The sequence below is a fragment of the Coffea arabica genome, chromosome 2e (assembly GCF_036785885.1).
Source record: "Coffea arabica cultivar ET-39 chromosome 2e, Coffea Arabica ET-39 HiFi, whole genome shotgun sequence".
NCBI classification, from domain to species: domain Eukaryota; kingdom Viridiplantae; phylum Streptophyta; class Magnoliopsida; order Gentianales; family Rubiaceae; genus Coffea; species Coffea arabica.
Window position 1 is genome coordinate 55,064,755 of NC_092313.1, and position 72,089 is coordinate 55,136,843.

Below are 72,089 nucleotides of genomic sequence, written 5' to 3' on the forward strand. Positions count from 1 at the left end.
TTTACCGGCTTATCTGCCTAATTATTTATTTATTCATTTGCTCCAATTAATTTATTTCATTCACTTTAATTGCCTCATTTTATATTTTTAACACATTTGCCCTTAAACTTAATTTTTCTGTCGCCCGATTAGTGAAAATTAGAGAAACACGTTTTTCGAAATAATATTTGGTCTGAAAGTGCAGTGGTCTTGGAGAGTTAAGGATGATTAATGGTAGACTAAGAAAAGTTAATTGAGAGATTAGAGGTGAGTAAGTTGAATTAAACTCAATTAGGAGCATTAATAGACCACTATTCAATTGTTGACTTTTGCACCTCAAAAGTAATTTTATGTCACTTCCTTCTTCCATCAAATCACTTCACAAAAATCACACAAAACCTCTCTCTTCTTCCCTCTCTTGGCCGAAGCTCTCTTCCTCCATTTAGCCAAGAAAATTTCATCTTTTCCTCTCAATTGTGCATCTCAATCTTGCTCCCAAATTTGCTCACCTCTTGGATCATCTTCAAGCTTGGTAGAAGACTTGGTGAATGGAAGATTCTTGGAGGTTTAGTGCTTGGTTTCTTGAGGTTTTGCTTGCTATCCTTGGAAGAAGGTAAACCCTTCAAAGCTCCAACCTTTCTTTCATTTTTTAGTTAGTTTTTAGCTAGATAAATTTTGGGTTGTTGATGGGTTCCATGAACCTTGACATTAGGTAGCATGCCTTGAGGATATTTTGCTCTTTTGACCTGCTCTTAGGAAGATGCCTTGAGCAAGATTATTAGGTAGTGGCCTTGAGGAATTCTTGGTTGTTGGTTGTTGTTTTGTTGAATTCTAATTTGGTTTTGGTTTGAGAGTTTGGGAGGAAAAATTTGGAGAGAAAGAAGAAGCAATGCTATTTTCTCTTACTATTTTAATCGAGAGACACGATCAGCTGCAGTTTGTACCTCGATTTCACTTCCCTTACGAAATGAATTTGAAGATAGTTCCTTCTAATGATTTTTAGTACTTTGAATCTAGTTTTTAACGCCATAAACCATGCTAATTTTGGGTTTGTGTAGCCTTAGTTATGACCTCATTTAGAAACTGCATCGATTGTTTCAAAGCTGGAATTTCGTGTTTCAGGTTTCAAAAAATCAGCTTTCGAAAAACTATTGCATCTTGGTGTAAAAAAACCCAAATTGAGTTCCGTTTATTGCGTTTGAAACTAGACTTGAAGTTATTTCAGTGGTATAAATTTCAGGGGCTAGTTCAATTCCTATGAATTTTGACAAATTTTCAAAGTTCACTGAAATTCAAGACTGATTTGGTTTGTTTTTGCTGAAACAGCAATTTGGAACTAAAATGTGACTGATTTCTGATTTGAATCTGATAGAAGTGTCTTCTAGAGAGTTTTAGCTCATTGAATCTATTTTTCAACAGTATAATATTTCCAATTTTGGGACTTTTGGAACTCAAGTTATGATTTTTCAAAAAATGTTGCCAAAACTGAATTTTCCTTATAAAACGGCAAAAGCTTAAAAAGTGGCTTGGGAACATTTTCTAGGTTTCAAGCCTAATTTTATTGATTATTTGCACTTCATTTCATATTTGGGAAACGGATTTCACCTCCTAGTCTTATGCCCTCGATTTCCATGAAAATGAACCATAAATGGAGCGTTTTAACTAGAGTAATTCTTGAGGAACTTCACTAGCTTTATATTCGAAACTTGGAACTTTTAACTTCAATATTTACCATGAAATAAGTGACGCTTTTGATGGATTTTGACTTCATAAGTTTAGAAAAGCGAACGCTCATTTATATTCTAAAACTTGGGCATAGGATTAGAAGTTTTAAAATATGAAAATTATTTTTTCTTTCCTTGATTTTCGTGCCAAAAAATTAAGTATGGTACTCCTCTTTTGTAATCGAAATTTCTTGCCACGACTTGACTCGAAAATGACTTTTGAGTCCTCCTTGAGTATTATTTCAGTAATTAAGCAAGAAAGTCTCTTTTAATTTGACTTGAACTTGTGGATTTGAGTGTGGGGAGCAAGATGATATTTTTCTTATTAGCCTTGGTCGAATACCTAAGTAACCGTAATTCTGCATGTCTCAGGTGATCACGTGGACACCGAAGAGCTCGTTTGACCTCTTGTTTTTGCTCTCACTTTGCTCTTGACTTTTGGTGAGTGTCAAGTGCATGCTTCATGTTACTATGATTGAAATGATACTTGTACAAGTGTTATGTGATTCTTGTAATTTGGGAACTTGTCGAGGCAAGGGTGTACTTTATCGCCCTTGTCCTCTCCCTCTTGAGTAATTGCTACTTGTTATATAAATGTGCGTGACTTGCATTTGTATTCAAACATGCTTTTAACTCGTGAGCACTGAGCGGCAGCATGTACCACACCCTATTCAGGTGGAAAGTGCCTCTCATCCCGACTCAGTGCTATGATCGATTCTAAGTCGATTGAAGTGTTGTCTCATTGACCTATTATACTTGTGGGGGCGCTCCAACCCATTGGCTAACCTCGTAACTCGAGCCGGCAAAGGTTTGGTTGGGAAGTTTGGTGAACTTTGGGAAAATTTATAGTTTGATCTTTTGAGATCCTGCTTGGTATACTCGAATAGTTTTGCCACCTCGTGCTTGTTTGGTTCTGGATCCGAGTGGGTGATATGGTGGATGGAAGGAATAAGTGGAGTTCTACGAATGCGTTGCTACTTGAGTTGACGAAGGGTCAACCAAAGATGGCTTGAACCGGTCGAGACGTGGGAATAACTCCTGAAAGCTCCTATTTCCTTTCTACTTGTGTTTTATTTTCTATTTACTCACGTATACGAAATTCATGTTAAGTGTGCTATTTGATTTAATTCGTGCTACTTGCTCACTTGCTTGATTTTTTTGGCCTCACTGAGCGTTAGCTCACCTTAAGTTGTTTTCCATAACAGGTTTTGGAAATAGAAGTTGGGGACTCTAGACTAGCGATTTTTGGTTGAAGTTAGTAAATCTTTTGCATGATATTGGAGACTTTTGAAGTGCAAATTTTGTTATAGTTGGGGTTATGGATTGTAATTATAAATGGTAGCCTTAGAAGAATTTGGCTTGTATATTCGAAATATCCCTTTAATCCTAAGTCTTTGGTTGACTTGTGGATCTCTATTAACCTTGAATGAGTGTGTAAGTCCTAACGAGCGTTGGGCAGGCACCCTGCTGATACCCTAGGGCTCATCCTAGGGAGAGGTGGGGGCGTCACAGTTGGTATCAGAGATCTAAGTTTGAAATACCTGGAGCAGTGTTAGGAGTTCTTAGTTGTAAACTTTTGGTCATAGAAATTGATGATAAACCTTAAGTTAAATCTTTGAATGGTACCAGTGATTTTAAGGACTTAACCTTTAGTTTTGTGGGTTGTTTGTAGGAAATGGACAGTGGCAGCGATAGTGATAGGATCGAGGGATCTCTCCCAGTGATTCGATTTCGGATGGTTGGAGGCGGACCTCTCCTTCGGTGGTCACCCGCCTGGCGAGTTAGGACGTGTCCGTACTATGAGAGGTTCTCCTACCCTAACCACGTGGTATTAGGGGTAGTTGAGGAGAGGAGACAGTTGACTCATGACCTCATGGTAGCTCGAACAGAGAGAGAGGTGATGAGGGCCACTATGAAGGCCCAAGCCGTCAGGATTCAGGAGTTGGAGACTAGGGTTCTCAAGGAGCGTCAGAGGGCTAACGTCTCTCACGCTCAGCTTCAGATGACCGATGGGCGCCTTTTTTGGATTGTAGAGGAGGTGAGAGACCATGTAGATGGCATTATAGCAGAATGTGGGACCATGGCCGATCACATAGAGGAGGCTATGGGTGGAGGAGGACCTGAAGATGTTGCCCCTAGTGAGGAGGTGAAGATGGAGCCCATGGAGGCGAAACTCGAGAAGGATCCTTCTGAGGATGTGGGGTCCACTAGTTTGGTTCACTTAGATTAGTGATTTTCTGATCTTTTGAGTTTAGCTAAGAACTTAAAAAGTGTGATCCTCGCCTTGAAGTCTTTTGTATTTGTTGCATGTACCCCTATATTTTGAGGCACTTGGATGTCTATGTCCTGTACTTGACATTATTGGCTCGTTTTATGAACTCTTGACTTGTAACATGACTTTTAGTTTATGTAAAGAATTATACTTTCATTTCAAATGTTCTTGCAACTTGCACATATTTTTAAATGTCTATGCTTATTTACCCTTTTTTAATTATGCGTTTAGACTCTTGCTAAATATGGATCGGCGAGGACGTGGACGGGGTCGTAGGCGTGGGTTCGGCAACCCCACACTCTCGAGAGAAATAAGGGATCAGCGACTAGTCCGAACCAAAACCCTAGGAATGAAGGGGGTGACCAAGTGGATTCGGCCCTTAACCGCATAACTGATGTTCTTGAGCGTCTAGTTGAGCGCCAAGGCCCTAAGCTGGTCAACCCACCTAGAAACCAAGAGAGGGGTGAGGATAGAGTCCTAGAGCATTTCCTGAAGTTCGCTCCACCTAGATTTCATGGAGGATTTGATCCTGAAGCGGCAGAAAATTGGTTTAAAAGGATGGTAGAGATCTTTGACGCCCTAGATTATGCCGGGGAGAGGCAAGTGAACTTTGCCGTCTTCCAGTTCGAGGGAGCGGCGCGCTTATGGTGGAATGTTGTTAGGGCCAAATGGGAGAGAGAACAAACCCCCTGGACTTGAGCAAACTTTGAGAAGGAGTTTAATACCAAGTTACTTCCACCTATGATACAAGAAAAGAAGGAGGACGACTTTATTAAGTTGAAACAAGGGTTGCTAAGTGTAACCAAGTACGAGGAACGGTTTACCAAACTTTTCAAATTTGTCCCTGAGCTAGTGGTCACGGAGCACAAAAGGATAAGGAAATTTATTCAAGAGTTAAATGTGGAAATCCAAGAGTCCCTAGCAGCTTCCCAGATTACCACTTTCACAGATGTCTTGGATAAGGCACAGAGGGTAGAGAATGCTAAGTCCCAATCCAAAACCTTTCATGCTAGAAAGAGGGGTAACCTAAGCAATGCCCCTGGACTGTCCGAAAAGTTTACCCAACCCTTTAAGATGAGAAGAGAGGCTAGAGGAGTGAGGATGTCTGGAAAATCAGGAGGAACTCCATCAAGAGGAGCCCGCTAAAAGGGAATCAGAGTGGGCGAAATCAGCAAAAATGAAATTCTCAAGCTGATCAGACCGTGACTCCTCGTGTGACTTGTGGATAGTGTGGCAAGTCTGACCACACTGAAATCGAGTGCTAGAGAAAGCAAGGAAAGTGTCTGCTCTGCGGTAGTGCTGAGCATCATATCTCAAGTTATCCTAATGCCTTTAAGGAAGGAGGGAATACCCAGCAACCTGCTAGATCCGCTTTAAAGCAGTCGAGTACCGGAGGGAGTCGACTAAAAGTGGCAGATAGGGTTTATGCCTTAGACAATCAGCAAATCCCTAACCCAACCGAAGTGGTGGAAGGTACGATCCCTATTTTTTATCGTCTAGCTAGGGTTTTAATTGATCCCGGTGCAACCTATTCATTTATAGATCCTAATTTTATGAAGGGTATAGATGTAAAGTGTGATTTCTTACCTTTTGATTTGGAAGCTAAGACTCCTACAAGGGACTAGTGCCTAATTGCTAATAAAATTTATAGAAATTTGTGAGATTTGAGTTGGTGAGAGGAAATTGTTAGCAGACTTAGTAAACCTAGCAATTAAGGAATATGATGTTATACTTGGAATGGATTGGTTGGATCGATACCATACTCAATTGGATTGTAAGATGAAATTAGTAGAATTGCGCATCCCGGGGGAAGCAACTTTGAAATTAGATGTGATGGGTAGACTAGCATCGTCTGCTTTAATTTCGAGGAATTGAACTAGGAAATTGTTGAGTAGTAGGGCTAAAGAATATCTAGCCTTTCTTATAAATACACTTAGGGATAAGGTGAAGTTGGAAAACATGCCAATAGTGAAGGAATTTTTTGATGTCTTTCCCGAGGAATTAGAGATGTTGCCTCCAGAGAGAGAAATAGTGTTTAAGATTGATGTAGCTCCGGAGATGACACCTATATCTAAGATGCCTTACAGGATGACTCCAGTCGAATTAAAAGAATTGAAGTTGCAATTGCAAGATTTATTAGAAAGAGGTTTTATTAGAGAAAGTGATTCACCGTGGGGAGCTCTAGTGCTCTTTGTTAAGAAGAAAGATGGAAACTTAAGGCTGTGCATAGACTATCAAGGTTTGAATGATGTGACCATTAAGAACAAATACCCTTTGCCTCACATAGATGAGTTATTTGATCAACTACAAGGGACCGTGATATTTTTCAAGTTGGATTTGAGGCAGGGTTATTACCAGTTGAGGATCCTAAAAGCGGATGTAACTAAGACCGCTTTCAATTCGAGATATGTGCACTTTGAATTTGCAGTTATGCCTTTTGGGTTAACTAATGTGCTAGAAGCATTAATGGACTTGATGAATCGGGTCTTTAAGCCATATTTGGATCAATTTGTGGTGATATTCATTGATGACATATTGTTGTACTCTAAATTTCGAGAAGATCATGAACGACACCTGAAGATAGTCTTGCAAACCTTGATAGAGCACCAACTTTTTGCTAAATTCAATAAGTGTGAGTTTTAATTGGAAGAAATAACCTTTCTAGGGCATATAATCTCTAAGGAAGGGATTACTGTAGATCCAGTTAAGGTAGAAGCCGTTTCTAAGTAGAAACGATCAGAAAATTCTACTGAAATTCGGAGTTTTTTAGGATTAGCGGGGTATTACCGCCGGTTTATCAAGGATTTTCTTAAGATCGCGAAACTCCAACCAGAGTTGACTAAGAAGTATGGCAAGTTCATATGGGATTCTAAATGCGAGAAAGGGTTCCAGAAGTTGAAGAAGTGTTTGACTGAGGCACCTGTATTAGCATTGCTGACTGGAGGAAATGGTTTTGTGGTTTATACAGATGCTTCAAAGGATGGTTTAGAATGTGTGTTAATGCAAAACGGAAAAGTAATTGCGTATGCCTCTCGTAAGTTGAAACCTCATGAGCAGAATTACCCGACCCATGACTTGGATTTAGCGGCAGTGGTGTTTGCCTTGAAAAAGTGGATACATTATCTGTATGGAGTGACTTTCGAGGTTTTCACTGATCATAAGAGTTTTAAGTATTTATTTTTCCAGAAGGAGTTGAATTTGAGGCAACGTAGATGGGTGAAATTTTTGGAAGATTATGGCTGTACGCTTAACTACCACCCTCGTAAAGATAATGTAGTAGCAGATGCTCTAAGTCGAAAAGTACAAGTGGCCACCTTAATGGTGAGAGAATGGCACATACTAGAGAAAGTTAGTGTTTGGAACCCGCGTCTTGAGCCATAGAGGGTAGTTTTTGGGAATATCACTGTGAAGTCTACCTTGTTGGATCGAATTAAAGAAACTCAAAAAGGAGACTCTGAAGTGCAAAAATGGATTGAGAAAGTTCAAAAAGGGGAAAAGTTCGATTTCAATTTGGGGACCGATGGAGTGTTAAAATTTAGAAATTGTCTAGTGGTGCCAAAAGATGAAGAACTAAAGAAGGAAATTTTGGACGAAACTCACCGTTCCAAGTATACGGTACACCCTGAGGGTAATAAGATGTATCAGGACTTGAAGAGTCTCTATTGGTGGGAGAATATGAAAAGAGAAATTGCCCAATTTGTTCGGACCTGTCTCACTTGCCAACAAATTAAGACCAAACACCAGAAGTCGTCTGGATTATTACAGCTGTTGGAGATACCTGAGTGAAAGTGGGAGAATATCACTATGGATTTCGTATCAGGGCTACCAAGGATTCAGGGAGGGCATGACGCTATTTGGGTAATAGTGGATCGGTTGACCAAGTCTGCTCACTTTTTTTCGATTAGTATGAAGTACTTCTTGGAAAAATTGGCTAAGTTGTACTTAGACGAAATTATAAGGTTGCATGGGATACCGGTGAGTATAATATCAGATCGGGACCCTAGGTTTGTGTCTCAATTTTGGCCAAAAATGCAAGAAAGCCTAGGAACTAAACTGAATTTTAGTACCACCTACCACCCGCAGACCAATGTACAATCAGAAAGGACAATCGAAACCCTAGAGGACATGTTAAAGTCTTGTACTTTGGATTTTGGAGAAAATTGAAGTCAGTACCTTATGTTGGTGGAATTTGCTTATAACAACAGTTTTCACTCCTCAATACAAATGGCTCCTTACGAAGCCCTTTATGGTCGAAAGTGTCGGTCTCCAATTCATTGGGATGAAATTGGAAAAAAGAAAATTTTGGACCCGACTACCGTGCCTTGTATTGAAGAAACCTTTGAGAATGTGAAGTTGATACGTCAAAGGATCTGAAAGACTCAAAGCCGCTAAAAGAACTATGCAGATAATAGGAGAAGAGATTTGGAATTTGAGGTTGGAGATAAAGTGTTCCTTAAGATTACACATTTGAAAGGAAGTCTAATGGTGGGAAAAGGAAAGAAGTTGCAACCGAGATTTATAGGGCCCTATAAGGTTATCCAGTGCGTAGGGAACGTGGCTTACAAGTTGGAATTACCCTTGAACTTATCCAGAATTCATGATATCTTCCATATCTCCATACTTAAGAAATATCATCCCTACTCGTCCCATATGTTACGACCAAAAGAAGTGAAAATTGATGAGAATTTGTCTTATAAGGAGAAGCCGGTAAAACTCTTAGATCGAAAAGTGAAGGAGTTAAGACACAAGCAAATCCCTCTAGTGAAAGTCTTATGGAGAAATCATGAAATCGATGAAGCAATTAGGGAAGTGGAAGATGTGAGCACCCGAAATTTTCTTTTACTGGCTTATCTATCTAATTATTTATTTATTCATTTGCTCCAATTAATTTATTTCATTCACTTTAATTGCCTCATTTTATATTTTTAACATATTTGCCCTTAAACTTAATTTTTCTGTCGCCCGATTAGTGAAAATTAGAGAAACACGTTTTTCGAAATAATATTTGGTCTGAAAGTGCAGTGGTCTTAGAGAGTTAAGGATGATTAATGGTAGACTAAGAAAAGTTAATTGAGGGATTAGAGGTGAGTAAGTTGAATTAAACTCAATTAGGAGCACTAATAGACCACTATTTAATTGTTGACTTTTGCACCTCAAAAGTAACTTTATGTCACTTCCTTCTTCCATCAAATCACTTCACAAAAATCACACAAAACCTCTCTCTTCTTCCCTCTCTTGGCCGAAGCTCTCTTCCTCCATTTAGCCAAGAAAATTTCTTCTTTTCCTCTCAATTTTGCTCCTCAATTGTGCACCCAACTTTGCTCACCTCTTGGATCATTTTCAAACTTGGTAGAAGACTTGGTGGAGTGAAGATTCTTGGAGGTTTAGTACTTGGTTTCTTGAGATTTTGCTTGCTATCTTTGGAAGAAGGTAAACCCTTCAAAGCTCCAACCTTTCTTTCATCTTTTAATTAGTTTTTAGTTAGATAAACTTTGGGTTGTTGATGGGTTCCATAAACGTTGACATTAGGTAGCATGCCTTGAGGATATTTTGCTCTCTTGACTTGCTCTTAGGAAGATGCCTTGAGGAAGATCATTAGGTAGTGGCCCTGAGGAATTCTTGGTGGTTGGTTGTTGTTTTGTTGAATTCTAACTTGATTTTGTTTTGAGAGTTTGGGAGGAAAAATTTAGAGAGAAAAAAGAAGCAATGCTGTCCGATTTTTGCTAGAGTGGTTTCTTGTCTTAATTTCGAAATTTTTGGTTAAAATTGATGCAAAAATGCTTGCTACATGTTGGGTTATGTGTGTGTAAATTATCTTCCAAAAATCACTTCATTTGAATAAGTTAAAGTTAAGTTTAAAGGAGGGAAACAAACCTGGAAATTTCTAATCAGGGCAGCCGACCAGTGTGCACTAAACAGCACGTAAATTTTCGTACAGGAGTCGAAATCAAGTGCCGTTTGTGGCTTGTGAAACTAGACTGCGAACCGGCAACATTGGCTGTTTTCTCTTACTGTTTTAATTGTGAGACACGAACAGCTGCTGTTTGTACCTCGATTTCACTCCCCTTACGAAATGAATTTGAAGACAGTTCCTTCTAATGATTTTTAGTACTTTGAATCTTGTTTTTAACACCATAAACCATGCTAATTTTGGGCTTGTGTAGCCTTAGTTATGACCTGATTTAGAAACTGCATCGGGTGTTCCAAAGCTGGAATTTTGTGTTTCAGGTTTCAAAAACAAGCTTTTGAAAAACTATTGTATCTTGGTGTAGAAAAATTTAAATTGAGTTCTGCTTGTTGTGTTTGAAACTAGACTTAAAGTTATTTTAGTGGTATAAATTTCAGGGGCTAGTTCGATTCCTATGAATTTTGACAAATTTTCAAATTTCACTGAAATTCAAGACTGTTTTGCCTTTTTTTGCTGAAACAGTGATTTGGAACTAGAATTTGACTGATTTTTTTTTGAATCTGATATAAGTGTCTTCTATATATTTTTAGTTCATTGAGTTTATTTTCCAACGGTATAAGATTTGCAATTTTTGGACTTATGAAAATCAAGTTATGATTTTTCAAAGAATGTTGCCAAAATTGAATTTTCCTTATAAAGCGGCAAAAGTTTAAAAAGTGGCTTGAGAACATTTTCTAGGTTTCAAGCCTAACTTTCTTGATTATTTGCACCTCATTTCATACTTGGGAGATGGATTTCACCTCCTAGTCTTATGCCCTCAGTTTCCATGAAAATGAACCATAAATGAAGCATTTTAACTAGAGTAATTCTTGAAGAACTTCACTAGCTTTATATTCGAACTTGAAACTTTTAACTTCAATATTTATCATGAAATAAGTGACGCTTTTGATGGATTTTGACTTCATAAGTTTAGAAAAGTGAACGCTCATTTATATTCTAAAACTTGGGTATAGGATTAGAAGTTTTAAAATATGAAAATCATTTTTCTTCTTCTCGATTTTCGTGCCAAAAATTAAGTATGGTACTTCTCTTTTGAAATAGAAATTTCTTGCCACGACTTGACTCGAAAATGACTTTTGAGTCCTCTTTGAGTATTATTTCAGTGATTAAGCGAGAAAGTCTCTTTTAATTCGACTTGAACTTGTGGCTTTGAGTGTGGGTAGCAAGAGGATATTGTTCTTATTAGCCTTGGTCGAATACCTAGGTGACCGTGATTGTGCATATCTCAGGTGATCACGTGGACACCGAGGAGCTCGTTTGACCTCTTGTTTTTGCTCTCACTTTGCTCTTGACTTTTGGTGAGTGTCAAGTGCATGCTTCATGTTACTATGATTTAAATGATACTTGTACAAGTGCTATGTGATTCTTGTGATTTGTGAACTTGTCGAGGCAAGGGTGTACTTTATCGCCCTTGTCCTCTCCCTTTTGAGTAATTGCTATTTGTTATATGAATGTGTGTGACTTGCACTTGTACTCGAACATGCTTTTAACTCGTGAACACTGAGCGGCAGCATGTACCACACTCTATTCGGGTGGAAGGTGCCTCTCATCCCGACTCAGTGCTATGATCAATTCTAAGTCGATTGGAGCATTGTCTCATCAACCAATTGTACTTGTGGGGATGCCCCAATCCATTAGCTAACCTCGTAACTCGAGCCTGCAAGGGCTTGGTCGAGAAGTTTGGTGAACCTTGAAAAATTTTATAGTTTGATATTTTGAGATCCTGCTTGGCATACTCGAATAGTTTTGCCACCTCGTGCTTGTTTGGTTCCGGATTTGAGTAGGTGATATGGTGGATGGAAGAAGTAAGTGGAGCTCTACGGACGTGTTGCTACTTGAGTTGACGGAGGGTCAACCAAAGATGGCTTGAACCGGTCGAAACGTGGGAATAGCTTCTTAGAACTCCTGTATCCTTTCTACTTGTGTTTTACTTCCTATTTGCTCACGTATATGAAATTCATGTTAAGTGTGCTATTTGATTTAATTCGTGCTATTTGCTCGCTTGCTTGATTTTCTTGGCCTCACTGAGCGTTAGCTCACCCTAAATTGTTTTCCTTAACAGGTTTTGGAAGTAGAAGTTGGGGACTCTAGACTAGCGATTTTTGGTTGAAACTAGTAAATCTTTTGTATGATATTGGAGACTTTTGAAGTATAAATTTTGTTATAGTTGGGGTTATGGATTGTAATTGTAAATGGTAGCTTTAGAAGACTTGTATATTCGAAATATCCCTTTAATTCTAAGTTATTGGTTGACTTGTGGATCTCTATTAAGTTTGAATGAGTGCGTGAGTCTTGATGAGAGTTGGGCAGGCGCCCCCCTAATACTCTAGGGCGAGCCCTAGGGAGAGGTGGGGGCGTCACAGAAAATAATTTCCTTCCTGAGTTCTTAACAAGAGAACTTTTACAGGGCAATGGAACAAAAGGATAGATTCACACATGATCAGTTTGTAAAAATGATCCGAAAACATCATTATTCCAAACAACAGATTCAAAAAGAAGTCCCGTTAACAACTCGTTGATTCATTTAATATACACTTGGGTTCTGGATTTGGTAAAAAAACAAAGAAAAATAAAAAATGAAAGCTAGATTGCACCCAATTGAGACAAAAATAGGTCAAATTGCTAGTCAAAATCCTGAACATCCTGCACTACAGACTAGAAGCAAACTATAGCCCTACATTATAATCTCGAATACCAGCTTCACAATTAAGTAATCTTATCGGCATGACAATCGAATTAGTAAAGCTTAGATTAGAATCTATTAACATCTACTTCATAAAATAACATTTACAAGGACATAACACCACTAATATGTAAATATTAGCTTAATAACTAAATAAGGGGCTTAAAAACCAAATCATGGAATTGTAGATTATAATCTATAATTATTAGCATCCATACTAAATAGCTTTAGAGGACATAACCAAATTATGGAAATGTCAATATTAATCGGTTCCAAATTTCCTTTAAAAAAAGATCATGAATTTAAATAAAGAGCTATCCAAAAGCACACTCCAAAACACATTGCTTACTAAAGGAACATAACTTGTTCCTAAAACCTCATTTTAGCAACTAATGACCTCGATTTCAAAGTATAGCTTAAAGCTAGCATTCACTAAAGACCATTAGCAAAAACTCAACTATAACTAAAATGCTTAGTAAGTAGAAAACCTAATTCCACAACAATTATTTTTAAACAAACATAATTCCTTCAATCACAAAAATCTTTCTATAGGGAAATTAAAGAGCCTTTCAAAGTTGAAAATCCCCAATATAAGCATTTGCCTTTACCGAGGTAAACATTTTCTACACCAGCAATTCAACAGGCTCCCAAAGCATCGGAGTTCTTCAAAAGGCTTGATGCATTATTCAAAAAAATCTCAATAAAAAAATCCACATATACAAGAAAAGGTAAAGAAATAAAAACATGATTGTCGTTTGCACAAAAAAAGGGAGGGATCATTGCCATAGACTAATTATAGATAGCTAATTACTATCTTTCAAAAGAAAAAGATAGCAGATTATTAATTTATTTTTTAAAAAAATAAAAAGGCCACAATCTTCGATATCATTTGCAATGAACCAGATTTCAGACACTCGTTGGCACTTGGCTGGCTGTTCCAAGAACAATCCATGAACAGTCAGAAACTACAAAATCTGTGGCTTAGGGCAATGGTGTTGATCAACTCAGTGAGTAAAAAAAAAGCCTAAATCGTCCGTCCAAGTCGACCCATTTCCAAAGAAAAAACCATTCATGCTACACTTAAAATAATAACAATTCTCCACAAAAAATCCCAAGAAAAAAATTGGTAAAAGCAGTAAACAAAATCCATTACACAAAATCAAAGTAAGAAAATTACACCAAAAACAAGAAGAAACTAATCTCTGCACCAATTTTTAGCCAAACTAGTCTTGGCAAGAAACCTTGAAAGAACACAATTGGGTGGAAAATTCTATAAGGAAGTAGAAGGTGAAGGGCGATTGAAGCTTCCTTGAGCAGTTGAAAATTTATCGCAGACGGCTGATGGTGGGATTTAAGTTGTTTAGACCATTGTGAAGGTTGGGTAGTCAAAAAGGCTTTCTTGAATGGGTTTTGATATTCAAATCTATTTATAGAAATTTCTTTAAGGAAATTCTTCTATTTGGTCTTTAAACTTTTGCACTAAAACTAATTTCGTCCTTTTTGGTTATTCTTTTTAACCAATTTAGTCCTCGAACTATTTTTCTTATCGAGTTCTATGACGGTATCACCACATTTTACATATTTCGCGTGACCAATCAGGGGTAAATTTGTCACATCGGGAGAAATGGCGAGCTGAATTTTCGATTTTATACTTGATTTACCAATTCTGCTATTTGCCTATCAACCAAACTATGAAATAAAAAAATGCTGATCCATTCAAATGATTACTGAATGAGTTGATAGTTTGTTTCCCACATTCTTGACAAAGTTTTTGAAGCCAAATACCTCTACAAATGTTCCATAGTCTCTAAAAGTTTCTCTTCTCTAGTCTTCAAATCCAATTATTTTTCTTTAAAAATCCCAATTGAGAACTCAGTAGTCTATCTTGATCCTACTCCTCGATTTGATGCTTTTCTTGGATTTGATCAATCAGACCAACTAATTTGACTGGTTGAACCACAAACCGACCCTAGCATTGGTTCAATTCACTAGTCAACCGAAAAAATTATTTGAACTTGTCAAGAATCGATCAAAATTAGTAAAAATTAGTAAAAAATTCATCCTAAATTTTATTTTTTCTAAACTTTAAAGTCATTTAATTTACATAATAAATAAAAAATTAAAAAAGGAAAAATAATTGAATCCAGGTCAATTTATTTAGCTTTAAGAGATAAAAGACTCAAAAGATACAAAACTTCATTATTAGCCATGATTCAAACAAATGTATGTAACAGACCAATATATGTGTGCCCCTGGATTTTTCTATAGATACGACTGAGCCTCATGTTTTGAATTCTATGGTATTAGACATTCATTTACAAGGAGATGAATTTGATAAACAAAGTAAAAATTTTGCTATAATTTGCAGGATGTACTGTAGACCTTTATCGTCACAATTAAATCCAAAATTTATAATGACTCCACCCTAAAAGACGACACAGTAATACTCAAAGTAGAAACAGATAGACCAACGGTATATACACCTAAAAGCTTAAAATGGAATGAAATCACAGTACCTACTGAATTTCCAATACAAAACCCTCGTGTTCCAAGAAACTTAGAAAGAATAGAAACAGAACGAATAATAAAGAATCAGATGGAAAGTATTTATCAAATTTCCCTGTTATAGAGAAAGACCATCAACCTCTTCAAATTTTTCATGGATGCCAGCTAGACAATCCTATTTTGATTCTATTGAATTTGTATGCTCGGTTGAAAATAATTCAGCATTCAAGTTTAAAACGCCAGTACTTGAAGTAATACATCAAAATCAATCTGATTATTCACCAACACATTCACAAATGAAAGGAGAAATAAATGTTATAAATAAAACTAATTTTAAAATTAATTATAAATATTTATAAGAAGATTTTGACGATGAAGAAAATCCAAATAAAAGGATTTGGTTTGTTCAGTTATCACCATTATGTAGAAAAAACTTGAAAGAGGAACGGAAAAATGAACTAAAAGAAAGAAAGTTTAATTTGCCTTCCTCCACATGGTTGACGTTTTATACTTCAAAAATATGACTATATAATATATATGACAAACCACAAATAAATGTGCAAACTAATTATATAGAAAGTGGAATTTGAAAGATAATCAAGTAGTTACAGCTATTCATCCCCCATTACAAGAAATTAGAATAAACACTACTAAAGGAGATATAACGGCATCACCATTTAAAAAGGGGAGAGAAGCAGAATCAAGCACAAATACAAATTTAAATCTAGAAGATATTAAAAAACTATATCATCAAAATAATTTTACAAATCAAATATTTCATACTATATCTCAGCATGTAGAAGTATTAAATACTAAAGTAGATAGCATTCCAAAACCACCTATGAGATTCCCCAATGATATATCAGCTCCCCACTTTCAACCTAGAAGTCTTCCAAGAGATAGTGAGCAAGAGTTAGTACAAAATGTAAACCCAACTAGTACCATACTTAATAGAATATCTCAAACATTTCAATATCTAACAAATACTTCGAGAATTAATACAATGGATGGAGGAATTGTATGTGAAGAAATAACATCAGAAGAATAGAAATCCACAGAAGAATCTTCAAAAGAAATAGATATGATAACTCCAATAGAACAACAATTTAAAGAAAATGATGGTAATCAAATAAATAGAATAAAAAGAAGAAAGAATTTTGAAAGCAAAAGAGATTGAAAAATAATAGATACAAGAAATTACTACCCTAGACCAAGTCCACTTGATATTCAATATGAAGAAAGATCAAAATTTCATACTGCAAATTATGATGGAGACTCGATATATGAATAGAATATGGATGGAAAAGCAGAATATGAAGTATTAAAGACACTTCAAGAAATGGGTATGGCTAGGTTAGCCTACGAACTGAAAAATATTCAAGAAAGAAATGTTGCAAATTTATTAGTATCCGGATTTATAGGGCAATTAAAAAATTGGAGGGATAATGCTCTAACTCTCCAAGATAAACTTGCAATTTTTGATCATACTATAGAAGTTGAAGATACTGAAGGAAATATTCAAGTGCAATGAGATGCAGCAGAATTTATAGTGAAACCATGTTTACACTGGACGGATGCAATCACATACAACCAAGAATCCGTGTACGAAAAGGTGGAAACCCCAACCGATCCATCCTAATATCCCCCCTGACCAATCGTGGTAGATGCAAAAACCTGTTGAACACTTGTCCTGCACTAGAGTCGGCACCAAAATTTGCAAGACGATCAGCCGGTGCATTTGCCTCCCTATAACAGTGTGATATCATGTGAAAATACTGTTTGAACATAAGCAACTCATCCAGATCCCTTTGCAATCGCCATGGGCACGCACTAATCCCTTGAACGACCTGAATCAGGGTGAGAGAGTCAGCCTCTAAGTGTAACTCCAAGCACCCTCGAGCCACACAGTGTTTAATGCTAAGCAGCAGCGCTCGAAGTGCCGCCTGCAGGCTGGTCATTGTCCCGAAGTGCTCCGAATAACCAAACACAAAATTTCCTTGTGTAAGGATCGCAGACAACCTAAGAGGGGGTGAATTAGGTTGATTATAAAACTAATCAAGTTATGGGCACTTTTTGCTCAATATGAAATTTATCCTCTTTTCTTAAGTGATCACACAATGAATCAATCAATGAAGGAACAATATCACTTGAGAGAAGTAGAAGATATAAGCAATTTAAAGATCACATGATAACAATAAGTAACTAAGAAGGGAAGAATTACAAACCAATTGACTACCAAGCTCCTCTTGAGCTTGTAGGTCAATTCAAGCAAGTTTCTTCAAATTGATGAAATACAACCAATCTTGTGTACAAAGGAAGGCTCACTTCCTCCTTGCCCCAAGTCTCACTCAGTCAAACTAGAAAGTTTTACTATCCCTCAAGACAACCCTCTCAGAGCTACACTATTGAAGTATTCACTCACAAATGAAAAGCTTCTAATGAACTTCACACCACCAAGACTACAAATCTTCATTGGTGAGTGTTTTCTCACTAAAACTACTCTAGATCTTTTGTATCTTCAGTATGCAAAAGTTATTTGGAGTTTCTGACCATACTCTATTTATAGGAGACCAAGAAAGTGATTCATTAATGCTTCCAACGGATAGAAAGTAGCTGAAGAGTCAACTAGCCGTTGGGAGTGTCGGACGTTCGGTACTCCTATTTTTTGCTTCCGACAGTAGGCAGTGAATTTGAGAAATTTTCTTCAATTCTATCGGACAGCCGGTATTGTCTTTGTGAGCGTCCGACAGCTTTCGTCGAGTTTGAAGGATCCTATCGAACGTCCGGTACTTCCGTCCGATAGCAGACAAAGAGTTTGAAGGATTCTATCGGACGTCTGATGCTTGCGTCCAATCGAGGTCAGTGAGTTAGGGGGAATGTCTTATTTCCTTCGGACGTCCGGTGATGGAATTCCTCATGCGTCCGAAGTTGTGCAACGATTATCGGACGTCCGATCCTGTTTTCACAAGCGTCCGACAGTTTTCAGTAACTTTTGTTTCTTTCAATTGCACTTGATCTTTGAATCTGATTTGCTTCATAACTGAAAGTATATCTTGAAAAGATATTAGTATCATCTAATTGTTTTGTAAACATCAAAAGTTAGGGACTAAGATCAACACCTTGACAATCACGCACTAGACCACCCCTACCACTCCATCCTGGGTTCCCCTGAGAGCATTCATCTGAATTTAACTTATAGCCCCCTGCGGGGCTACCCAGTTGACTGGCTGAATAACCATCATCTTTTGTCGATTACCCAACTCGCGAAGCATCCCTTCCCATGAGGGATCTGAACACTGCAACCTTGGGAACTGTGCATGAAAGATGTCATGCAGCAGCTGGACTATCCGACACACCGTCTCCCTGACCCTCATCCTTCGTCCTTCAAAAACCCCCTCATTCCTTGCCATCCATAATTCCTAGCAAATCATCGACGGAAGAATATTATTCAAAAACTTCAGATAGACATTATTCCCCCTCCTTAATCAGCAGGACCACACCATATGTCGTACCGTATTCACCCCACACAATTCTCCCGCAGTAATCTCGAAATGCTGCCAAACCAATCTTGCCCCTTCCCCTGAACAAAACACGTGCTTTAGGTCCTCCTCCCGTGGATCCTGGCAAAACCAGCATTTAGAGGGACCACGCACCCCAAATCTCTTTAATTGGTCCATAAGAGGGAGCCTCTCCTACAGCAGTCGCAACATAAATAAAGAGATCTTTAATGGAAGACCCTTCTGCCATATAAAGGCAGAAAACCATGAGCTGTTATGGACCTGTCGGACAAGCGAGTATGCCGATAATGTGGAGAAGGTACCCGAATTTGTCAATGTACACACCATTCTATCCTTGCGCCGACTGGGTGGGGAGTCAACCATCAAAACTTGCTTGACCAGATCCTCATCCAAATACTGATGAAGCATAGCAACCTTCCAGGCCCCCCGATCGACAAAATCAGCCACCAAATGATCGTGGAAGGTCTCCACCTTGTTGCATAACACTCCTGATCCCATCCAGTTGTCGTGCCAAAAATCCATCAAACTTGTTGTACGATCTAGCTAATGTTATCCTCCCCTACTCGCTGCACCACCACCATTCTCCGCCATGTATGGGATCTCTGATGCCCTTCATCAGCTAGACAAGGGTGCTGCCCTGCACAATATTTCCTTGACATAAACTCTGCCCATAGTGACTGTTGTTGCCTAAATTTTCACCAGAGTTTAATGGAAAATGAGTCGTAGACCTCTTTCAATCCCACAAACCAACACCCCCTCTTCCCGCGGCCGAGACAAATCCTCCCATCGCATCCAATGGAATTTATCTTCAGAATCCGACGACCCCCACAAGAAATTAGTGAATAACTTCTCCAGTGCCATTAATATCCCCTTTGGAGGAGAAGCAGCTGCGAGCAAATGAATCGGCATTGAGGATAACACACTCTTAATCAATACCACTCTACCCCCAACTGACAAAATCTGATTCTTCCATGACAGGATCCGGGCCGCCACCGCATTGCATGTATCGGCATAATAGACCTTTTTCCGCCTTCCAACGTACAACGGGCATCCTAGATATCGTATAGGAAAAGCTCATTTATGAAACCCAAGTACCTATCCAACCACCGCTGCCCTCTGTGATGGAGTCCGCGGATGAGTCAGGAAACAATTTTTTTGGGGATTGAGCCGCTGACCCGATGCAACACTATAGTCATCCAGAACCCTTTTAACTAATTTTAAAGAAGATCTCCCACCACTGGTAAAGATGATCACATTATCGGCGAACGCCAAGTGCCATACTACAGGACACTGAGGAAGTACTCTAAAAGGGGTATAGCCCCTCTGTGTGACTAATGCATTTAGGGCTCGAGACAGCACCTCTGCTCTAATAATGAATAAGATCGGCGAAATGGGATCACCTTGTCATAAACCTCGTGAGGACTTGACAAAATCTTGTGGAGCTCCATTAACCAATACCGAAAACCAGACATTAGAGATTAGGCGCCATATCATGTCTATCCAGATCTCATTGAACCCGAAATGTCGAAGCACCTGTCGGAGAAAAGACCATGAGACTCTATCATAAGCTTTCATCATGTCTAGTTTGATGACCACGTTACTACCCCAATTTGATTTCTTGATATCCGTTAATAACTCCTGACCAGCAAGAAATTATCTGCAATCTGTCTCCCTTGTACAAAATCGCTCTGCTGTGGAGATATGAGCTGGGGTAATAGCGTAGCCAATCTTGCCGATAAAAGCTTGGAGATGATTTTGTTTGCAAAATTGCACAGACTAATCGGCCGAAACTGAGTGAAGACTTGAGGGTTTTCCACCTTGGGCAACAGAACAATCGAGGTAGCCGTGATACTCCTAGGGAGCTCCGTACCGTAGAAAAAACTCACTACTTATACACATCCAAGGCCACCACCTCCCATGCGAAGGTAAAGAATTTCCCTGTGAACCCGTCCGGGCCCGCTGCACTCTCCTCATCCATGGCAAAGACTGTGGTCTTGACTTTTGTAAGAGAGGGAATCTCCGTTAACAGTGAATTGTCCTGGTTAGTGACCAGTTTCGGAATAATCTCCGGAATGGCATTGGATGTTGAGTTCCCGTTTGCCATGAAAAGCTCCTGGAAGAACCTCACGGCAATATCACCAATCTGTGGCTCCCCCTCGATCCACTCTCCATCAGTCTTCCTAACCCTATGAATCACCGCCCTACGTCTCTTTTCTGCTACCAATGAGTGAAAGTACTTAGAGTTCCTATCTCCATCCAAAAGCCACTTCACCTGCGCTTTTTGCCTCCAAAAGCCCTCCTCAATTGCCAGCGCACGCCGTAACTGCGCTCGAGCATGATATAGTTCACAACGCAGATGATCAGTCGGGTCCAGGTCATACTTCATCTCGGCATCAACTACCTCGTGCTCTATGCGACGGGCTCCTTAAAAAATATCACCAAACGACATCCTAGACCATTGTTTAAGAGCTTGTTTAACATTCCTCATCTTCGTGGTAGTATATGCAAGGGAGAACCACTAATTGACTGAAACCAGCAATCTTTAATAGCCCCTAACAAGTTGTGATGAGTGGTCCAGACATTCAAAAAGTGAAATGGCATGGGTTTATTGTCCAGCCTCGTAACCACTGATAGTAACAACGGAGAATGGTTGGACGGATCACGGACCAAATGTTGAACCATGACTTGGTGCTGCAGCTCCAAAGCACGCCCACTTAGTAGTAATCTGTCAAGACGCTTCCAAATCCGAGCAGCCCCCGAGCGATTATTGCACCAGGTATACCTTGATCCAGAGAATCCCGCATCGCTTACTCCAGCCACTGACATGAAATTCAAAAAATCCAACACTTCCGACGGTCTGAATGGCAAACCGCCCCTTTTCTCCCCCTCATTTATGACCATATTGAAATCTCTCACCAAAAGTCACGGATTCAAGGTAGGCTTATCTCGCAATAAGGCACTCCACAACTCCTCCCTTTCTTGGTCCGTACACTTAGCATGTATACATGACAAAATAATGGAATCTTTAAAAAGGTGAGATTGTACTTGAATAGTTAAATGTTGGGACGACTCCCCAACAGTCTGACAATTAAACAAAGACCGGTAAAACACCCAAATAGAACCCCATTGATTGGTTATGCAACAATCCATCCCCAACTTTAATCTAATATCAGTAATAGTCTCCAACCTCATCTTAGGTTCAACAATAACCACCAATTGTAGTGTATACAGTTTAATAAGTTTTCTCAGCCGTTTTAAGTTAGGAGCTCGAGCCACTCCCCTTATATTCCAAAACAGTAACTTAATCATCAGAGAGCACAGAGAAAGTATTTGTTGAGAAACTAACCATAGATTTTAGAGTTCTATCAGAAGGGAAACCCGCACGAAGACCTCGCGACTTTGCAGCAAGTCCCTCCTTACGACCCACATCCTCTTGCGCATGACTGCTAAAGATCACCATCGTGTCTATATGCAACATCTCCAGCAGTGACACCTCCCCTCTAACATGATCCCTGAGACACCTGCCCCTAGGAGACAATTACTCACCCGTCACTGAGTTTCCTGTATGTTGTCAGCCATCGCTTTGTCCGCTGAAGACCTTGCTGGCGCTCAGTAGCTTGCGCCACAACGACCCACTTGGTCATCCTCTTTCCCCCAGACTTGATACTTTTCCCGCCTGCCCCAGGCATTGGCACCTCCACCCTAGCGCTTACCTCTTCGACCACAGCTATTTCCTTACTGTCAGCCGCTATACTCTTCTCCTTCTCCAAGATTGGAAGCATATCTGTGGTGGGTTGTCGACCCTGTTCAACTTGAACTCCCTCATCCCTCAGTTCATTGTCCTGCGCCCCCTAGTATCCTGCATACCGCATTTAGCAAGCCGGTTGGGTATCATCCTTACCTCAGGATCAGCCGCCATCTCCTGAAACATCAAGGAAGACCTTTCCCCAATGCCTTCCACTGGCACCTTACCTTGGTCACCTGTGGCAGCAGACGCCTTCAGCTGAAACTCCATTGTCCTAGTTGTCTTGGCATGCTGGCCTGTGGAACTCCGCAACTCAGGTTTCAGAACATGGCAGCTCTCCTCGTCGTGACCTTGGCGGAAGCAGTGCGAGCAATACCTAGGAGGATTTTCAACCACCAGCTCCTGCCAGAAACCCGCATGGTTACCATTCCCAATCCATACCCGCGAAGGTGTTGGTTTCAACATATCCACTTCCACATACACCCGCTGCACACTTGGCCTCGAGACAGCTAGGGTAGCCGCATCAACCAACAAGGGATTTCCCACAATGGAAGCAATCTGGAAAAGCACCTCTTTGTTGAAAAAATACAGCGGAAGTTTTGGTAGTTGGAGCCACAGCGGAACAACCGATGACTCCCTATCAACATGGAAAGCTGTTGTCCATTTGAATACTCTCATAGGGATAGAAGACACATACCATATCCTCTAAACCATACACGATGAAAATCAGGTTTGTTGTGCAACTGAATCAGAACATGTTGTGCGTCAAGCAAGCCCACGGTGGGTCTCTCTCGCAGATCCAATGACGAAAAGAACTTTCGCACCTCCTCCATCTTCAGTCTGCCTCTGGAAAATTTACCAACCAATGCAAATCGATACGGACTAGCTAAAGTTTCCACTACTGCCTGCGAAAATATAACCGCTGGCTCCTCTTTGTGCGTAGCCTCCTCTGCCGCAATGGAAAGTGAAGGTTGAGATGAATTCTGCAAGAAGAGCTCAGAAAATGACTTGCGTTGGAATGTAGGGGAGACGGGATATCCCCCAGCAGGTGGCCGGAGGGCTGCCATGGCCGGCCGCACCACCCCCTAGCACTAGCCGTACCCCTATACGAAACCCTAGTGCCGTAGCCCTCATCTTGTGTGTAGTCCAGTGGTAACAGTAACACTTGTAATGTACTTTGTAGGAAACCCAAAAAAAGAATTAAATGCAAATAAAACATTTTAAACAAATTTAAGATGTCCAATTTTATTAGATTTTAGATGGTATAAAGATATGTTTTTAACTAATGTATTAAGAAGACCAGATTGTTATGCCTCGTTTTGGAAAGAAAGATTCATGACTGAACAACCAAATTTATTTTCCCAACGAATTATGAACAATTTACAAAAAGAAATGGGAACTGAAGTTATTTTCTTTCGTTAAAAAAGAAGGATTAACTTTATGTTCTGAATTAAAACTTCAAATTAAATACGGGTTAGAAAGAAAAGACATAGGATCATTTTGTGAAACTTTTGGTATTAAAAGAATAAAATCTCCATGGTCAACAAATGAAAAGAAGTATAAAAGTAAAAAATTATAGAAAATATGAGAAAAATATTAGTAATGAACCTTATTATAAAAAGCAAAACGAAGGGAAATTCAAGAGAAATAAGATTGTATATTGGAAATGTGGAAAAATAGGTCATAAAGTAGACAAATGCAAACTAAAAAAAAAGGATAAATGAAATATGTGCAGAAGAAAATGAAATTAAAAATAAGTTAATAGCTTTATTAATAAATGACAAAGAGTAAGATGCAGAAGATGACTATTATAATGATTTAATTAGTTCAGAAGAACAAGAAAATTGTAATTGTTCAGGTTCATCTAAATATATAAATGTCATTACAAAAAAGGTAGATAAAGAATTCTTACTAGATATTATACAAAAAATAAATGACCCTAAAACTAAAGAAGAATACTTAGAAAGATTACAAGATTTAATTCTACAGAAGCGTAAAACGCCAAAAATAATAGAATTCTTTAGTATTTCAAAGCTAATAGATAAATACCCAACAATGAATAGTATTAAAAAAGAAACTACTAAAGATCTTCAGGCAGAAATTAATAATTTAAAAATACAAATGAAACAATTACAAAATGAAATATTAGAATTAAAAACAAAAGATTTTGAAATTGAAGCAAGAATGTCATTATTAAAACCTCAACTTTTAGAACAACCCTCTACATAAAAAACAAATGAAATAATTATCCCTGATAACCTAATAGATGAAAAGCAATATTTAAATATAATAGAGAAAATAACATTTCAAAAATGGTATGCTTTAGTAACAGTAATGGTAGAAGATTTCAAAAAAACATTTGTAGCCCTATTAGACAGTGGAGCAAAATGAATGGCCAACTGAAAATCAGTATCCATGGCCGGATACCTCACTGAACGAAGTAATCCGGTAGTTATCTGGATTACGAGTTAGTTATACAGATTACTGAATAGTAACCCGGATTTTTCTTCTTGAATGTAATTTATTTGTTGCTTTACATGTTGAATAGTGTTTATTGTCTTATAGAGGATTGTAATGTTGTTTTATTGGTGTTAAAAATCTAAAAGTTATAGTCTTTTCCATAATATTTATGTGAATTCCTTCACTTTCTACAGCAATAGGATATATTTGAATAAGGAAAGGTGTTCCTAAAATCATATGCATGTGAATTTTTTACTATAATAAAATTATGTCTTATACAATAATTATTATTACATATTAATCCTTTAGTAAATTTATATTTTACTTGCAATTTTTCTCCATTTGCAGCTAATAATTCTTCATTTGTTCTTTCACAATACTTTGTTCGGATTAATCCTTCTTTTATGCAACTTTGATTTGCTCCACTATCTAGTAGGGTTGTAGACACCAAAATTTCAAGTTTATTTAATTCAATTTTAGCTTTATTTTTTATTATTTATTCTTGCTTTTATTTGATTTGATTTGATTTGATTTTAGTTGATTAAGTTTGCAAAATGATAGTTAGTGTTTATTTATTGTAGCAAATTAAGTTCATCATTTTTTCTTTTTTAAACATTTTTGCATTAAATTTCTAAAAAAAAAAAGGAAAATTCTCAACAAAAATCTATTTTAAATTTTTTTCAAACTCAATTTCTTCCAAATAAAATGACATTTTTGTAAGGCAATCTCAATTAAGAATTAACATTTTATTTATCATAAATTGGTTTTGAAAAACAAAAAAATAACAAAATAAAAAGAAAATAGGTGGAGGCCATGCAAACTAACTAAGTGGGATGGGTAGGCATTAGACAAGTGTCCTTATTTCTTTGACACCACAACATGCAAGGGTATAGGTGGCTAGGACAGGTGGAGCTTTGGAAAAATCTGGAAAAAATCAAGAGGGGGAAGCTACGGGTAGAAAGAAAAAGGAACAAAGGGGGTTTCTCGGCTGAGAAAGACAGAGGAGAGGCTGCGGGAAAGGAACAAAAGCAAGAAAGGAAAGGCTGAGAGAGGGAAAAAACCAGGAGGAGAGTTTCGGGTAGTGAGGGAAAGCAAGAGGAAAAGGAAAGAAACTAGAAAAAAGGAAAAGAAAGAACGAAAGAGGAAGAAAAGAAGGGTTTCGGCAGAAAGCAAGGGATGAGAAAGGGAAGGGAGAAAGAGAGGAAGAAAGGAAAACAGAAGAGAAATGAAGGAGGAGGGGAAGTCTGGGAAATCAGGAAGAAAAACAGAGGAGACAACGAGATAGAAAATAGAAAAGTGCAGAAATTTTTCTGCAAAAAACCCATTACCAGGCTGGCGAACCAGCCCACTTTCTGGTCACATTCCGACCAAACCTCCAACCCTCAGAGTGAGATTTCATTTTCTGCACCATCTATGGATACCCATGAGCAACTTTTGTGAAGAAATCGCCTAGCAAAAACCCCTCCAAGACAGCCAAATCGAAGCTCCAAGTCACGGGTTCGCTCTTGCTGCACCCACTGTGACGAAATTTGCTTGACTTCATCTCACGAACCAGTCAGTATTTCTGGGGAGATTTCATGTTTGTTTGATCCCACAAACATTCTTAGGTAACCTTTGCTCCTCCTTTTGTTCGTTTTTCAGTTTTCATGAAGATTCAAGCTAGTTTTATGCGAGTTCTGAGTTTGTTTTGCTGTTGTCAACAACCATGGTCATCTTTCTGGTTGCGTTGATTTGGTGATACTCGATCATTTTTTTCCCTTCGGTCATTCGATGCAGTCTTGGTGATCCTTTGATGGGATTAAATAGGGAATAAAAATCATGAGAATGACCCTGTAACTAGGAGTCAAAATCTCCATTTCCTTTCTCATTATTCTACCGTTCCTTTTAACTTGAACCTGAGTTGCATAATCTTGTGTTGGGTTTGGAGTTTTTGTGGCTGGTTGCTGTGATATTGAGTCTAGCCTTCGTATTTCATGGAAAAAGGTTTTATTTTACTTTTCTACACAAGATCAAATGATAGTTTTGGATGTTATATTTATTCCGGATGTTGCTGGGTTCTTCATACCAGCCATATCAGAAAGTTGTAGAAATGTTCTAGATTTGCATGCTTTTTATTCTGAATTTTTGTGTTTAAATACAAGAGTTATGTGAGAAGAATACTAGGTTGCGTTTGAACAAAAGGAGGTCACGCTTGAATAAGAAGGAGGTTGCATTTGAGAACCTAGTTGCAGAGGAAGGAAACCGGCGAGGAAGAAAGCTTCTGCAAAGCATGCATGGAAATTTTCTAATAAATTGCACTTTGACCCCTGTATTTTCATATAATTCTACTATGGCCTAAAATTTGGAAAAATATAATCACTTTTGTCCTTTCAAAATTTTAATTTTCTTTGGCATGCTTTAATTTGATTTTTGGACACAATATTTGTCAATTTTAGGATGAATTTTGAAAGTTTAATAATTTTTGATCGATTTATGGTTTTTGATTTGAATTTTTGTAAAATAGTTTAGATTTGGGTAATATTTTTTGTTTAGGGTTTGGTGAGAGGGTTTTGGTTTATTTTTGTGAATTTTATCATTTGGTTTTGGTATGCTTCATCTTAAGCCCTTAATTTTATTTTATTTTAATTTAGACCCTTAATATTTGTAATAATAATGATTTGACCCCTCAAATTTCTTTAATTCTTCCAATTGGGTCCTCGCTTGTTTTAATTTCTTGAACATGGGTTGTTTACTTCCATTTAAATGTTTTAATTGTTCAATTTCATGTTTATTCCCATCTCTTATGATTATTTGTTAATTAAAGTGGTACCTTAATCATTTTCTTTGTGATTGGAGGGAGAAAGAGAGAAACTTCATTTCATTAGGTCACCAATTCAACGGAGGTATACTCTACTATTTATTTTGATTTTACTTGATCCTATGTGCTCCTATGTGATTTTATGTATGTAATTGCATGCTTTTTGAATATTTTTATTTCATTTATTTATTTAGTGACTTTATTTGTTTTGATTTAGTATATTTATTTTAATTTAATTTTGATTATTTGAGAGGCAATTAAATGCCAAATTGTAATAGCTAAGTTATTATTTTATTTCATTTCATTCTTTTCCCTTTTAGATTGTAGTTAGGGCCCCCAAATGTAATAGTTAGGTCCCTATTTGCTTTTATTTGTTTGTGTGTTTTGCATGCTTGTGTGCTTATGTGTTTACTCACTTTCTTAGGGTGTTTGCATCTAGATATCATACTTATGTGCTATGTGTTTTATGTGATATTATGTGTTTAATGGTTTTTATTATGTTTATTTGATTTATTTAGTCATAATAAATGCATGACGTCATCACCCTAGTCCAACGCTAGTTGTGGCCCTATTTCCTCGATTTCTCGCTAGTCCGATGCTAGTGAGAACTTGTAGACATGGGTTAGTCCAATACTAGATCCTTAAAGGTCGTCCACGCTCTAGATCATGTTTGTGTGACAAATCACTACATTTCATGCATATTTTTGCTACTTTTTAGGATCTTTACCATTTTTACATGATATTTCTCCTTATATGTATATCCCTTATTCCATATTTTCCCTCTATATATTCCTTATCCCATGTGCGAAACATGACATGTAGACTTGCATTCCATTTAAGAAAATTAAAACTAAGTTAGATCATTTACTTGATTAGATAGGAGAAATACCCCTCGAATATAGGACATGGACGAGTATGACTCTCTAAACTTAGCACGCTAGTATTCCCTCTATTGAAGGAAAAATTAAAGTCACGAATATTAGTTCTCCGCGCCCATTATGATGCATTCCCTTAGGTCATGTATATTTGTATATTATTATTTTTCTTCGAGTCTCACTTTTGCAAATTTCGTGACCTCTTGAAAGAGTCACTTTTGGGCATCGCAATTAATGCGATTTGCACCAATCAAGATTTGAAGTGACATATTGACCCTTCCAATATATATTAGTTCTAGATTTGCATTCATATAGTGACATCCAAATGTGATAAATTTTTAGGTTAAAATAAGAAAATATTTTTACTAAATCACGCAACTAGCTTTGACTAGGTTGAAAAGGTGCCTTGGATTTTATCCTTGCCTTCCCTTTCTTCAAACCGTGACTCCCAAGCTCTTTTCTCTTGATTCGCGTAGATTTGGAGTCAATTAAAAAGGGTTTTTCTCTACTTTTTTTTAATCTAAAATTCATTTTATGTGACTTGGTACATCTTAACTCAATACCAAGTAGCGACTCCTATTATTCATTAAAAACCCTTTTTAAACTATTATTTTGGACCAAAATCGTTGCACTTTTAAACCCCATTTTAGGCCCCTTTTTCTTTATTTATTCTCTACAAATCAAAAATTCATTTTTAATTCAAAATCAATCAATTCATTTTTATAAACTCGTAATTTTATTTTTCATTTAAAAATTGGGGCGCGACAAGGGTTACAAATGTTTTTTTTGAAATCTTCTATCATTACTGTTACTAAAGCATACCATTTTTGAAAAGGTATTTTTTCTGTTATATTTAAATATTGCTTTTCATCTATCGGGTTTTCAGGGATAATTATTTCATTTGTTTTTGATGTAGAGGGTTGTTCTAAAGGTTGAGGTTTTAATAATGAAATTCTTGCTTCAATTTCTAAATCTTTTGTTTTTAATTCTAATATTTCATTTTGTAATTTTTTTATTTTTATTTTTAAATTATTAATTTTTGTTTGAAGATCTTTAGTAGTTTCTTTTTAATACTATTCATTATTGGGTATTTATCTATTAGTTTTGAAATTAGGGGTGTGCAACGAATTCAAATTCGGTAATTTAAAAGTTTGATTTCGAAATTTTTTGGAATTTTGGAATAGGAATTACCGACCGATTTAGATTTCAAATTCACCAGTTTCGATTTTGATTTCGATTCTGAATTCAATTCGGAATTCGGTAAATTTCGAATTCATCAAATTCGGAAACCTTTTTTTTCCTTTTTTTTCTTTTTTATTAGATGTATTGTTATATAATAATAAATTTATATTACATATATTATAAAAATATTATTATATATATAAATATATATTATAAAATGAAATTGAAATAAAAAATATTATTATAATTATTATATATATGTTTATAAAATGAAATTGAAATAAAAAAATATTATTATATATATAAATAAATGTATATTAATATATATTAGAAAGGAAATTGAAATCGGAAATTTTGATTTCGATTTCTGATTTCAAAAACTCCATTACCGAATTTGAACCAAATTCGCTTATTTCGAAATTGGAAATTCCGATTTCAGTGCCGAATTCTGAATTACCGAATTCAAAAATTCTGAATTCGTCGGTAAAACGGAATTTTTCGATTTTGCACACTCGTATTTGAAATACTACAGGGTTCTATTATTTTTGGCATTTTTTGTTCCTGTAGAATTAAATCTTATAATCTTTCTAAATATTCTTTTTTAGTTTTAGGGTCATTTATATTTTCTACAATATCTAGTAAGAATGCTTTAGCTTCCTTTTTGGTAATGATATTTATATATTTAGACGAACCTGAACAATTACAATTTTCTTGTTCTTCTTATCTAGTTAAATCATTATAATAGTCATCTTCTGTACCTTGTTCTTTGTCATTTATTAATAATGCTATTAACTTATTTTTAATTTCCTCTTCTTCTGCACATATTTCATTTATCTTTTCTTTTAGTTTGCATTTGTCTGCTTTATGACCTATTTTTTCACATTTCCAACATACAATCTTATTTCTCCTGAATTTCCATTTATTTATTTTTATAATAAGGTTCATTACTAATGTTTTTCTTATTATAATAAGCCAATTCTATTTCATATTGAATTTAAAGTTCCATGGATTTTCTGTTGGAGCTTTAAAATTCATTAGGAATTAGAAAAACCACTTCCAATGTCCTTAATTCGAGAATTCAAAATCAAATGGTGGGCCGGATTCAATTTAGATCTATGTGATCAAGAAAATGTCATCAAAGTTTTAGAAACAGGAGAAAAACTCAAATAGTTAGCTCATCAGATTTCAAAAGGAAGCACTCCAAGCACAGCTTAGAAGAAAGAACAAGCATCACAATCAGATTTGACAGCAAATGAATTTCTACTCAAAAAAATGATACAGAATCCCGAAATATTACAAGAATATATGAGCTACCTACAAAATCAATAAAAGAAGACAAATGAGTCAGCAAGTTCCTTATCGGATTCCACTTTTGATCCGTACGGTGGACCATGTGCACAAGACCCAAATGATATTTAGTCAAAAGATGTCGGCTGTGACGATCCTAGGGGCGTACTCAAGGGTTTGGCGGACCGCCTACCCAACTCTCGCAAGGATTCACTACAATAAATTCTTAAAATAACCTTTCAAACCTCCAAATCTAACATCAGAGTTCTACAATTCAACCAAAATTTATTTACAAACCAAAAGTGAAACGTAAGATACACTACCAAATATCAAAATACAATTTGTCTACCAGAAGTACATGTGCAAGAAAATCATTACACTCTAGTTCAAGATTATCCGTTCCAGACCTCAACTCCTGTAAGTAAAACAAACTAATAGGATGAGCTTACAGCCAGTGAGGTTCCCAAACAAGCATCTAAGCAAATCACCAGTCAAAACATGAAAATTTGCATTTAACAATTTCACACACTTTGCACAGTCATAAACAGTTGCAAGGCATTCAAAAAGTAAACACTCAATCATTTAAAAAATACAATGTGACAGCCCCACCTTCCCCTAGGGCGTACCCCAAGGGTTAGCGAACTGCCTGCCCAACTCTCGTCAGGACTACAGAGTCAAATCACTCATAAACCCTACATAATGCGCGATAGAACCGCAAGAAAACGAACAATCGGAAACTGATCTAAACACAATTACCAAACCATACGGTACAATAGGATTTCGATTAAACGCTCCAATGAAAAGCGAAACGAGTGGATGCCACGTCAGAATCCGGCCGGATTGGCGGCCGGATTCAAGGCAGTGAGAAAAAAAATGAAATTTTCAACTTTCCCTGTCAATCCGGCCAAGTATCTGGCCAATAACTGGCCGGATATACGGCTCGATTTCCTACATCAGCTTCCCGCCAAATTTCGGTTCTTTCCTCGTTCAAGTTCCGCACTCGTTCAAATTTCCAACGAACACCAAAAAGAGTTCACATAACCATAGAAACGTACAATCTCAAATGAATCCTATTGAAACACATGATTAAACACTTAGATATATATACATCGGAGTTTCCAACAAATGAACTTGAAGTACAAGACATAATATCCATACTTATACAAAATACAATTAGGGTTTGCTAGTACAGAGGAGCTTAATCAAAAGAAGGTTTACAACTAGCTCTACTCTTTTCTCAAAAATCACGATTTCAAAACATTGAACCCTGTAAGGAAAACAAAGATAACGAGGGTGAGCTTACACTCAATGAGGTACCAAAAGTACAAGCAATCAAAAATCATGGAACTTCACTTTTAATGAGTCAAATATACACACCAAATAAGGAAATGAACAAACATCTCAAATAGAAAGGATACAGATAGCTCTCAAGAGCCAAATCCACGTTGTAGGACTTGATCCAACCCCGTTGACTCTCCGTCAATGTCTAAAGAATAAACATGACCGTAGACCCCACTTTACACCAAATTCCGTCCACCAAACATACCCCTTGCCGGGCCCGAATGCCTCAACAGGAATAGAGGTGGTAATACTCGAGTATACCAGGAATCCAGAGTCTCCAATACTCAAAGATTCCAAAGAAACAGGCCCCCATGGCTTGTTAATTTTCCTTGACCAAGCCCCTTGCTAGCTCAATTCAATTAACTACCAATGGGGTTGAGCTCGGATTTAATAGGAAGGTTGTTGGATACAAGTCTCCAAACGACATCAGATCATGCACAAGTAACAGATTCAGATGTATACAGGAACCAGTCAAACAGGCGAGAGAGCGAGTGTGATAAAGTACACCCTCGTCTCATTCAGAATAAACAGAGGTAACAATCATTCAAGTCACAGATTGCTGGTACAAGTAAATCAATTTAAGCAACAAGTCATGTGAGTGGTACACTCACCAGTCAACCAAAAAGACTTCAAAAGCTTCCACCCAGGGTATGCCCTTGATCACTGTCACGTCCTAAGAACAACCAAGGTAAAACAATTATGGTTTCCACAACCACAACCTAGTGAACGGAATTCACAAGTGAGACTCGCTTACGAGTCATGTGCCTAGCCAAATGAACTACTAATGCAAAGCGGCAATGTGGCTTTTGGAGTGAAAAGGTAGCAGTTGGTCCTATAGGCATGTACAACCCCAAAACCCTTCATTTCCACCCCAAATCAACCCAAACTCGAAGGAATCAAGTAGCCCTAAAAATTGGACAGCATTTCCCCTAGATTTCTTTACTTTTCCATCCTACACTCAACACCAAAACTTATATCAATTCTACCTCAAAAGCAGCCACAAATTATAAGCTATTACATGCACTTAATTAGGGCCACAACACGCCTCACATATAACCATTTGATAGCTCCACAACCAACCACAATAAAGCCCCAATTTGAAACCCTAATCTGAAATTTACACACATAAGCTGAAATTTTCTTTAGGCAAGTCAATCTAGCACATAATACTCCAATAATTCACACAACAAAGCTATCCAACCATGGCCAATCATTAAGTTTCATATGAAGGCAGAATATTCATCATAAAAACTGAAAATTTACATATCACCACCTCAATCCATAATGTTTCTCATAAAACTACATATTTTGCAACCTTAAACCACTAATATGCAATTATTAGAAGCAAAGAGGGATTTCTTGGCAAGTTACCTTAGAACCAGTAGAAAGATGGTAGCTTAGTACTTCCCCCTCAAAAATCACTCCACCAACACCTCTAATCCTCCTTAGTAAGCAACTTTTATGGAGTAGTTTGCAATTTTGATGGTTGAAACTCAAGATTGAAGCTTGAAATTGAAGTGTAAGATGAAGTTTTCTCTTCTTATTTAGCTCCTCAAGTTTCGGCCAAGACAAAGGAAAAATGGGAAGAAATTTGGTCAAAATTGGTTTTAGGAAAGTTAAGACAACTTTGGTCAAAGTCCATCTTCTAGTAGTGTCGCGACAAATGTCGCCTTATGGTTTAATCTCATCTCTTTGTCTTCCAATGGTAATTTTATCTAGCTAACCTCTAATTATCTCCTAATACCTTATAAAATAACATCCATTTATACAAAACTTCACCTAGTCGTCAAAAATTACTGCATTTACCGCACTAGCGGGTCCCACGTTCAATACACACTACTAACGTCACATGAACTAATTGATACTAGAAAAATGATTTAAAAACTATACTCACTTATAAAAATATCTAGAAAATTAAGGTAATAAGGTAAAGTATAGAAAATTTATGCAAGGAAATAAAATAATGACTAGAAAATAAGAAAATTTTCAGGTTCTCACATACAAGCTCATTTAGAGCCATTTATTAATTCAGTTTCCGCCCATCTCTTCCTTATAACTTTCGACATTTGAAAACAAAAACCCCTACATTGATCTTTTCATTTATTCATTCATTCATTTACTCATTTGTTCATTCATTCAATTCATTTCATTCACTGGCCAGTACTCCACCTAACTTTGTGGTAATACTCGAGTATACCGGAACAGTGGCTCAGGATTACCAACCTACCTGACTGAGTCCACTTCTGGCTCGAATAGGCTAGTGACGAAGGGCAAGGGCCCAATTCAGCCAATGCGGTAAAGTACACATTGTTTACATTTATGCACAAGTAATATTCAATCATTTGACTATTTAAAAAATTCACATTCACTTAGGTCGAGTGCGGTAAAGTACACATTCACCTTTCAATAGTAAAGTGATCATTGAAATATATTTAACAGTCAAACAAGCCAATACAACACAATAAAGGCATTTAATTCACAAAACACAAGGAAACACTCACTAATGGAGCACAATCGTATCACTTCAAACCCTAGTTCGTCCTCTTGGACATGCTCAAATCCTGTGATAATATAATATATCAAGAATCTTACCACTTGAGCCTAATATAAATGCAAAACTATCAGTTTCGAAGCTTCACTTAGCCAATAAAGCGATTTGCAGGTTTAACCCCCATTCAGCTTTCAAAAGTGCCAAGCTTTCTTGTTCAAATATAGGGAAAAATCCATGTGCATGCTAAACCAATACTTCAAGGAGAATCTGGAGCACAAAGATAGTGATTATAGTCAAAAGTTGAAAGAAAACGGGACAAGACTTTCGAGGTACAAGTTGGAAATTCCGATTAGAAAATAGTTTGGAGAAAACTCATTTCCTTTCGTTTAAACCTCTTGTTTTGGCAAAACTACCACACATACAAAGACTAAGATTGTAACAAGTGTCTCGAATAAGATCATATGAAAAAGAAAAGCAAAAATACCCTAAATTTACACCTCAACTCTTACTCTTTCTCACTTGACCAATACGGGGGAAAATTCCAGCAGCATATCCCCTAATTTTTTCAAGTTAACTCTCTCATTTCCAAACTTGGTTTCATGACAAAACCACTAACAATCAAGATCATGTGATACCCCCACCTCTCCCTAAGGCAAACCCTAGGGTATTAGCAAGGCGCCTGTCCAACTCTCGTCAGGACTCACACACTCATTCAAACTTAATAAAGAACCACAAGTCAACCATTGACTTATAATAAAGAAATACTTCGAATATACAAGTCCAAAACTCTCAAGGCTACCATTGATAATTACAATCCAAAATACCAAAGTATAACAAAATTTACACCTTCAAAGTCTCCAATTTCATACAAGAGATATACTAGCTTCCACCAAAAGCCGCTAGTCTAGAATCACCAACATCCACTTCCAAACTTGCTAAGGAAAACAACTTAAAAGGGATGAGCTAACACTCAGTGAGGCCAAGAAAAATCAAGCAAGCAAGTAGTGCAAATTAAATCGAATAACACACTTAAAAATGACTTAACATGAAATTTCATTTAAGTGCACAAATAGGAAATAAAACACATGTAAAAGGATACAAGAGCTTTCAGGAACAAAATCCACACTGCTTCACAGATAATCTTGATCCACAATTTCCAAGTGTTGACACTCTGTCAACCGAGCAAGTAACAAGTCCGTAGAACCCCACTTTTCACCAATTTCCGTCCATCGTTACACCCCCTACCGGGACCGAACGTCAAACAAGTTTTTGATATTACTCGAGTATATCCAAGCAAGTCAAGTATATGAGCCCAATGTTCACCTGTTGATCTTGATCCCTATCTTTTGATGTTTACAAAACAAATGGATGATACTAATATTTCTTCAAGATATACTTTCAGTTTTGAAGTTGTTTGATTCCATGAACAAGTGCAATTGAAAGGGGACTAAGTATGCTGAAGCTGTCGGACGCTCAAATAGTCAGGATCGGACGTCCGAAAGGATGAAGAACATCAAGAAGGAAACTCTGTCGGACGCTCGTAAGGAAGCATCGGACGTCCTGAAGGATCGGACGCATGCTTCGGACGCACATCAATCTCATCGGACGTCCTAAAAATTCCACGAATATTTGATAACTCTCTGGACGACGTTCGGACACAGAAGCTCGGACGATAAAATACCATCGGACGTCCGAACGACAACTTGGCTGATTTTCGGACGATGGGATCGGAGGTGATTAATCTGTCGGACGTCCGACGTCCCCAACGGCTAGCTGACTCTTCATCTGCCTTCTATCCGTTGGAAGCATTAATGAAGCCCATTTTTGGTCCCCTTCAAATACAAACGATTCTGAACGAGAAAGCAACTTTTGCACACTTTGTTTACAAGATCTCAAGAGATATTTTAGCTAGAAAATAGTCTCCAAAGCTAGATTTGTAGTCTTAGTGGTGTGAGGTTCATTGTAAACTTTTCATTTGTGAGTGAATATTTCATGAGTGTAGCTCTGTGAGGGTTGTCCTGAGGGATAGTAAAACGTCCTGGCTTGACCGAGTGGAGTTCGGGGCAAGGAGGAGGTGAACCTTCCTTTGTACACAAGAGTGATTATAATTCATCAACTTGAAGTAGCTTGTCTCAATTAATCTACAAGCTCAAGAGGAGTTGGGTAGTTAATTGGTTTGCAACTCTTTCCTTTTTATTTACTTATTGTTACGTTTATGATCTTTAATTTGTTTATCTCTTCTACTCACAAGCACTTGTGCTTTCTTATCAACTGTCTCATTGGTTGTCTTCGGGCCTTACATCACCAAACTCCTCAACCAAGCCCTTACTGGCTTGAGTTGAATGGCTAGGCATTGGGTTTTGGGCGTCCCCACAAGTATAAGTGGTCGATCAGACAATGCTCCAATCGACTTAAAATCGGTCATAGTACTAAGTTAGGATGAGAGGCACTTTTCACCCGAATAGGGTGTGGTACATGCTGCCGCTCAGTACTCACGATTACAAGCATATTCAAGTACAAGTTCAAGTCACGAAATTTCATATTTCAAGTAACAAGTATTCAAGAGGGAGAGGACAAGGGCGATAAAGTACACCTTTGCCTCAGCAAGTTCATGAATCATGACAATTTCACATAACACTTGTACACATATCATTTCAATTATAGAACATGAAACATGCACTTGACACTCACCAAAAGTCAAGAGCAAAAACGGGAGCAAAAGCAAGAGGTCAAACAAGCTCCTCGGCGTCCACGTGATCACCTGAGACATGTACAATCATGATTATCTAGGTATTCGACCAAGGTTAATAAGAAAATATCCTCTTGCTACACACATTCAAAACCACAAGCTCAAGTGGAGTTAAAAGAGACTTTTTCGCTTAAGCATTGAAATAACACTCAAGGAGAATTCAAAAGTCATTTTTGAGTCAAGTCGTGGCAAGAAATCTTGATTCCAAGAAGAAAGTACCCTACTTAATTTTTGACACGAAAATCGAGGAAAGGAAAGATAGTTTTCATATCTTAAAACTTCTAATCCTATACCTAAGTTTTAGAATATAAATGAGCGTTCATGTTTTCAAATCTTATGGAGTCAAAAAATTCATCAAAACGCTGCTTATTTTTATAGTAAATATGGAAGTTAAAAGTTCCAAGTTCCAATGTAAAACTAATGAAGTTCCTTAAGAATTACTCTAGTTAAAACGCTCCATTTATGATTCATTTTCATGGAAATCGAGGGCACAAGACTAGGAGGTAAAATTCATTTCTCAAGTATGAAATGAGGTGCAAATAATCAAGTAAGCTAGATTTAATACCTAGGAAATGTTTCCAAACCACTTTGGAGTTTTTGCTTCTATATAAGGAAAATTCAGTTTTGGACAGCAGTTTTTGAAAAATCATAACTTGAGTTCCATAAGTCCAAAATTGGAAAATCTTATACCTTTGGAAAATAGACTCAATGAACTAAAACTCTCTAGAAGACACTTTTTCCAGATTCAAATCTGAAATCAGTCAAATCTTAGCTCCAAATCTCTATTTCAGTAAGAACAGAGGAAAACAGTCTTGCATTTTCAGTGAATTTGGGAAATTTGGAAAAATTCATAGAAATAGAATCAGCCCTTGAAATTTATACCACTAAAATAACTCCAAGTCTAGTTTCAAGCGCAATAAACGGAACTCAATTTGAGTCTTTCTACACCAAGATACAATAGTTTCATGAAAGCTGATTTTTGAAACCTGGTTCACGAATTTCCAGCTTTGGAACACTTGACACAGTTTGTAAATCAAGTCATAACTAAGGCTAAACAAATAAAAAATTAGCATGGTTTACGGCATTGAAAACTAGATTCAAAATGATAAAAATCATTAGAAGAAACTGTCTTCAAATTCGTTTTGTAAGATGAGTGAAAATGAGCTACAAGATGCAGTTGTGCAGGTCTCACGGGTAAAACAGTAGGAGAAAATCAGTCAACTTTTCCGGTTCACTACGTTTCATAGAAAATGAATAAGTAGGAGTATTTTATACCATTAGAAAGCCCTTGGAGTCTAGTTTCAAATGCCACAAACGGTACTTCATTTTGACTCCTGTAGGAAAAATTATATGCAATTGAATGCACTCTGGTTGGCTGTCCTGAGCAGAATTTTCCAGATTGGTTTCTCTTATCTAAACTTAACTTTTACCCAATCAAATGAAATGATTTTTGAGAGATAAATTCCACACACACAACCCAAAATATAACAAGCAATTTTGCACCAATTTAACAACAAATTTTGAAAATAAATCAAGGGAAATAAATCAGCAAAAATTCGGACAGCATGGCTCTCTTTCTCTTCAAGTTCTTCTCTCCAACTTTCAAGCCAAAATCAAGCTATAAATCACTAAAACAACAACCAAACAAACAAGAAATCCTCAACTCCACTACCTAATAATCCCCCTCAAGACATCTACCTAAGAGTAAATTAAGAAAACAAGAGTATCCTCAAGTCATCTAGCTTAGCTTTGTTTAGGGTTTCAAATACCCTTTCATAACAACCCAAAGTTACTACTAAATCTTGCATGAAACTAAAGATCAAGTGAAGTGAAGCTAGTTACCTCACCCAAGCTTCTTCAACCCTGGTTAGAGTCAAGCTTTGTGTGAGGACCCAGATTTTTATTTTCTTACTTTTGTATTATTTTAATGGTTCTATTAAATATTTATTCACTCATTTTCTCCGAATAATTTATTTCAACTACTTTAAACTTATTTACATGGAATAATGTCTCAATTATATTTTTAACACGCCTCGTTAGTAAAATTAATTTTTCTAGAGCTCGTGTAGCGAGAAATAAGGAGTACACATTTTTCGAGACTATGTTTGATCCGAAAGTACATTAATCTTGAAATAGGTATTTTTATGTTTAGGTGTTCAATTATTAGTTAGTGATATAATCGTTATAAGAATTTCTTGGAGATTTCGCTTTATCGCACAAAAATCGGAAGTACGTATTTTTACGTGCGTGATTAAATTGAGGAACTTTAGACCATTATTTTTAGACCATTAAGAGTGAATAATAATAGTATGTATACAAGTGCATTAGAGGTTTAGTGCACTAGTGAAACAAACTCGAGAGGAATCGAGCACAAAACGCGTGCGTGTACGCGCGAGGAGAGAGTTGACTTTTACTTAATTTTGGGCCACACATTGTAGCTTCTCTTGGAAGTTTAATTTTTTATCAAACCTCTCTCTCTCATGCTCCATACCAGCCGGCCAAAGGGAAGAAAAAACAGCACCAAAGCTCTTCCAATTTCCTCTCCATTTCTTCACTAAACCTCTACCAAATCACACCAAAATTTAACCACACCTAGCTAATCACTTGGAGACCACATCAAGCTAGGAAAGAGGGCTGCTTTCAAGGTTTTTCTTGGGCTAAGGAGGACCGAAATTTTCTACTTGGTTCATCAACTAAAGTAAGTAATGATCAACTTTGAAAATCGTGATTAATGGAAGTAGTAGTGCACTTATGAGCTCATGCATGCATGTGGGTAGCTTTATTTATGTTGGATTTTGGTGTGTGGGCTCTATGAATTCCCACTTTGGTTGGATGGACTGATTTGATGAATTATGGTGTTATTAATGTTGGTTTAGTGCTTAATTTAGTGGAATAATGTTGTGTTGTTGGTGGAAACTCAAAGGGGAGTGAAGGTGAAAATTTTTCATTTCTGCCCCTGTGTTGTCTGTGACCTTTAGAGTGATTTTTTCGTGGTTCTAATGACTTGGTTATGATGTATATATGTTGTGTGGGTTCTGTAGAAAGTTTCATAAAAAATAACGTGATTTGGTTGGCCAAATGATGTGTTTTCGGAAATCAGCAAAACTGGAAATTTTTCCCGTAACTGCTCTGGCAGTGTTCTTGTTTTGGCTATAACATTTTGCCCCGATGTCGAAATCAAGTGCCATTTGTGGCAATGGAAACTAGACATTCCCAGCTTTCTAACAGTATAAAATGCATGTTCTGGTTCCACCTGAGTCGTCCATACCAATCATTTGAACATGACTGTCCTGTTTCACGTCTACACTGGGAGCTCTGTTTTGAGCAGCGAACTGATGCTCACATATGAGCTGATTGTGGACAGATTTTAAAAATGATTTCCGCTAAGAAATTTTAGCATAATGAATCTAGTTTTCAATGCCACCAACCATGCTCAATTCCAAGTTGAATTGAGTGATTTATGACCAGATTTTGAAACTGACTTTGTGGGAGAAAACCCTCTTGTTGGACAGATTTGTAACCAATCTTGATTTGAAACTTTCTATTCGAAATTCTTGGTGTAAATCACCTACTAAATGTATCTTGATCCTTATTAGACCTGGTTATCATAAATAAGACATGTTTTAGGCATTTTATTGGCCAAAAAGGTTTGAGTAAAAGAAAATTAGAGGTGCAAGGCAGCTTTGCCTTGGAGATTTAGAAGCTTTGAAGGTTTTGTTAACCAACTTTTCGAATGAATTTTACTATGAAATTTGGTAGAGGAATAGCCCTTATATGTTAGGATAATACTACTAAATTTGGTGCCATTCTGAGTCCGTTTCTATGTTCAATCAAAGTCCCAACATTCGTGAATTAAATCTGGAATTAGGCCTAACGGTCTCACTTTTTCAGTAACTTTGAGCCACCATATCTTGGTGCTCAAAATTCCAATTCTTGTCCCGCTTGTTTTTTTTTTAACTTTATTTGTAACTCTAATTGAGTTCCAAATTTCATAAGCTAGTTCGTATTGTGTGAATTTTACCGAATTTTCAAAGTTGGCCAAAAACCAACCCAGAAACTGTCTCAATGGTCCAAAACAGCAACTTTGTGCTGAATTTTGAATGTTATCCATTTGGAATCTTAGAAAAATGTCATCTAGGAACTTTTAGTACTTTGAATGTAGTTTCTAACGGTATCAATTTTTCCAATTTTGGACATACGAAGAGTGAGATACGATTTTTCAAAAATTGAACCTCAAATCAAAAATTTTCAAACTTGACGGGAATTGAGTTTTTGAAACTCTTCCCTATCCTTCAATACTAATTGACCATTTTGAACTTGTCTTCATGAAGGAAATCAGTTTTTCCTTGTGTTAATAAATACTACTTTAGAACCTTGAATTTTGAGCAAGTAAAGCCCCATTCCATGGTATTTTCTAGATTGTACAAGTGTACAATCCCTCTCTTGATAAGAAAGGATTTTCAAGTGATAGTGTGTAATAGATAACTATTGTTTGCTCAGATGCTCAAGGAAACTTTCACGAGGATCTCGAGGGGAACACCTAAAGGCTTGTTTACGCACTCACTCTCTTATTTTGATTGGTAAGTGTCAAGTACATGAATTTGTTGCTAAGTGGTTAACTGTTTCTTATACGTTATATGAATTTGAAATTTTGAAACGAGTGTGTACTTTACCGCACTCGTTCTCTTTCGAACGAAATTATATTCGTATTTTGCTATGTGAATTCATATTCGACTTGTACATAGTAATGTGGATGTGATTCGTATATGTGATTCATATTTGTGATTCGTATATGTGATTCCTATTTGGAATCGTCGATTTGAGCGTTGCTCATCGACTTATATTCGTATTCGTATTCGTATTCAGGGGATGCCCAAATTCGTTGGTTAACTTTGCGATTCGAGCTAGCATGGGCTTGGTCGATAAGCTTAGCAAACCATGAGATATTCGTAGAGCATGATCTATTGGAGAGATCTTGCTCGGCATTACTCGCGCAGTATTGCCATGATATACTCGAGTATTATCAAAACTTTGATGAGCGGGCCCGGTAAGGGGGTGTAACGGTGACGGGATTCGAAGAAAAATGGTGTATCTACGGATTTGATACTTATGTGGTTGACGGAGTGTCAACATGAGCTGTGATCAAGACTTTGACTCGACTACGTGGAATTTAACTCCTGAGAGCTACAGTATCCTTGAATTCTTCCGTTGATTTTTCCTATTCGAAGTGTGAATTATTCGAACTTGATAGCTTTATCTACAATGTAATTGTTGTTGCTACTTGGGTTATGTGTTTGCACGTGTGTTTCTTGGCCTCACTGAGTATTGGCTCATTCCATTAGTTTGTTTTCCTTAACAGGAACCCGATTGGAAGGAGTTAAGCAAATGCCGACTTGAGGCACTTTTGTATTAGTGTTTTGATTGTAATTGACTAGACACTTTTGGATGTTGTATATTTTGGGGAAAGTGTTTGTAAATTTGAAATTGTGATGTAAGACTGGATAATTATGTATGGAAATGATTTCGTACCTTTATTCCGACTTTCGTTGTTAGTATTAGACTAGGTTTGAATTGAATTTGTTTCGAATCCTGGCGAGAGCTGGGCAGGCGTCCCGCGGATACCCTTTGGTTCGCCTTAGGGAGAAGTGGGGTGTCACACTTTGCACCACCAATCCACCAAGAAATCACCACAAGGTAGGAGCTTTCCTCTAGCTAGATCAACTCCCAAAGGTTTGAAGGTGTTGAAGGAATTCATGGAGCAAGATTTGTGGTTGAAGTTTGAGTTTTTCTTCTCCTCTTTTGGAGCTCAAGAGTTCGGCCAATGAGAGAGAAAAAGGAGAGAAGATGAAGCTTTGAATTGTGATGTGAAGTTGAGAAGAAAGCTTGCTTTTGGTGGTTAAAAAGGTCAACTCGGAATAGTGACCGAATAGTATCATGCACTACTAGTTTCCTTCTTGTTTCCTACTCTCAAATACTAATCTTCCAATTTAGTTTCTTTTACACCACTAATACTCATTCTTACTAGTCCGAGGTTAAATCTCCAAATCCCCAATTAATCACGCCGGTGCGACTCTTGAAAAATTTGACGCGTAAGCGATAAAATTTGATTTCAGTAAAATTCATGCTAAAGTGATAAAATTAAATAACATGCCAATGCAAATAATTTTAAAATAGGTGAAATTAAGAATAAAAGTACGAGTCCTCACAGATCATATATTGTGGGGTGTATGGTCTCCGTTCTAGGTCAAGAAAGCTATAAACTTTGGACCTATATAAAGCTCTAACCAAGCTATATCAAAACTGGAAATTTGTACCTCAAAACTGGAATTTGCATACCAAAACTGAAAGTCACATATCAAAACTAGAAATTTCATATCAAAGCTAGAACATCTCGTATTAAAGCTGGAAATTCAACTCAAAGCTAGAAAACCTCATATCAAAGCTCGAAAAATCTCATCAAAGCTGAAAAATTCAAGCTACCATAACAAAAGCATGAAATCTTCCATGAAATCCGCCATAATCAAGTCATATGTCGATTAAATCGCAAGATATGAAGAAAAAGAGGAGTTTCTTAGTATAATACCTCAAAATCCCAAGATAAGATGTAAGATAAGAGCTTTCTTCCTCAAATAACTTCACCACAAGCGCACTTCCTCACTTGTTGCGACAATCCACGGAGTAGATGAAGATTTCTTGTTGGATTTCTCACTTAATCAAGCAAGATTCAAAATGGAACTTGAAGTTTTTTCCTCCCTTTCTCTCTCTCTCTCTCTCTCTCTCTCTCTCTCTCTCTCTCTCTCTCTCTCTCTCTCTCTCTCTCTCTCGGCCTTAGCTTAAGAAAATGGAAGGCTTTTAGTGTTAATTTTGCAAAATAAAGACTAAGAAAGTCTTGGTCAATGGAAGATTAGATCGTCGACACTTGGCGCAACCTAATTCCAAGCTATCATTTTGTCTCTCTTGATGTCTTTAATCACTCTAATTGCGTCTAATCACTATCATATCTTATATTCCTCTAATCACTTCTTAACATCTCTTATGCACCAAATTTAGTACACATACCTCACTAGTTTGTTACACTACCATAATGCACTATAAAACTTAACATGCACAAAATTATAAAAGGAAAAAGATAAAAATCTTGACTCAGCCATTCAAGTATCTAAGAAATTAAGAAAAGTAATTTAAAATAAAATATAAATTGACGTATTCAAAAATAAGAGAAACATAAAATAAATTTCGGATCCTCACATCGGCCATTTTCAAAAGCAGATGAGATGCAATCTCCCAAGCACCAATCCAAAGAAGATAAGAGTATCAGCACCAATCAAAAGATGATAAGAATGTCGGAATGCAAATTCAAATGAACTTCAAATGCAAGTGTCGGTTTACAAATGAAATTCAAATGTAATATTCTGATAGCTATAAATAACCTTCAAAACAAGAATGAAGGTATCGAGTGTTTAAAAAAGCAAGTGTTCTAAGCGTTTTTCACTACTCTCTTCTCTTGTAATCTTGTTTTCAATAAAATTTTGAAGTTTACATTCAATTTATATTACGCCATTTTAAAGAACAAATCCTCAAGGCTTCTGCAATTTTTAAGGCTTCTACTTTCAAGTAAGTGTATCAAACACTATCCCTGAATTGCTTTATTTATCTCTGATTTTCTTTAATATACACCTGAGTTCTAGTTCTGGTTTTAGAGCCATACCTATAGTTTGTTTTGATTTAGTTCCTACGTCTAATATCTGAATTATGGATTCATCTTATTATTTACAAGACATCATAAATAATTACCTATTCTGATATTGGTAAGATCTTGAAACTTATGAGTCGGTTGGTAAGCCCATGTAAGAAGATAGGGTGTTCCACGCATAGGTTCAATTGTTCTCATTAGAATAGAATAATTATAGATGATTCTTAGACAATATAAAGGTGACTGCATTCTTTAGACATCTAATGTTAGGATCTAACTCAAAGCATTCAAACATAGTACAAAGTAGTGAATATCATATACCAATAAATAATGCGGATTGGACAATTCGAGAAAAAATAGAACATGTTTATAGAATAGGAGCTCTAGATTTTAAAATAGCTTTATCAGTCAAAACTCATGAAGAAACAATATCAATTCAAGAAGAATTTCAAACAATTCCATTATTGAATCATTCGACAATTCAGAAATATCTTAGTAAAGGAAATGGATATCTTCATTTTGGACTAATTCAAATAGTAGTAAAACCATTAGTTCATTTAAGAGTAGATTCTCCAATTTATTTAGCTTTAAGAGATAAAAGACTCAAAAGATACAAGACTTCATTATTAGCCATGATTCAAACAAATGTATGTAATGGACCAATATATTTCAATTGTACCCCTAGATTTTCTATAGATATGACTGACCCTCATGTTTTGAACTCTATGGTATTAGACAATCATTTACAAGGAGATGAATTTGAAAAACAGAGCAAAAATTTGCTATAATTTACAGTATGTACTGTAGACCCTTATCATCATAATTAAATCCAAAATTTATAATGACTCCAACCCTAAAAGACGAAACAGTAATACTCCAACTAGAAGTAGACATACTAATAGTATGTACACCTAAAAGATTCAAATGGAATGAAATCATAGTACCTACTGAATTTCAAATACAAAACCCTCAAGTTCCAAGACACCTAGAAAGAACAGTAGCAGAACAAATAATAGAAGAACCGGATGGAAAAGTGTTTATAAAATTTCCCTCTTATAGAGAAAGACCATCAACCTCTTCAAATTTTTCATGGATGCCAGCTAGACAATCCTCTTCTAATTCTATTGAATTTGTATCCTCTATTAAAAATAATTTAGCATTCAAGTTTAATATGCCAGTACCTGAAGTAATACATTAAAATCAATCTGATTATTCTCCAACACATTCACAAATGAAAAGAGAAATAAATGTTATAAATAAAGCTAATTGTAAAATTAATTATGAATATTTATAAGAAGATTTTGATGATGAAGAAAATGCAAATAAAATGATTTGGTTTGCTCAGTTATCACCATTATGTAGAAAAAACTTAAAAAAGAAATGGAAAAATGAACTAAAACAAAGAAAGTTTAATTATCCTTTCTTCACATGGTTAACGTTTTATATTTCAAAAATATGACTATATAATATATATGATAAACCACAAATAAATGTGCAAACTAATTTATATAAAAAGTGGAATTTGAAAGATAATGAAGTAGTTACAGTTATTCATCCCCCAGTAGAAGAAATTAGAATAAAATTTACTGAAGGAGATATAACGGCATCACTATTTAAAAAGAGGGGAGAAGCAAAATCAAGCACAAATACAAATAAAAATCTAGAAGATATTAAAAAACTATATCAACAAAATAATTATACAAATCAAATACTTCATACTATATCTCAGCATATAGAAATATAAATATTAAAGTAGATAGCATTCTAAAACCACCAACTAGATTCCCCCGTGATATATCGCTCCCCACTTTCAACCTAAAAGTCTTCCAAGAGATAGTGAGCAAGAGTTAGTACAAAATGTAAACCCAACTAGTACCCTACTTAATAGAATATTGCAAACATTGCAATCTCTAACAAATACTTCGAGAATTAATACAATGGATGGAGGAATTATACATGAGGAAATAACATCAGAAGATTATGAATCCATAGAAGAATCTTCAGAAGAAATAGATATGATAACTCCAATATAACAACAATTTAAAGAAGATGATGATAATCAATTAAATAGAATAAAAAGAAGAAAGAATTTTAGAAACAAAAAAGATTGGAAAATAATAGATACAAGAAATTACTACCCTAGACCAAGTCCACCTGATATTCAATATGAAGAAAGATCAATATTTCATACTACAAAATATGATGGAGACTTGATATATGAATGGAATATAGATGGAAAAGTAGAATATGAAGTACTAAATACACTTCGAGAAATGGGCATGGCTACAAACTAAAAAATGTTCAAGAAAGAAATGTTGCAACTTTATTGGTATTTGGATTTATAGGGCAATTAAAAAATTGGTGGGATAATGCTCTAACTCTCCAAGATAAACTTGCAATTTTTGATCATACAATGGAAGTTGAAGTTACTCAAGGAAATATTCAAGTTCAATCAGATGCAGCAGAATTTCAAATAGTAACCATTGTAATGTACGTTGTAGGAAACCCAAAAGAAGAATTAAATGCAAATAAAACTTTTTTAACAAATTTAAGATGTCCAACTTTATCAGATTTTAGATGGGTATAAAGATATGTTTTCAACTAATGTATTAAGAAGACCAAATTGTAATGCCTCATTTTGGAAAGAAAGATTCATAACTGGACTACCAAATTTAATTTCCCAATGAATTATGAACAATTTACAAAAAGAAATGGGAACTGAAGTTATTTCATTTGAAAATATTACTCTTGGACAATTATTTGCTTTCATTAAAAAACGGATTAACTTTATGTTCTGAATTAAAACTTAAAATTAAATACGGGTCAGAAAGAAAAAAAATAGGATCATTTTGTGAAACTTTTGTTATTAAAAGACTTTTTTTTTTTGGTGGCGAAACCCCGAAACCCGGAAAGGTGTGACAGCCCTTACTTTTTCTTCAACAAAATGAAAAACTTCCAAGCGTCTGTTACATGCCTCTGCTACGACAACGAAAATGAGGAAAAGAAAGCTTGTCTAGATGCAAGCAAGCCTTAGTCTTTTCTAGAAGTTGCCGAAGCTCCGCAAATATCACTTCTGTGTCTAGGCTAGCTGAAGATAGGGCGTATGCTGATGAGTTTCCTTCTCTAAAAGTGAAAGTAAGCGTAGCATTCAAGTCTTTGAGCGTCATTCAAATGTGTTAAACCACTCGGCACAGTGGCCACTTGGCTAAAGAATTTGAGAGCACTAGTTGAACCAGACCCTTTGCATCGACCTCAACCAGCACATTTCGAACATTCCGCTATCGACAAAGCTGAAGCCCCGCCAACAGTGATAACGCCTCTACCATCAGCACATCAACATCCTCGAACTCTTTGTAAAATGTGAATACTAAATCTCATGCCGCATCGCGAAGTAACCCACCTTCTGTCCCCCCAGAGTTGGTTACACTGGCATCTGTGTTTAGCTTAAGGAACTGTTTCAGAGGCTTCTGCTAGCTAACCACTTGAAACTCTAGTGAGGCCCGCTGACCCCCAACCAACCAGAACCAATCACAATCATGATCCCCCACAAAGTGAGAGGGATCCAAAACTTTTGTTGCTCCTAACTGAAGCACGAATTGCTCCACTTGAAATACAACCTGTGTTGCCGAGAGCACATCCCCTTGGAAGCGAGCACCGTTTCTACCCTTCCAGAGGAACCATAAAATCAGCAAGGGGAGCAAGACCCTTATATGCCCAGGAGTGATCGACGAATGAGAGCCAAACCAGCTGAGTAGTAGAGAGGAGATGTTGACAGACCGACTCACACTGCAGCCAAAACGAGTAGAATAGGACTCCCAAACCGCAGTAGCAATTGGCCCATCAACAAACAGATGAGTGACTATCTCTATTGCTTGTTCGTAACAGTTGAATCTGGAAGCCATGGTCACTCCCTTTTGTTGCAGCGTACAATCAATTGGAATCCATTCCCTCAGTAGCCTTTAAGCAAAAAAGGAGATCTTCAATGGAATTGCGTGATCCCAGATATACTTCTCGACTAGTGACGGATTCCTTTTTTACCGGAGAGTCTCCCAAGCTGAGGAAACCGAGAATTCACCATTGGACCTCGGCAGCCATACCATCCGATCCTTTTGGGACATGTCAAAGGGGATGTTAACGATATCTGCCACCACCACCTCTTGTGAGGACTCATATTTTAATTATTGCAAAATATTCTTAAATTGGTCATTTAAAATATTTTTGCATGTGAATTACTCAAGTTTTCCCAAATTGCATGAATTTCTCGAAAATGAGTCTAAACAATTGATTCTTTAAACAATTATTATTTTAATGGCCAAATTTATTCGAGTTGAATTATTTATGGTGCTTTTGATTGTTATATATACTTGTCGCATTTGCATCTTTGACTTTTAATAAATTTTATTATTGTTGGTTCTTAGATAAGTATGTAAAAATAAGTTTAAAGTTGCAAATAAGTTAATTGTGCAAAATATTGGGTTATTTGAATTTTTGCCAAGTTAAGTTAATATTTCTTGACGTAGAGTGTGTTATTGCTTTAATATTAATTCCTTGAATTTCAATAGCTAATTTTAAGTATTATTAATGTTAGGTGTTAACGGGAACCTAGAATTAAGACGAAATCATTTTAGGTCAAAACTCTTTATAATTACACTTAGGACGTTGAATCTCGATAATTTAATTGTTGCGAGACTAGTATGCTAGTAGGCTATCAAATTTCATTTGGGGTGAAATCTGGGAGTTAGTTTATGAATGAGAGCTTAAGTGGAAGGGCGAACAAGTTGTTAAAAGACCAAATTGGCCCTCCACCATCTCGGATTTACCATGCAACCACCAAAGCCTCATTGGCCAACTCTAAACACAAACATTTTCATCTCTGCCGGATTGCACTTCATTCTCCACCCACACACTCCACTATATCATTTACAATTTATCACAACACATCACTTCTATTATTCCCTGCTGCCGTGAGTTGAGAGTAGAGAGCAAGTGAGGAAGAGCCGAGCCTTTTGTTTTCTGTCCTTTCTGTCCGTAAACTAGAGAGGGAAGAGAGAGACTTGCGGTTCATTCTTCCTTCCATCCGTAAGCTAGTGAAGAGGCTGAGGCTAAATTTCCTCCATTCTAGTCATAAGCTTGAGCAAGGGAAAGAGAGAGCTGACGGACTGCATTTCTGGTCTGGCCGAGAAGAAAGAAAAAGTTGCAGCCGTTAGCCGTGTGAGTTGAGCTCCAAGCTGAGGTAATTTCTGGACCTAGACTAGTTGTTTAGAGGTAGATGATGTTGTTTATAAGCATGCATGTGATGGTTGTGCAGCTGGATGATGAATTAAAGTCACACGAAAATCTGATGGTGCAAGAATTGAAGTTGCCGAGAACTTGAGCTGGAAATTTGCAGTTTTAGTTGGCCAATTTGTGATAATCTGAGCCTAGATGTGTATTTAAATAATTAAAAATAGGATGATCAAGCTTTGCATGAGGTTAATTAACCTTGATTAAGCAAGAAAATTAAAGGAATACAAAATCTGGTTGCATGCATGTTAACCGAGAGAATTTGGATGAATTTCTGGCTAGATGGTGACTTTTGATGACATTCGAACCTGATTTTGGATTCAATCTGATAGATAGCTCGTTATTTGGTGTTGCATGTGAACTTTATGGCTAGAAATTCGGTTGTATGGCTGGAAATTTTTATTGGAAGTTGTTTGACTGCTAAACCAATTTTCCAGCTTAGCCGATGGAGTTATTTTGGGAGTTGTATGGATATTTTGGTATGAAATTTGCTGGAAAGTGTTTGATTCTCACTTGGTTGTGTGTTTAGTTAATTAAACACTGGATGATTAAGCCCTACATGAGTTGATTTAGCTGTGTGTAAGTCAGAAAATTGAAGGAAAATAAAATCTGCTTGCATGCAAGCTAACCAAGTAGGATCGAATAAATTTCTGGTTGGGTGGTATCTTGTGATGTTGTTTGAACTTAATTTTGGATCAACACTGATAAATAGCTAACCATTTTGATCATGCATGAAGCTGATGTGAGTCGTGGATAAAAAAAAAAGAGAGAAAAGAAATCTGGAATTTGCGGCCGAGAGAGAGTGAAGGCTGTAACTTTCTTGTTAATTTCGAAAACTCCATGGTAATTGGCTCTAATCCTAAGTAAGACATCTTATAACATCTTGTTCTAGTTTTCATGGTTATTTTATTGATTTTAACACTTGAAAAGCTGGTGAATTGGAGCATGAACTGAAGCAATTATTGAAGGAAAATATTTTTCCAGCATGGCCGAGAGAAAGGAGTTGAGCACTTGACTAGTTCTCCTTCGAATTTTAGCTAAGATTCTTGTATTGGATGTTTAAGACTAGTTTGTGGCTCACTAATCACCTTTTGCATGTTCAGTTGAAATAAAACTTGAAGAAAATTATGGACAAAGCTCTATAATTAAACTGTTATATTGCTGGATATTGTTCAAGGTTGCTGGCTGATTTGGTTGGGACTTTTGGTGAGTTGATTTGCTGGATTTGTGTGTTATTTACTTTAGCTTGGTTTGGACAGATTATAAGCTATACGTTTAGTGTTTCTAGCAAGTAAAAGTTGGAGATCTAATGGACATCTTGGATCGAAATTTGCTGGAATTTTCTTGACTATCGAAACCGGAAAAGAAAATCTGAATTTTAGAATTATTTGGGGGTCAAGTTGGCTGTGCTTTTTCTTCTTGTTTTGGATTGAAATCCTGGTTGAATTGTGATTGAAAGTAATTGTTTGATGTCAAGAGCTAATGATTGATAAAGCTCTTGGCCATTTGAGTAAATTTTTGCAAGAGTTTAATTTTGGTGAATTTGTTCAAGTGGTTGGCTGAAATGTATTTGGAAGGTCCATGGTTTGTGATTTCGGATTGTTTCAATAACTTGAACTTCTTTTGTTGAATTTTGTCTGGAACTGAATCTGTTGAGACCTAGGGCTAATGATTGATGAAGCCTAGTGAAATTTATATTCGAATTGTGTTTCAGCTATTATGGCAATTTGGAAGACAATGTGCCAATGAATTGGAATCGTGAAGTCCGTTTTAGTCTTTTGAATTCAAGTAACTTTAAATCAAACTTTGTGGAATTATTTTATCTTACTATCAAGTTATAGAGATTGAGAATAGCGCGTTAATATTAAAATTTAAATGACAGGACTTTTAAAACCTTGCTAACTAGTTAATTCTTTTCTTTGCTTAAACTAGTTTTATTACTTTTAGGAAATAATCGTATTAACTTCTAAATTTTAAGTTTTTCGTAAAATTATTCCTGGTTAGTTGTTTTGAGGAAAAAAATTGTTAAAAACATGAGATTTTAATAATTTTTTTTAAAAAAGAAAAGGCTTAGAAAACTTGTTCGGTAAGAAAACTTGTTTCAATTAAATTGATTTTAGTTACCCTCTGGAAAGAAAAGTATCTTTAAAGAGATCATACGAAATATTTTATTCGCCTTAATCGAGCATCTAGGTAATTTGTGATTGTGATTAATCTCAGGTGATTCAGAGGACACCGAGAAGCTCTTTTAATTTCCTGCTTTTGCTCTTGCTTTGCTCCGGATTACGGTGAGGGATTCCAAACTGTTTTGCACAAAATTGCTTCTCGAACTTTTATAACCACTGTTTGTATAATTGCTTATATATATATACGTGATGTGACTTGATGAGTGCTTCTTTCATGCCTAAGTGATCAAATACTTGATGAATCTTGTTCACTTGAATGAAAAGTACTTATTTCTAGGCGAGTGTGTACTTTATCGCACTCGACCTAACTGTTGTTGTATCGCTTAACTGTTCAATATTTCATTGTTTATATGTTATTTGCGTATGTTGTAGGCCATGTGTACTTTATCACATTGGCTGAACAAGGCCTTTTCCCCTTCGTTATCACCTATTCGAGCCAGAAGCGGACTCGGTCGGATAGGTTGATAACCCTGGGCACTGTATTTTGGTATACTCGAGTATTACCACTGGAGGGATAAGGTGATGGCCAGTCAACCGAAGGAGTTACCGATGGGAGTTATAAGGACGGAAAGTGGACCGAGTATTGTATCCTTTTGTGTTTGTTTTTTTTTTATTAATACTGTTATTGCTCTCCTAGTTGACATTTCTCGGGTAAGACTCCTCATGAGCATTAATCTCTGAGACGAAGCAATCCTTGTAATGTTCTTCTAGTCGGACGAGCCACTGTTTGTTTGACTGAAATTCGTGAAAATATATTTATATGGTCATTCATTCCAAATGTACGTTAGTGGTTTTAAAATGATTTATGAGTTGTACTCATAATAAAGTTGCCAACAAAAGTATTACTTCTACATGTGTTTCCAAAGTAACACTTACGCACTGGTTTATAAATACTTGATTTTTCCTTTTGAAACCTCATTGAGCTTTAGCTCACCCCCAAAAATATTTTAGTTCTATGCAGGGCTCGAGAAGGATAGTTACTCAAGCACAAGGATTTGGAGTACCGTTGATTATCCTTTATCTGGGTTGTGATTGATTTTCTTTGTGGAATGTAATGGTTATTTTGAAAGATTTGTGAAACTTTATGGTATGATGTACTTGTGGTTGAAGTGAATGTAAATCTCATGATATTTTGGGGATTATACTTTTGTAAGAATGATTTGAATTGCGAACATAAGGATTGTACTTAAGTTATTAGTATGAAAATTTAGATGAAGTATTGGACTTGTACATTGGTATGTTGGACTGGTGGATATATTATACTCCGTTTGAGCTTTTAAGAACCATCGATTATATTCATGCTTGAGTTTTGTAGTGAGTCCCGGCGAGAGTTGGGTAGGCGGCCCGCCAAACCCTTTGGTTCGCCTTAGGGGGAAGTGGGGTCGTCACACCTCTAGCACCCACTTCTGTAATCGACTAACATTCCATCCATCCAGCGCATAAAATTCACCCACCAGTGCATGAGGGGGATTGCTAACACCTGAACGAGACGCTAATGACTGCTCTTCACACCAAATGTCGTACCAGAAATCAACCAATCCTTCTCCTAGACACTAGCGAACCAAATTGTCCACGAAATGTCTGACTCTCTCCAAACGTCTCCAGGTTAAAGGAGGTCGTTCCACCACCACTAGTGATGGATGGAGGCCTTTGATATACTTTGCGTGCATGAACTCAGCCCAACAGGAGAAGGCTCGAGAAACTTCATCAAAAGAGCGAAACCCTAGACCCCCTTCACGCAAGGGAAAGCATAATTTCTCCCAGGCACTCCAATGAAGCCTCTTTGCATTACTATTTTGGTCCCAAAGAAATGAATTACAAATTCTGCCTAGCGCCACTAACACTCCTTTTGGTGGGGACAGAACCTGCAAGAGATACATCGGAATTGAGCCAAGAACGTGTCGTATCAGCACTATTTTCCCCCCCATACTTAGCAGTTTTGAACTCTAGTATAGTAAGCGTTGTCTCAGCTTCAGGAGGAGACCGTCAAAGACCACACACGTTAGCCTCCCACGCACCAACGGAGCACCCAAATGGGTTACTGGCAAGTGTCCCTTCCTGAACTGAAGAACCGAAGGCACCAACGCCACTTGGTCAGTTGTTGCCCTGGATTGGCAGATGAACGAACTCTAGCTCCCGTTGACCTTTTGCCTGGACATAGCTTGATATGAAGCTAGAAAACCATGGATGGCGGTTATAGCCTCCAATGAGCACTGCATGAAAATGATCATATCATCTGCAAAAGCCAGGAATGGGACTCTGGTTCCTGCCAAAATGTAAAAGTAGTCTGATCACTCCAAAAAGAGATGTGGAGGCCTCTCACTAAGAATTCTGCAGCCAACAGAAAAAGTACTGGAGACAGCGGATCTCCTTACCGTACACCTCGTGAAGACTCAAAGAACCCTGATGGCTCGCCATTAATTAACACTGAGAACCATGAGTTGGAAAAAATACGAAACAATAAGTCAACAACCCTTTCTTGGAAACCAAAATTGCGGAGCATAAAAAAGCAAGAAGGGCCACTTAACGCGGTCGTAAGCTTTTTCCAAATCAAATACTAATTCCTGTGCCAGGAGGATATTATCCAAGATACCCCTTCCCGATACGAAGCCTGCCTGCCATGGAGAGATCAAGGAGGGCAACAATGTATTCAACCTCTTCGACAGAATTCGGGAGATAATCTTCTAGGAGATGTCGCAAAGACTAATAGGTCTAAAATCCCGCCACTGGGAGGATCCATCAATTTTTGGCAACAAAACTAGTAGAGAACTACACCAGCCTCTAGGCTGTTCAACACCTCTAAAAAAGTCTTGTATAGTGCACAACAAATCATCCTTAATCACCTCCCAACAAAACTAGTAAAAACCCATAGCAGAACCATCTGGACCTAGGGCGCTCTCGACATTCATGCTAAAAACAGTTTCGCGCACCTCCTCTAGTGTGGGTAGTCCTGCCATCATTTGGTTGGCCGCCTCCCCAAAATACGGAACCTCAAATGGCATGCTGAAAGGACCCTTGTGCCCATCCGATGAAAAAAGCTTGGCATAGAAAACGACAGCAGAAGCCTTAATCGCCTCAACAGACTCTAGCCAAGTGTCGGACTCCTCCTTGACTCGTGCAATATAATTCTTATTCCATCTTTGCTTAACTGTGGCTTGAAAAATGCCGTGTTGGCATCCCCCTCCTTTAACCATTTAATATTTGATTTTTGCCTCCATTAAGCACACTCAACTGACAACTCCCGCATATATTTGGCTCGCGCTTCCTGTAGACGGATTTTAGACAATTCGTCCAGAAGGAGATCATCTTCTGCCTCCCATTGCTTGTAGACCTCTTCTACCGCCCGAGCTCTAATAAAAACATTTCCAAATGTCTCCCTATTCTAGGTCTTCAATCGGTTACGCACCCGCATCAGTTTACTATGGAAACCAGCCATGCCTCCCCCGTACCCGGGGAGTTCCACTTTCTACAACAACCTCCCAGAACTGAGGGTGAGTGCGCCAAACATTCAAGAACCTAAAGCCAACACCCCGTGGACCCCGAGCACCACACCTTATTAATAATGGCGCATGGTCTGAGCGACCCCTTGCCAAATGAGAGATCGGGGTGACAAGGTAATTATCCAACCAGTGTGAGTTAATTAATGCCCTATCTAGCCTTTGCCAAACAGAGCCATTTGTCCAGGTAAATGGAGATCCATCAAAATCCACCTGCGATAACCCGTAATTAAACATAGAAAAATTAAACTCCTCCATATTAGTAACATTTACTTGGGAGCCCCCTACTCGTTCATCAGCGGAAGAGACTACATTAAAGTCTCCCGCCGCCAACCATGGCATAGAAAGGCCCAAACTAATAGTCTCCATACTTTGCCAAATAGCTCTCCTCCCAACTCTAGTGCACTTGGCATATATTCTCGAGAAAGCAACTCAGGCTCCTGACTGAAACTCAATTAATGTATGGACCATTTGCTCCGCTAATGCAGAAAAACTCAAGCGCATATCATCAAACCATAAAAACCATATTTTCCCATCAAAAAATGAATCCGAATTATCAAAAGAAAGATGACTCCAAAACACGTCTAACTGGATAATATCTGACAAGGGTTCTAACTCGACCAGCAAGCGAACTGAGTGATCCCTACATGATCCCTACATATCTCCTTCAAATATCTCAAAGAGTCTAAACCCCTAATATTCCATACTACGATATTAATGGGATTTAACATGAGAACATAAGGAGTACTTAGCTTGAGGAGTTGACACTTGCTGCTATAACAAGGATTTGGGAAACTGACCTAGTCTGCGTTTCACTTGAACATCCCCCACTAGCTTATTAATATATCTTTTTGCTGTAGATGGTGAAGGAGTTCACACAAATATTATGGGAAAGACTATAACTTTTTTATTTTTAACACCAATAAAACAAAAGGAGTTACTAACATCACAATCCTCTTCTATTTATAAGACAATAAACACTATTCAACATGTAAAGCAACAAATAAATTACATTAAAGAAGAAAAATCCTATTTAAAAATAGAAGAACAATTAGAAGAAATAATCATTTAGAATTAGAAGCATTAATAAAAAGGGAAGTCTGTGCAAAAATCCCGAATACATTTTGGGATAGGAAAAAACATGTAATTAATTTACCTTATGAAATAGATTTTAATGAAAAGGACATTCCAACAAAAGCTAGGCCAATTCAAATGAATTTCGAATTATTAGAATTTGGAAGTCTTTAAGGCAACGCCGAAATATATCCCAGGTGGACAGATTGGTTTGGAATAGAGTTGTCCCGTTAAAGGTGTCCTTTTTGGTGTGAAAGTTAATCCGCAACTTGGTTCCCATAGAGGTGAATTTAAAGAAACGTGGGGTACCACTGGCATTTTGATGTCATTGTTGTTTTATGCAGGAGGAGTCACTGAATCACTTGTTCATGACAGGCCCGATAGCGGTTCGTGTGTGGTCTCACTTTTAGAGAAGATTCGGTATCCTTGAGCCTTCATGTTCTTTTATTTCATCTATACTTATCTCTTGATTTCTCTCAAGCTCAGTGGTGACAGTGCATCACATCAGGGTGGTGGTTCCGAAATTAGTCCTATGGTTTTTGTGGAAAGCAAGAAATAGAGCTCATTTTGATGGGGTGAGGTCGTTTTGATGGTTGAACGGTTTATAAAGCAATTGGGGAAGGCATCCATTTTTTCAGTGACACATTTTCAGGGGATCTTGAGGACCATGGGCGGCTTTGGCTGTTCGTTCCTCAAGAAGGAGGCAAAGTGTAGTGGTTTCTTGGAAATGCCCTATGGATCGGTCATTCAAGTTGAACACGGATGCAAGTGTGGTTCATGGATGCGCCTACGGGGTGGGATTCGAATGGACGTGTAGTGTTTGATTTTTCCAAGGACTTTGGAGAGGGATATTCTGGCTGCAGAGAGTTTAACATTGCTTCGTGGTCTTCGACTGTGTAAATGGTCTTCGAAAGCGTTGGTGCAGTTGATTCAGTCAAAGAGGATGGCGAAGTGGCTGATATGCAATACTTTGTGATGGATACGGTTTTTGTTGAGATCTTGGTCTTCTTCAGTGTCACATATTTATCGAGAGGCCCGCTCTACCTCGAACAAGCTAGCAAATTTGAGATTGGCATCTGAATATTTTTGCACGTCTTCTCAACAACTTCCTTCGGTTGTCAGAGCTTCAGTGCAGCTAGATTCTAGGGGAATGTCGCTGTAAGTGTTCAATTTGTCCGGAAGTAGGTCCTCTAATTAATTCTCTAGATCGGGTGAGAGTTTCTTAGGCTCATTGTATCCCTTATGTTTTTAGTGATTAATAAAATTCAGGGCTGGCATCCCCATCCTACGACAATGTAAGCCAAAAAAAAGCTCCCTCAAAATCCCCAAGGAGTTGCGCTGCATTTTATGTTATGAAAAAAACAGAAAAAAAAGAGGAGCACCATAATTAGCAATCAATTATCAACCATTAAACAAAGTTTTGCAATGGATTAGATATCCAATTCCAAATAAAAAAAATTTATTAAATAGGTTATTTAATGCTAAAATATTTTTAAAAGTTGACTTAAAATCTGGATATTGGCAAATAATAATAGCACCAGAAGATAGGTACAAAACAACATTTACTACATCTTTTGGTCATCATGAATGGAAAGTTATGCCTATTAGATTAAAAAATGCTCATTCAGAATTCCAAAATATAATGAATCCCATATTTAATCCTTATGGCTCTTTTTCATTTTTTTGTGCAAGCGGGAGGACTCGAAGTCAAGACCTCTCTGTGAGAACCCGAAAATTTTCTGAATTTCTAGGCCTTATTTTCTTTCTTTGCACCCGTTTTCTATATTTTTGTTATTATGTTAACTTTAGAGATATTTTTATAAGTAAATATAGTTTTTAAATTATTTTTCTAGTATAAGTTAGTTCGTGAGATATTAGAAGTGTATATTAGACGTGGGACCCACTAGTGGCGTTAAGTGTGATAAATTCGACCAATTAGGTTACGTTTTGTATACCGGGATTAATTTACTAAGTGTTAAGAGATAATTAGAGGTTACTTAGATGGTTTAATCTTGGAGAGGCAAAAGGATAAGCTTGAACCATTAAGAGTGCCATGTGTCGCGACCCGATTGGATGGTTGACTTGCCTAACTTTCTTACCTTTACTAAAAGAACAATTTTGACCCAAAATCATCTCCAATTTTCATCCTCTTGGCCGAACCTCTTAGGGAGAAAAAAGAAAGAGAGCTTCAACTTTCATCTTCCATTTCTTGCTTATAACTTGAAATCCAACCGATTAAATCTCGAATTTGTCCACTAAAGTGACTTGCTAAAGGAGTTTCAAGGTCTTGGTGGAGTTGTTTCGGAAAGAAAAACCCTAAGTTATCATCTTTCTTGAGGTGTCAAGGTACTTTGCTTACAAATTTCCTCTTTACTTCAATTAATTGATAAGTAGTGGCTTATAGTTGTTATAGATGCTACTTTGTGGAAGATTTCATGGATTAAAGTGGAGTTAGCTAAATTTCTGATTTTTTTGGGAATTTTTCTGTTTTCATATGATGATTATGGTTGGCCTTGGATTGATGGTTCTAAATTGTGTTAAATGGATCCCTTGTACGTTAATTGCGGTTATTTGCGAAAAATTTCAACTTGTGCGGAAAATTTCAGTTTTAGGGTTCCAATCTTCCCTGTTCTGGCCGGCTTTATTAGTGTATGTTAGAGGCCGAATCAACATTAGGTTAAAACATGAAAGTTGTAGCAAATGATGTTAACTAATTTCCTATAAAATTTCAGCTCAATTGGAGCACTGTAACCTATGAAATGACTGAAATACCCTTGACTGCCGATGAACCCTGTTTTGCGGACAGATTTCTGTTTTCGTGGAGATTTCCATTTTTGATCATGAAAGTGCAAGATTTGGCTTTGGAGGTCTTCATAATAAATGTAATTTTATGTTTTAGTTTCGAAACGCCATAATATTCGTTTCAATCCGATAAGTGTAGCTTCAGTTGTGCTTATTGTGCCAAAAGGTGTATTCTATAGTCTGTAATGTGTATGTGGTTGATTTGAGATGAATTGGTGTTGCTTGCAGGATGGAAAAGTAAGGAAATGTGGGGAACATGCTGTCCAAATTTTGGGAATGTTGGATTCCTTTGAGTTTGTTTTGGTTTGGGATATATATAAGATGGGCTTTTGGGGTTGTTCGAGCCCTAGGTTTTCATATTACCTTTTTGTTCCCGAAATCATATTTTGCACACTTGCATGAGTAATTAGTTGGCGAGGTCTACGACTTGTAGTCGAGCCTCATTTATGCATTTTATTTACTAGAATTGTGGCTATAGGAACCATAATTGTTTACCTTGGCTATTCTAGGGTTTGTTGGTGATTAGAGCCCTACCTTGGTTGAAACTCTGTTTTAACTGGTGAGTGTACCACTCCCCTAAATTGTTGTTTAATTGGTTCATCTATACTTGAAATTTGTGACATGGATAACTATGAACTCTGTTATTCTGAATGAGACGTGGGTGTACTTTATCACACTCGTTCTCTTGCCTGTACTGAATGAACTGGAATCTATTACTTGTACTTGTTATTTGAACTTGTTACTTGTGCTTGTTATGAGATCGTTTGGAAGTGTGTCCAACGATCTTCCTGTTAACTTGAGCTCAACCTCATGGAGAGTTAATTAAGTCGAGCCAGCAAGGGCTTGGTCGAGGTAATTGACAATCCATGGGTGCCTGTTCCTGGGGAATCTTTGGGTATTGAGACTCTTGATTCCTGTATACTCGAGTATTACCATTCTTGTTCCTGTTCGGCGTTCAGGCTCGGTAAGGGGTATGTTTGGTGAACGGGATTTTGCTGTAAGAGGGGTCTATGGACATGAGTGTGTCATTAAACGTTGACGGAGAGTCAACGAGGCTGGATCAAGTATTGCAACTGGGATTTGGCTCCTGAGGGCCACCTGTATCCTTTAAATTGTGGTGTTCGTTCATTTTTGTTACTTGATGTGTATATGTACCATAAAAGTGTTTTCTCATGATTTCTACTGTTATACTTTTGGTACCTCATTGAGCTTCTAACTCACTCCGTTCTGTTAATTTTGTTTTCCTTACAGGGAACCATCTTTTGGACTTTTGATTTTTGAAGAATGAGTTGAGCTAGTTTAGATATTTTGTATAGCTCCTCAATGGTTTGAAACCCTAATTGTACTTGGATTCAAATGTTTCCTTTTGATTTGTAAAAATACGAATGTGGTTTATAAAAGCGTGTACTCATGTTCATGTGTTATATTTGATTTGTATATGTCCATTTCAAGGATTATATGAAGTTACTTGTATTCGATTGGGTCCCGGTCGGATTGTGACGTGTCAGCCACTATTCACTTTCTGTTTCGATTTTTATTTTCTGTTTCATGATTTTTGCTTTGTTTAAGCGCGCTACTGTATTCCGACACGTTTTGAGTTGTGCATAACTGTCTTAGTTGTCCTGGCGAGAGCTGGGCAGGCGGTCCGCCGAACCCTTTGGTTCGCCTTAGGGTGAGGTGGGGCTGTCACAGGTGGTATCAGAGTTGTTTCGCGTGGTCTCTGCGCGGAGTGAGTTTGGGGTCAAGTGGTGTTGTGGTCTCACTCATGTGAATGAGTGTAAGAGACTAAGTACTCTTTTGAGCATAAGCTATGAATCACGGTGTATTATAGGTTTTAAAACATTATTTTGGTACTTGGAGACTATAGATACATATGTCAGGTAGGAATTACAAATGTAGATGATTTACTCTTGAGACTGGCCAGCTCGAGCGGTGAATTATCTTATGTTGGATTCTTGTACCCGAATACGAAATGGGATGGAAGCCTAGGTTAGAAATGATTGGGGCGAATTAGACATCTGATTCTACGGAACTTTATATGATGCGTGGATGATTAACCCTGCCTAAGAGATAAATTGTGATTTCTTGTAGATTACGGATGGAACCCTGGGGGGGAAGATTTTCGTTAGTTGCTTTTGTACTCCTGGTCCAGTTTGTAGTGTGTACTATTGAATGACCCCCTTACTTCCATAGGATTTACTTTGCTTGTATCTAACTGACTGTTACTGTGTGATTTGTTTGATATAGTCCTGCTATATGTATATTTGCTTTTGAATTGATTCGGATGTATTATATATATATCTGACTGACTGACCTCGCTAGTTTGTATATTGTATTTGCGCCTCGAGCCCAGATTAGTTAATCCAATGGAAGGAACTCATAGTGGACGAGGCCGGGGCCGTGGACGTAGGCAACCCTCGAATGAAGGGGGAAATCGGGAACCAATGCCTGAACCCAACCCTGAACCTGGAATGGACCCTAACGTTTAGGTAGCTGCCGCTATCCAACATATGACCGACCTTTTGGTTCACGTAGTGGAACATCAAGGCCAAAATCCTATTAATCAGCCGGAAAATCCTGGTAATCATACAGAGGGTGAGGATAAAGCTCTTGAACGATTTCAAAAGTTCTCGCCACTGAAATTTCTTGGAGGACCCGACCCTGACATGGCCGAGAGGTGGCTAGAAAAGATGATTGATATTTTTGCCGCGTTACACTATACTGAGGAGCCACAGGTGACATTTGCCGTCTTTCAACTAGAGGGAGCGGCCAGTTCTTGGTGGAATATCATAAGACTGAAATGGGAAAGAGAACAAATACCGAGGAACCGGGTAAATTTCATGAGAGAGTTCAACATGAAGTATTTTCCACCTTTAATTCAGGAAAAGAAAGAAGATGAATTCATTAGGCTTCGCCAGGGAACTCAAACTGTCGCCGAATATGAGAGCCAGTTCACTAGGTTGTCTAAGTTCGCTCCCGAACTAATTGTGACTGAGCAAAGGAGGATAAGGCATTTTGTTCAAGGATTAAATGTTGAGATACAGAAGGACCTGGCTGTGGCCCAACTCAGTACCTTTAGTGATGCTGTGGAGAAAGCCCAATGAGTTGAAAATGCGAGGTTACAAGTTAAGAACTTCTTAACCAAGAAAAGGAGATTTCCTGGAAGTAGTTCGGAGCAAGGGGATGAAAGTACGCCTCCTAAGATTGGAAGGGAAAACGGGAGAGTACAACTACCGGGGATATCAAGTAGTGCATCAGAGAAAGGCTCAATCTCCGCTTCCCGTGGTCCCTATGGGTATTGTGGGAAGCCGAATCACACGGAGGATGTCTGCTGGAAGAAAGGAAGGAAATGTCTGCGTTGCGAGAGTGCAGATCATCAAATCGCTAATTGCCCAGGCCGATCTCGAGAAGGGAGTAGGAACCGACAGCCAACCACGACCAACCCTGACCAGTTGAAGGGGGAGAAGAATGGATCTAAGGTGTCGGCTCGGGTGTATTCCCTAGAGCATCATCAAGTCCCTGATCCATTTGAGGACGTGGAAGGTAAGATTCTTGTATTCCACCGTTTGACCACTAGAATGGTGTATAAGAATTTCAATTTGAGAAGGAAGAAGAAACTATACGAAAGAATTCAGTGAACTTGGCTAGTGAAGGGATACTGATTGGTTAGCTAGGTACAGTGCTCAATTTGATTGTGAGAAGGAAGTAATAAAAGTTTTGTATCCCGGAGAAGGCGATGATAAGAAATTTCTAGGACGAAATTCTTTTAAGGGGGAGAGAGTGTGAGAACCCGAAAATTTTCTGAATTTCTAGGCCTTATTTTCTTTCTTTGCACCCATTTTCTATATTTTTGTTATTATGTTAACTTTAGAGATATTTTTATAAGTAAATATAGTTTTTAAATTATTTTTCTAGTATAAGTTAGTTCGTGAGATATTAGAAGTGTATATTGGACGTGGGAACCGCTAGTGGCGTTAAGTACGATAAATTCGACCAATTAGATTACGTTTTGTATACCGGGATTAATTTACTAGGTGTTAAGAGATAATTAGAGGTTACTTAGATGGTTTAATCTTGGAGAGACAAGAGGATAAGCTTGAACCATTAAGAGTGCCATGTGTCGCGACCCGATTGGATGGTTGACTTGCCTAACTTTCTTACCTTTACTAAAAGAACAATTTTGACCCAAAATCATCTCCAATTTTCATCCTCTTGGCCGAACCTCTTAGGGAGAAAAAAGAAAGAGAGATTCAACTTTCATCTTCCATTTCTTGCTTATAACTTGAAATCCAACCGATTAAATCTCGAATTTGTCCACTAAAGTGACTTGCTAAAGGAGTTTCAAGGTCTTGGTGGAGTTGTTTCGGAAAGAAAAACCCTAAGTTATCATCTTTCTTGAGGTGTCAAGGTACTTTGCTTACAAATTTCCTCTTTACTTCAATTAATTGATATGTAGTGGCTTATAGTTGTTATAGATGCTACTTTGTGGAAGATTTCATGGATTAAAGTGGAGTTAGCTAAATTTCTGATTTTTTTGGGGATTTTTCTGTTTTCATATGATGATTATGGTTGGCCTTGGATTGATGGTTCTAAATTGTGTTAAATGGATCCCTTGTGCGTTAATTGCGGTTATTTGCGAAAAATTTCAACTTGTGCGGAAAATTTCAGTTTTAGGGTTCCAATCTGCCCTGTTCTGGCCGGCTTTATTAGTGTATGTTAGAGGCCGAATCAAGATTAGATTAAAACATCAAAGTTGTAGAAAATGATGTTAACTAATTTGTTATAAAATTTCAGCTCAATTGGAGCACTGTAACCTATGAAATGACTGAAATACCCTTGACTGCCCATGAACCCTGTTTTGCGGACAGATTTCTGTTTTCGTGGAGATTTCCATTTTTTATCATGAAAGTGCAAGATTTGGCTTTGGAGGTCTTCATAATAAATGTAGGTTTATGTTTTAGTTTCGAAACGCCATAATATTCGTTTCAATCCGATAAGTGTAGCTTCAGTTGTGCTTATTGTGCCAAAAGGTGTATTCTATAGTCTGTAATGTGTATGTGGTTGATTTGAGATGAATTGGTGTTGCTTGCAGGATGGAAAAGTAAGGAAATGTGGGGAACATGCTGTCCAAAGTTTGGGAATGTTGGATTCCTTTGAGTTTGTTTTGGTTTGGGATATATATAAGATAGGCTTTTGGGGTTGTTCGAGCCCTAGGTTTTCATATTACCTTTTTGTTCCCGAAATCATATTTTGCACACTTGCATGAGTAATTAGTTGGCGAGGTCTATGACTTGTAGTCGAGCCTCATTTGTGCATTTTATTTACTAGAATTGTGGCTATATGAACCATAATTGTTTACCTTGGCTATTCTAGGGTTTCTTGGTGATTAGAGCCCTACCTTGGTTGAAACTCTGTTTTAACTGGTGAGTGTACCACTCCCCTAAATTGTTGTTTAATTGGTTCATCTATACTTGAAATTTGTGACATGGATAACTATGAACTATGTTATTCTGAATGAGACGTGGGTGTACTTTATCACACTCGTTCTCTTGCCTGTACTAAATGAACTGGAATCTATTACTTGTACTTGTTATTTGAACTTGTTACTTATGCTTGTTATGAGATCGTTTGGAAGTGTGTCCAACGATCTTCCTGTTAACTTGAGCTCAACCTCATGGAGAGTTAATTAAGTCGAGCCAGCAAGGGCTTGGTCAAGGTAATTGACAATCCGTGGGTGCCTGTTCCTGGGGAATCTTTGGGTATTGAGACTCTTGATTCCTGTATACTCGAGTATTACCATTCTTGTTCCTGTTCGGCGTTCAGGCTCGGTAAGGGGTATGTTTGGTGAACGGGATTTTGCTGTAAGAGGGGTCTATGGACATGAGTGTGTCATTAAACGTTGACGGAGAGTCAACGAGGCTGGATCAAGTATTGCAACTGGGATTTGTCTCCTGAGGGCCACCTGTATCCTTTAAATTGTGGTGTTCATTCATTTCTCTTACTTGATGTGTATATGTACCATAAAAGTGTTTTCTCATGATTTCTACTGTTATACTTTTGGTACCTCATTGAGCTTCTAACTCACTCCGTTCTGTTAATTTTGTTTTCCTTACAGGGAACCATCTTTTGGACTTTTGATTTTTGAAGAATGAGTTGAGCTAGTTTAGATATTTTGTATAGCTCCTCAATGGTTGGAAACCCTAATTGTACTTGGATTCAAATGTTTCCTTTTGATTTGTAAAAATATGAATGTGGTTTATAAAAGCGTGTACTCATGTTCATGTGTTATATTTGGTTTGTATATGTCCATTTCAAGGATTATATGAAGTTACTTGTATTCGATTGGGTCCCGGTCGGATTGTGACGTGGCAGGCACTATTCACTTTCCGTTTCGATTTTCATTTTTTGTTTCGTGATTTTTGCTTTGTTTAAGCGCGCTACTGTATTCCGACACGTTTTGAGTTGTGTATAACCGTCTTAGTAGTCCTGGCGAGAGTTGGGCAGGCGGTCCGCCGAACCCTTTGGTTCGCCTTAGGGTGAGGTGGGGCTGTCACACTCTCGCTTACACCCCTCCTCCCGTACCACCCAACCCATCCCTCCGCCCCTTATAGCTCATTTAGTATAGTGTATATAGATGATGTATTATTATTCTCAGAATCATTCGAACAATATTTTAAGTATTTAAATATTTTCTTAAAAATCATAAAAAAAGGACTAGTAGTCTCAGCATCAAAATTAAAATCATTTCAAACACAAATAAGATTTTTCTAGGTCATGATATTCATAAAGGAACAATAAAACCCATAAATAGAGCATTGGAATTTGTAAATAAATTACCAGATGAAATTAAAGACAAAAATCAGTTACAAAGATTTCTAGGATGCTTAAATTATATTGCTGATTTTTCCCTAAACTTAGACAAGAATGTTCGATATTATTTGATAGACTTAAAAAGAATCCTCAAGCCTGGACAGATGCACATACTCAAAAGATTAGATATTTAAAAGAAAAGATTCATTCATTACCATGCTTATGTCTTCCACATCCTAAAGCATTTATGAGAGTAGAAACTGATGTATCAGAATTAGGATATGGAGGAATATTAAACCAAAGAATAGACAATTCAATAGAAGAATTGGTTAGATTTTATTCTGGAACATGGTCAGGACCACAGAAAAATTATTCTACTATTAAAAAAGAAATTTTATCCATAGTTCTTTGTATATCAAAATTCCAAGATGATTTATATAATAAAAGGTTTTTACTTTGAATAGATTGTAAATCAGCAAAGGAAGTTTTACAAAAAGATGTAAAATATATAATTTCCGAACAAATTGTTGCAAGATGGTAGGCTATTTTGTTAGCTTTTGATTTCGAAATAGAATTTATTAAAGGAGAAAATAATTCCCTTCCTGATTTCTTAACAAGTGAATTTTTACAGGGCAATGGAACAAAAGGATAGATTCACACAGGATCAGTTTGTAAAAATGATCTGAAAACATCTGGGTTCTAGTTTTGGTAAAAAAAACAAAAAAAAAACTGTTAACAGATTCATTATTCCAAACAATAGATTCAAAAAGAAACCCTGTTAACAACCCGTCAATTCATTTAATATACACCTGAGTTCTAGCTTTGGTAAAAAAAAAACAAAAAAAAAATGAAAGCCAGACTGCACCCAATTGAGACAAAAACAAATCAAATTGCTAGTCAAAATCCTGAACATCCTGCACTACAGACCAGAAGCAAACTATAGCCCTACGTTATAATCTGTAATACCAGCTTCACAATTGAGTAATCTTATGGGCATGACAACCAAATTAGTAAAGCTTAGATTAGAATCTATTAACATCAGTTTCATAAAATAGCATTTACAGGGACATAACACCAGTAATATGCAAATATTAGTTTAATAACTAAATAAGGGGACTTAAAAACCAAATCATGGAATTGTAGATTATAATCTATAATTATCAGCTTCCATACTAAATAGCTTTAGAGGACATAACCAAATTATGGAAATGTCAATATTAATTGGTTCTGAATTTCCTTTAAAAAAAATCATGAATTTAAATAAAGAGCTATCCAAAAGCACAGTCCAAAATACATTGCTTACTAAAGGAACATACCTAGTTCCTAAAACCTCATTTTAGCAACTAATGACATCGATTTTAGCATATAGTTCAAAGCTAGCATTCACTAAAGACCATTAGAAAAAACTCCACTATAAATAAAATGCTTATTAAGTAGAAAATCGAATTCCACAACAATTATTTTCAAACAAAAATAATTCCTTCAATCACAAAAATCTTTCTATAGGGAAATTAAAGAGCCTTTCAAAGTTGAAAATCCCCAATATAAGCATTCGCCTTTAGCAAGGTAAACATTCTCTGCACCAGCAATTCAACAGGCTCCCAAAGCATCGAAGTTCTCTAGCAATTCAACAAGCTCCCGAAGCATCAAAGTTCTTCAAAAGGCTTGATGCATTATTCAAAAAAATCCACATATACAAGAAAAGGTAAAGAAATATAAACATGATTGTCGTTTGCACAAAAAAAAGGGAGGGATCGTTGCCATAGACTAATTATAGATAGCTAATTACTATCTTTCAAAGGAAAAAGATCACAGATTACTAATTTATTTTTTAAAAAATAAAAGGCCATTCTACATCTAAGATTGTTTATTATGTGATATGTGTTAGACTTTGAGAGTGTAATGGGAAGTATTCTTTTGATTTGTTTGATTGAGTACCTTGTGAGGACACACGAGTCTTTGCAGCATGATGTGCAGGTGATATACCATTCTGGTTTTGCTTTGAGGTATTTGTTACATGAAAGGCACACTATATACCATAGCCTTTGATTGGTATAAACAAGTTTTGGTATTCCACTGACCCAATATGCTTTATCCTACAGCATTTGTTGATTAATTGTTAGCAAATGGGAGCTGAGTGTAACAAACCAACATTTATGAAGGAATATGAGTTTGATTTTATTGCTTCCATCATAGTCAGCATTTTTATTGTTATGATAGCATCATCAATGGGTGGAGGGAGCAATTTCATATGATCCCCATTGGAGCGATTAAGTACCATCTTAAAGATTTCATCTTGATTTTTTGAACACCTACAATAATGTATGAAGCAATAATAGAGATATTAGTGTTATGACTGGAATGTAGAAATGAATAGAAGTGGCTATAGTTTTTGTAGACAATGGAAGAAAAAGAAAGTATACCATTTGTTGACTTCAGTAATTTGTGCAATTGGTGGATTGATGAGTATGCCTCTCTTCGGGCGGGGCTCGTTTTAGCTTACACAGCTACAACCTTTGATTTTTATCTCTACTCACCAGAATAAGGGCAAGAGCCTTTTGGAAAGGGTCTTCCTGTGACGACCCCACCTTCCCCTAGGGCGTACCATAGGGTTTAGTGGACCGCCTGCCCAACTCTCGTCAGGACTCACTCACTTACTGAAAGAAAACAACTTACAGCCATAGAAAGGAACTAGAATAATAATTTCCAAGCTTAAAGTATACATTAATACTTAAATCCAGGTCCAAGGCTCAAACATGCCCAAATACATTAAAATCTTTACAATCCAAGTTCATCCAACCCTAGTCTAGCACTAGCGCGAAAACAATCACAAAAATTCAAAAACTAGACTAAGCTAGCCTGTACCAGTCTCACGCCTTGCTCGCACCCCCTGTAAGGAAGACAAATGGCGTGGAATGGGCTAAAAGCCCAGTGAGGTTCCAAATAACAAGTTGACCATTTTTAGAAGTACAAATATCAACGTAGCAAATTAGCGAGTATAACAAGTCAAGAAAATGAGCAATAACGCCTCAAGTAGCAAATCTCAAAATGAACGAGTGTAAAGTGTTTTGTTTTCAAAAGAAACAAGAATCCAATAAGCAATAATCATGTCAAAGTATAAGGATACGGATGGCTCTCAGGAGCCAAGTTCTCATTGCTTCACCAAAGCTTGATCAAATAGTAGTTGACACTCCGTCAACTTTCAAGCTAAGTAACCAGTCCAGTAGAGCACCACTTAACTCCATTCTCCATCCACCAACCAAACCTCTTACCGGGCCCGAACTCCACAATAAACATTGGTGGTAATACTCGAGTATACCGATTAGTCGAGGATATAACACTCCACTCGACATCACTAACTACCCATGGTTCGTTATCTAATCGACCAAACCCTTGTCGGCTCAACTCGATTAACTAGCCAGTGGGGTTTGGATCCCCAAGATGTCGATGAGATAACATCTTCAATCGGCTGAATCAAAATAAAAGTACGAAGACGGGAATGAGAGGCACCTCCCACTCGGATTGAGTGTGGTACATACTGCCGCTCCGCACTTACAACTCAAGTACAAGTATATCAAGTTAATTGCAACAATAAACAAGTATATACCATCTTAGGACAAGTGCGATAAAGTACACTCTTGCTCGATCAAACAAATCACATATCATTTATTTACATTGATCAAGTATTGAAAATAAGTGTCCAATTCAACCAGGTATTTGGAAGCACTCACCAAAATGTAGTGCTTTTCAAAAATCACATTCAGGTCCAACTTCTTGGTTGGAGTCCAAATCTGCGATAAAATATCATTGACAAGTAAATGCAACTCATTTAAGTAGTATTCAAGATACTTATCAAATCCCGAAAAATTTATGCTCGCTCGTTTAGTATTGGTAAGGAAGCGGTTAAAACTTTAGAACTCCCATTGGAGTCGAAAGAACGAGGAAAACGTATTTCTATTGATTATTACTTTCATTTTCCAAGGGTACGAGTTTCCAGCAAAATTTTAGCTTATATACCCTGACTAAAGAAAACTCGAATACCATAGGCGATCCAAGTCCAACTTGACCTCAAATCCCTATTGAAGTCGCGAGTATATCTACCTATCTCTCGAGTGCAAATTTAGGCAGCACGCCCTTATTTTTACCTATTTTCAGCCATTTATGGCTTCATTATTTTCCTCAATCAGCCCCCAAAAATACACACAAATAATCTCATTACAATAGCCGTTCAATAGGCTAAAAGTCATTCAATTACAAAACTAAGCTAGAAAAGTGAGCGAAAATAAGGTTTAAGGCAAAAAACAAAATGACAGGTTTGACATCTTTTAGCGTATTGGTCACAATCGAAGCTATGCTTATTGGATTTCATTGAGTTTTATACCTTTACGAATCTAAGACAAAGGGCTACAACTTTCATGAAGACCACTCAATCCGGTTCACAATTTATCTAGGTAAAAAGTACAGATTACAAAACCAGAATGTCCTTGTCAGTACGGTTGTCAGTACTGAATTCAAATGATGATAACTCAGGCTACAAAAGTCCGATCGAGGCGTTTCTAGGTGCGTTGGAAAGCTAGGACATATCACTACAACTTTCATGTTTTGGACAAATGCTAATTTGATACGGATCAAGGTGAAAAAATGTGGCCAGAATGATGAAATGTCAAAACTGTCCATAGAACTCTACCTATGGCAGTCAAGAGTATTTTTGTCATTTTATGTTCTACAGTACTCGAATTGAGCTGAAATTTTACAAGCAGATATAAAACATCATTTCCTACAACTTTTATGTTTTGAGCTAAGCCCAATTCGGCCTTCATCATGGCCAAATGAAACTGGTCAGAACAGAGTAGTACAAAAACTTAAAGCTGGAATTAATGCATTCAAGTGATAATCTTCTTATTCATGTATAAAACCACTACTACCACTCCCTATCTAAGCTTATTCACATCATATTCTAGATAAATAACACTAATAAAAATAGAAAATTACAAACCCTAGGTGAAAATTATAAGTTAATAAGCCAAACCATGAAATCTTCTATACAATCCACCACAATCAAGCCATGCTTTGCTTAAATTGCAAAATGAGAAAGAAACAAGGGAGGTTTCTAGTATAATACCTCAAAATCTCCAAAATAACTTGCGATACAAGAACTTTCTTCCTCC

The 72,089-nt window shown here is 37.1% G+C and overlaps 1 protein-coding gene across 1 annotated transcript; it reads right to left on the bottom strand.

Moving 5' to 3' along the window:
- Positions 1–19,188: 19,188 nt before the first annotated feature.
- Positions 19,189–21,550, bottom strand: LOC113729178 (uncharacterized). The gene is made up of 5 exons (XM_027253502.2): positions 21,166–21,550; positions 20,562–21,073; positions 20,062–20,182; positions 19,378–19,701; positions 19,189–19,286 (listed from the first exon to the last, which is right to left on the bottom strand). Exons 1-5 carry the CDS (start codon positions 21,548–21,550, stop codon positions 19,189–19,191), a joined length of 1,440 nt encoding a protein of 479 aa, XP_027109303.2.
- Positions 21,551–72,089: the final 50,539 nt, after the last annotated feature.

Coding starts and splice junctions, on each gene's coding strand:
- LOC113729178 (XM_027253502.2), bottom strand. CDS start 21,550: ATGGTCATAAATGAGGGGGAGAAAAGGGGCGGTTTGCCATTCAGACCG. Junction 20,183..20,561: donor TCTTTACCTTCGCATGGGAG/GTGGTGGCCTTG, acceptor TTTCTCCGACAG/GTGCTTCGACATTTCGGGTT. Junction 19,287..19,377: donor GGTTTGTGGGATTGAAAGAG/GTCTACGACTCA, acceptor AATATTGTGCAG/GGCAGCACCCTTGTCTAGCT.